This window comes from Quercus lobata, chromosome 8 (genome assembly GCF_001633185.2).
Source record: "Quercus lobata isolate SW786 chromosome 8, ValleyOak3.0 Primary Assembly, whole genome shotgun sequence".
NCBI classification, from domain to species: domain Eukaryota; kingdom Viridiplantae; phylum Streptophyta; class Magnoliopsida; order Fagales; family Fagaceae; genus Quercus; species Quercus lobata.
The window spans coordinates 13173594-13245682 of record NC_044911.1 but is presented as its reverse complement, the minus strand read 5'-3'; the positions used below and the strand labels follow the sequence as shown (position 1 = coordinate 13245682).

Here is a 72089-nt window from a genome sequence, read left to right as displayed (position 1 = left end):
GTTTGCGTTGGGGTTGGTCAGAAATATATAGTAATAGAATTGTATTGACTTTTCAGTCTATTGACTTTCAACGAAGTTCAGTGGTGATGAATGGGTAGTTGCTAGTGATTGTAGTATTGCTCTCTTTTTTCATTAGCATTTTCTAAGAAGTTACTTGGATAGGGGACTTTGGATATTGATAATTGGGTTTAGATCTCCTAAGTTAGGCTCATACGGTTTCAAACATTTAAAATACTGTTAAATAGCAACAGTAATTTGACTAATTTCCACTTTCAAACATTATAAAAAGACCTAAAAGTTCCTCTTTTGTAAAGAAATTTACTACAAATTGCTAGCTACCTATTTATAACAATAATTAGTGTTTTGTATACACATTTTGTCATAACCATCAGAGCATGAGCTATGAAAAAATAAATGGTGAATGTAATAGTAATAGAGAATTAATTACAGTTACAATCAATCACATGTAGCAAAATGTGTTTAAAAGTGTGCAGTGTTTGTATTATTAATTTTAAAATCACTCTTATTTTTAAGGTGTGATTAAATACTGTTTATTTTGTTGAAAATTGAAAACACAGTAACAAAATAATTTTTAAATATATAAATAATATCGTGAGATCTATTTTTAATAAAAATTTTATTAAAAAAAAAATTATGAGTCTTATAAAGGAACTATCAGAAAAGCCATCACAGTCACAAAATGCTAAAAGAAAAAAAAAGAAAAGAAAAAGGGAAACGCAGATGCAGGCGCGTCCCTTTTCATCGGTACCCAAACGGGCACTTAAATGGTACTCAATTTTAATGCGATTCTTATGAAAAAATAAAAATCTATCTACCCACTTTCTCACGTGTCAGTGTCATACGAAGGACAACTTGGTTTTCACGCGGGAACACGGTCTGGGAATTTGGGTGTAAGTTCCCGCTTATTATTTTAACACGAAAATTGTTTAGCAAAAATAAAATAAAATAAAATGTCATTTTTGGGTCAACATGGACGCGGTTCTTAAAAAGAATCCGATGCTATGGCAATTGGAACAATCTTTACAATTATAACCCATCAAAGACCATATCAAAAAACAAAAACAAAAACAAACAAAGAAACAATAACATCGACATTGAAGAAGTCAAGCATGAAACTATTTTAAATGAATCAACCAGTAATTATATACTGCCGTGGTGTTTAATGTTATTGATAAGTAAACTAAGATGAAAGGTATCTAGCAATAATGGTTCATCCAAAAAAAAAAAGGTATCTAGCAATAATTATGTTATAAAGTGTTTAATAACAATAAGATTGGTTACAAAATGTTCATAGAGTTCCTTTTGAATAGATTTGGCGTAGCCTTGAGCTAAGGGGCATATGCCACTTCAAATGGAAAGTTCTAGGCCTTATCCATATGCAATGCTTTCAATTCCTTGATTTTTTTGTTAGACTTTCCAGTTCAGGTGAGGCAATTAGTCTTGAACTTTTACTTATTTTTTAGGGCTTAACTTAGTCACACAATTTTTGAATTTTGTTCTCCTCCATTAAATTGATTGATTTGGCCTATTAGATTAACACTAAGTGTGTGCTTAGATATCGTTTATTTTGCTGAAAACTGAAAATAATAAAAAAATAATTTTTGAGTTATTGTTCATTGCTAGGTTACTATAGCTTTGCCTTAATACACTGTTCATATCCCATGAACAGTGCAAGAGGTGCTGGTCAAAAAAAAAAAAAAAAAAAAAGAAGCCAGACGTAGATGCGTGAATCCAAAATGCAAACCAAACGGACACTAAAACATAAATAATGAATTGTGTTGAGATAGGTAGTGCACTTGACTTTGCAAAATTTGAAGGCAAGTAATACAATTGACTATCCGGAATAATTTGAATTTGGCTTCTATTTATGGCTTGGTTATTATGATGATTACATGGTTTAAAATTTCCATCATGTGCTTTAAAATTCGATTTTGAATTGATGGCTGGTTTAGGGGTGACAATTTGGGTTAACGTGTCAGGTTTGTGTCGTGTCGAGATAGGGGTATTCGACTAAATGGCTCAACCCTAACCCAACCCATTTAATAATCGTATCATGATCCTTCAACCCTAACCCGACCTGTAAATAAGGCTAATTGATCTGATCCAACCCATTTGACATGCTTAATAAACGAGTCATGTTGGGTTGACATGAATGTAACACAACCCATTTCAACCTGCATAATATTAAATATACTATCCATCTAGAAATAATTTTTTTTATATCCCAAAAAGCAGTGCATACACTTCAAGTCTTCAATTCGCATTCAAAATAATATAGTTCAACAAAAATATAATATTCATCTAGAAATAAGTTTTTTACACTCCAAAAGAAGTGCATACATTTCAACCTAAATTCAAAATAACAAAATTTAACAAAAATAAAATAACATAGTTCAACAAAAATATAATATCCTTGGAACTCGCCAAATGGTAAGTATCAATATTGAAAGAATTTGAGCAAACAGTAGACTAATTCTGACTATGACCACGATTATCATCCATAGATCTTTGTTGATGTCCAAATTCATAACAGCTTCCACAATCTCATCCAATTTCATTTGTGCAAGTTCTATGCCAAAAAAAAAAGTATTAGTAGTTCTAGGGTCTGTAAAGTTTCAATTTCCAATTATATCCCTTGTAAATTTTTGTAATTACTCACTTTTCTTTTTAAATTTCTAATATATGTTGGATATAAAAGGTATTTGACAAATCTAAAATAAAATAAATATTTATTTGTTATATGAGTTAAACAGGTTATGTTAAGTGGGTCATTTCGGATTGACACACATATATTGGCATGTCAAATGTATCTATTGCGGGTTACGTGGGTTGTCCCGCTTATGACATGTTTCTTATCGTATCGCTTTCGGGTTGACTCGTTTATGACCCAAACCCATTAAGTCCCAACCCTAACCCGAAAAAACTCGTATTGGGTTCGTGTCGTGTTCACGGGTTGGGTTGAACATTGACAACCCTAGACTGGTTTTCACCACTTACGAAATTAATTTGGGTGAACAATTAGTTCGATATTAGGCCCTGATCAAATTTTTGTCACATGCTCAAAATAAAATTTAAAGAAAATGGCTTACAAAAATGAGGAAATAAATGAATGAATTTGAAATTAGGCTCTAACATGATCAATTTATATTTTGTCAAAAGCTTTGTTAATAAAATCATTAAATGATTGAATTTGAAATTAGGCTTTCCTTACATGTCTTGTTCTAGAATTTGAATTTGTCACATGACTAAACCTATCCATAAATATGCTAATTGGTTTGACGAGGGATTCTGGCTTTATTGGGTGCTTTTATTTAGTTGTTTTGAATTTTGTTACATGATTAGATAGTTGGGGAAAATGGGTATTTGCCCATAATTTACAAACTATGCAATAAAATGCCTTTATTTGAAACTATTTAGCAAAATACCCATGTATTTTAAACTTGATTTTAATAAAATTGAGTTCTGTGTAAAACTCAAAATTGAGTTCTATGTATATTTTTAAGTGGAATTCGACACTTGCAATGTTGAGTTCCACTTAGATTTTCAAAAAATATTTAAGTGGCAAAATATGCATAGAATTCGACGTTACTAATGTCGAGTTACACCTATAACTCGATTTTGTTAAAATCGAGTTTAAAAAACAAGGGTATTTTGCTAAATAGTTTCAAAATATGAGCATTTTGCTTTATAGTTTGTAAATTAGGGGCAAATGGCTATTTTTCCCTAGATAGTTTAAATTTCTATGGTTAATGTGTCCCTTGATTTTAAGGTCTTTGCCTTTTGGATGTTGGGTTCTTTCTATAGATTCTTGATTGCCAATATATGATAAATAGGCAATTAGTAATTGAATTATGTGTTTAAGGTGGCCACTTTAGTTAGTTCTTTGTGGTCAAGAACCTTGTAATTGAATTGACACCTCTCGATACATATAGTTCTTGGAGGTCTAGGAGGAAAAAGATTCGAGTTATGGGGTTAGCATAATATTGTAATTATCTCTTAGAAAAAATAGTAAATTCTTCATGTCTACTTTCTTTTTTTTTTTCTTTTTTTTTTTTATTATTTATGGGAAAAGTTACTAAATGCTCTAAGGACATTGGTTTAGAAAATATTTATGCGAAAAGAAAAAAGCAACTGGTTTTTTTTTTTACAAATTTTTACATATCCCATAAAAGTGATATCAAAACTTCACTAAAATGGTTCATTAACAATGCCCTAAGGTCACCTTAATCCAGACCATTTTTTAATTAATGTGAAAATTTTAAGCAACATGATTACCACCATATTTGTTAAAACATGAATCGTATTGTGAATCGATTTTTTATTTTTCTATATCGTAATAATAAATAACTGCTTATCAAAAAAAAAAATCAAAATAATAATTTATTTTCATCGTATTCATCATCTTGCATGATCGACTCCATTTAAGTTAGTATTATCTTCATGTTCATCATTTTGCAAATTTATTTTTTCATTAAAATTTTCTTTATCATCATCAATATTTACTATCTCTTCTTCTTCTTTTTTAATATTTCTTCTTAGCATTCTAGATTCTTAAACTTATAACAATAATGACAAAAAAAATAATTATATTGTCAATTAATACCTTATTCATAGTATGTAAAAGACATTTGTAAATATGAAAGCGAAGTGTAAGTGTATAGTCCAAATTTTGTACAAGAAAGAAAGAAAGAAAAAAAGATTGGACTAAACTAAGTAACCTAATATTTTTGTGTTAAAATAAGTCTAAAAACTTGTTAGATTCAAATAAAAGCACAAATTTTACCCAAAAAAAAAAAAAAACCAATTTTAAAGAACATGTCTATATATTGTACAATACAATACAATTTGACAATTCATACAATACATACCATTGTATCATACGATTTATATGTACTTACAATACGCGCTTACGATACAAAAGTTTTTGTACACGATACCATACGTATCGTATATTATACGATATTGACAATTATGATTACCACATTACTATGTGACACTAAAAGTTTTTTCTTATAACACAATTGCTCACAAATTAATGTCAACTTGTATTTTTTTAATGTTTTTAACAAATACGTTCAATTTGAATATCTCCACCTTCTCTTAATAATGTCAGAGTCTATATATATATATATATATATATATATTTATTTATTTATTTATTTATTTTTAAAATTAAAAAAAAAAGCTAAATTAACCACACTTATATAGTTCATGATGGGATTCTCAAAAAAAAAAAATATATATATATATATATATATATAGTTCATGATGGGCTTAGCTCAAATGGTATATCAGTGTATGTATGTTTCTCTTTCTCAAAAAAAAAAGTGTATGTATGTTTCTATACATTCACAATGGGTTAACTTTCAATTGTTTTCCAATAAATTTGAAGTCCAAGGGGCTTCCTCCGGAACTCAGCCCTTGTACATAACCAACAGCATGTGAAAAGATGTGAGACTTGGGCCTAAACTATTAGCTAATCTTTTAGGCCCTTAACACGGTAATGGCTTGGGCTAATACAAAACTAAAATTTGGCTTGGCTGACACTTTTAAAAACAAAGGGCATGTTTGGTATATCAACTTAAACACATGTTTTCAGTTTTTAAATAATATTACACGTATTTTCCCGTACTTTTTCACCCATACGTATTTTCAAAAAAATAAAAACTGTTGTTTAAATACACGTACCAAACAGGCCCAAAATCTTTGTAAATGATGGCAAAATGCCAGTTCCTACGGGCTGACTTGTAGCTCTGCAAATGAGCTTGAGACACTTAGGATTAAATTGATCTGGATTACTCATTCTCGTCGTGTATTATATGTAGAGGAAATTATTGCTCATCTAAAGATTTAATTATCGAGGGGAACTTGAATTTTAGGATTAACATAAAGATGTCATTTCAAGGGGGTCCTTGCCTAAATGAGTAGCAAATTAGTATGCGTGCGTTTGACATCAGTTTATTTAGTTTTTTACTGAAAAAGTGCTATAATATTTTTGTATTTTAAAAAAGTGGGTATGTAATAACTTCGTTCTTGGCACAAGGCATAGCAAATAAGTGGGCCTATAATGACTTTTTTTTGGGTAATACAAACTAAAGTCTTATGTAGTGGATTTCTAAATGGTAATTCGGATTCTTTCTCAATTACTACGTATTGTCAAGTAACCTCCACGGTTGTCCAAGTTGTGAACTCATTAGTTTAGGCTATGATGTAAATTCTAAGGGTCCATGATCAAATCCACCATGCTATTTATTATGTAAATTCGAAGGTTGATGAGGTTTTTAGGATGTCTCATAGACAAGTGAAATAGTTCAGTAAAAGGCTAAGACACCACTTCCTTATAAATATAGTTACATAATATGTAGACCTAACAAATAAGTTGAGTTGAACGGGTTCAGAATTGACTAGACTAAATTTGTGTTAAAAAAGGATCAAACTAAAATACCTTATTCATAGTATATTGTCAATTAATACCTTATTCATAGTATAGAAAACAAATTTGCAAATATGAAAGTGAAATGTATTGTCCAAATTTTGTATAAGAAAAAAAAAAAAAAAAAACTTAAGATGTGTGTAGTGGGCCTTTTTTACAATGTTAAGCTAGGTTGCCTCCTGTGGTACTAGGCCCAAGTGTTCTGAGTAAGGGAGTTGAAACCGGTCTAACTACAACTCATTTTGGTCCGGCTTGTGCATAAACAATGCCCCTCTTGCCAAACTTTGATCACATACCCATGGCAGGCAAAGTTGCTACGGGTAAGTTATGGCAGACAGATACAATAAAGATAGAACAAGGAATACTAGACAGAATAAATAAAAGGGAGCGATAAGAAGTACCCTTATACACAAAAAAGTAACAGAAATAAATGGGGAAATAATAATAACGGGCTTCTTGGATCAAGGAAGGGAAAATCTGTCTGCCATGCCAAGTAACGCTACGGAGCTGAAACTGAGAAGAGAAACCACTTCCTCAATGCGATTAATCTCCTTAGGAAAAAAGAAATTAATTACTTTGAGGGAATGAGCCTAAATGGTTTATGTTCAATGAGGATCTTTTTTCTTTGATAGAGAGCAAGGCTTTAGAGGGAGAGAGGAGACCAACCTATTGGTGCATGCCTGCCATTCTAAATTTCCTGTTTTCCTTTGTTTTTCCCTCTTCTTTTCTTGGTGTTTACTCCTGTATTATGATTTTCTCCTAAAGATTACTATTACCCTGATCATGATCCCCCTTTTATGCACGGCAAGGGCCCTTTTTATAGTGCCTGTCGTGACTGGTTTTTACTATTTTAGCCCTTAACTACCTTTGTCTGGTATGGGTGTCCTTGCCGACTACTACTGGTTCGTCAGTCATTTAGCCATTACCATTTACCTGTGCTGGCTGTGCCACCTCCCATTATCAGACAAAGAAGGTTATTTTGTTTGTTTGTCTGCTGTGGCCCTCCTACCTGTTACGGTGTGGGTGCTTTCTCTCTCTATTCCTCATGGCATGCACCTAGTGGTTCCCACTCATCCTTACTTCTTTTGAGCGGTATGTCATCCCGGCAGGACATTTCCCCCAAAAGAGCCTAAGCAAGAACCCCAGAATAGGTTTTCTCCTCTTGCTACCGCCAGACCATGCCCTCTTACCTCTGACCCATGATCTCACTATGTACTGTATTGGCTGGGTACAGGCTGGTGATGTTTGGGCCTTGCCGTGATCTGGAGGCTTGTCTGCTCATTCTACCGATCATTTTTGGCTTCTTATGGCGTGACCTGTTTTCTGATCTCCTATTCTTTATGCCTTGCTTCCTTTGGGGGTTAGGCTTTGCCGGATTATGGGCATTCCTTCCTTTAGTCTACTCTTTTACTTTTTCTGTAGTCTTACTATCATTTCCTACCATACCACTCTGTCATTCCTGTTGTGATGTTATTGGACCCAATCCTGATGGGCCTCTTTGGGCCTGCCGTTTATTCTTCTCCCAATGACTCAGTATGGTCATTGGTCCTTTTATTACATTACTTATGAGCTCCTGTGTTCCATTTGTTTCTTCTTGGGCATCCTTGGTCCATTTGCTTTTCTTGGGCTTCCTTAGCCCTTTCCCTGACTCTGCATTCCCATGGGCTTTTATTTAACTTCTTTGAGTTTCTCCGATCCAATTACTTTATCCCTCATCCTTGGGGCTCATGGGCTTACCATCAACCTCTTACTTTCTTTGTTTGCATTACTTCGGGCTTGCTGTGGCCCATTCTCACTTTTCTACATCACATACTGCCCATGAGTTTGCTACTTCTTTCTTTTTGAACTCTTTTAGGCTCATTTGCTTCCTCAGGGCCCACTTGTTTATTTCATGGGCCTGTGATCCATTATTCCTGCCACTTGGGTTTAATGGTTTTTCTATCCACTTACTAACTCTTTTCTGCCTATGTTGCTGGGCTTCTTTTTTCTACTGGACTTCCCAAAAATGAGCATCAACAATGTCTAATTTTATTGGGCTAAATTAAGTAACCTATATTTTTGTGTTAAAAACAAGTCTAGTAACTTGTTGGATTCAAATAAAAGCAAAAATTTTACAAAAAAAAAATAATAATAATAATTTAAAGGATATATTACAATTCATAAGATATGCACCATTGTATCATACAATTTATATAAACTTATGATATGTGCTTACAATATAAAACTTTTTATACAAGATAACATACATATTGTATATTGTACAACACTGATAATTATGATTACCACACCACTATGTGACATGAAAAGTTTTTTCTTATAACACAATTGCCCGCAAATTAAGGTCAACTGGTATTTTTTAGTGTTTTTAAGGAATATGTTCAATTTAAATATCCCTCCTCTTAAAAATGTATATATATTATAATAAAAAAAGAGGAGAATTGCAGAAATCCCAAATAAAGCAATGAGCGTTACACAAGCAGCTAGAGTGTATCAGTGTAGAGCTCATATAAAGAAAATAGTTCATGATGGGCTTATAGCTGGAATGGTGTATCAGTGTATGTATGCTTCGATACATTCACAGTGGGTTTACTTTCAATTGTTTTCCTATAAATTGGAAGCCCAATAGGCTTCCTCCGGAACTCAGCCCTTGTACATAACCAACAGCATGTGAAAAGTTGAGAGACTTGGGCCCTTAACACAATAATGCCCTGGGCTTATACAAAACTAAAAACATGGCTTGGCTGACACTTTTGAAAACAAAATCTTTGTAAATGATGGCAAAATGCCAGTTCCTACGGGCTGACTTGTAGCTCTGCAAATGAGCTATAGACCCTCAGGATTAAATTGATCTGGATTACTCATTCTCTTCGTGTATTATATGTAGAGGAAATTATTGCTCATCTAAAGATTTAATTGTTGAGGGGAACCTGAATTTTAGGATTAATATAAAGATGCCATTGCAAGGGGATCCTTGCCTAATCGAGTAGCAAATTAGTATGTGTGTATTTGACATCAGCTTATTTAGCTTTTTATTGAACATATACTATAATATATCTGTATTTTAAAAAAGTGGGTATATCATAACTTCGTTCTTGGCAGAAGGCATGGTGAATAAGTGGGCCTATAATGACTTTTCTTTTGGGTAATACAACAACGCAAATAAGTGGTCCTATAATAAACTAAAGTCTTATGTGGTGGATTTTTAAATGGTAATTTAGATTCTTTCTCAATTACTATGTATCATGACTATCATCAAGTAACCTCCACGGTTGTCCAAGTTGTGAACTCATTAGTTTAGGTTGTGATGTAAATTCTAAGGTTCCATGATCAAATTCACCGTGCTATCTATTATATAAATTCGAAGGTTGATGAGGTTTTTGGGATGTCTCATGGACAAGAAGTGAAATAGTCTAGTAAAAGTTTAAGACACCACTTCCTTTTATTTATATATATATATATATATATATATATATTTACATAACATTTAGACCCAACAAATAAGTTGAGTTGAACGGGTTCAAATTTGACTAGACTAAATTTGTGCCAAAATAGGATCAGACTAAAATAAGTTGTAAAGTCTATGACCCCATATTCGGTCTTTGATGGATTGGGGAATGACCTATTTTTTTTAAAATACAAAGAAAATAAATAAGTAATGGAAACTTTTTGATATAGTTTTTTCTTAAATATTTTCCTTAATTATGTTAGCAAAGTTAGAAAAATAAATTTTGGAAAAGAGAACAATAAGACTAATTAGAAACACCTTCTTAAAAAGAAAAAAGAAAAAAAAGATTAATTAGAAACAGTCTCACACTAGAAGTTTCTTTGAATGAAAAAGAAAATTACTATTAAGGTCCATGGCTAAATGTAGTGATAGATCTGAGTGTTCGTGGGTGCTGATTTTGGTAAGGGGAGATTGGAGATCAATAAGACGATAACTATGAAGTGGGAGTGCGAGACCCAAGAAATGAATATAGCTGTGATGTTGGCAGACGAAGATTAATCTTTATAGGACTTAGAGAAAGAGAATGATTATTAAGGCCTTGTTTGGCTGAAAAAATTGATCACTCATCACCCATCACTCAAATATCATTACTCATCACTCATCATCCTATAATTCATTTTCTATCACTCAAAAATTCTCAAATATCACCTAAACCCATTTGGCACCTAAACCCAAACATGTTTTCAACTCCAAAAACTCCAAAAAGTAGGACCCACATTCTGACCTGGGTACCATTGCTCTTTGTGCTATCAGAACCCCACCCATCCCCTATCCCATTTAACCCAAAAGCCAAAACCCAACTTTACTAAAACCTAGTTCGTCACTCCCCAACTTCGAGTTCCGATTATGACCAGAACATTATGTCTATGTATAAGAAGATTTACAAGGGTGAGTTTTAGTGTCCGAGGTGGTTTTCGCTTGAGTTGATTTGGCTATTAACTCGGCTTCTTGATACAAACCTTGAAACCCGGTTTACGATATCGAAAATCATGGAGAATTGGTGGTTCAAGAAGGGGTTTAAGCACATCGAGTGAAGGTGCTGATCGGCTTTGTTTGCACCTAGGTATGTCTTTTTCTTGATTCATTTTTTTTTTGGTCTTTGATGTCGTAGATGTCGTCTCACTGGAAAACGAAATCGGTGAACGGAGCTGTGTGTATATCTCGGGCTGAAGGTGCTGATCGGCGGAACTGGAGCTCTGCTTCAGTTGTTGAAGTGTGCTGTGGGTTTGGGAGAAGGAAAAGGGAAAGTGAGATGAAGAAGTGAGCTTGGGTATCCGTTGGAGCTTCTGTGGGTTTACAGTGATGTAACTACACACTACTGTGGGACCCATTTGGAAAGAAAAATTACGAAAATTGCTACTGAGTTAACAAACCCATAACTTGAAAACAAGCTTGGGCTGTTTCCAAAATTGGTAACCCAAAACTCAAAAAGCTCGGTTTTGTTAACTGAGTGAACAAACAAAAAATCATCCAAACAATGTTTCCTTATGTAGGCCCCACGGATTTTGGGTTATGAGTTAACCAAACTCAGTTTTGTTAACTTAGTTTTGCAAAATCCAAACAAGGCCTAAGACTTTCATAAAAGAAATGATATTTCCATAACATTTTCATAACAAATTTTAAATGATAGGTTGTTATTGGTTATTATTATTGGGGCAAAAAAATAATCTCAGTGATAGGTTCAAATTTGAACTAATAACAATTAACTACCTATGATTTATTGTAAAAATGTTGTGGACGTACCACTTCTCTTCATTAAATCAAATAAGAAAAGTAGATTTTTTATTTCCATTAAAAGATAATTAATTAATTTTCTTGAGAAGTTGGTCATACCGACCCAACTCTTGGGTTCAAGCTGACCCATTTTTTACTAACCCAAAAAACTTGTATTCATGTTCATTTTTATATTTTGGGTTTAGATGGATTAATAGGTTTGGATTTAAATTTGTTAGGTGTAATAGTAGGTTCTAGGTTCAACTAGCCCGTTCTGGTGTGCGAGCGGAGAGAGAAAGAGAAGGCTAACCTTAGTTATGTTGCTTATTATTATTGTTGAAGAAAAAAAAAAAAAAAAACCCTAGTTTCCAATCCTTGGGCTGTTTTGTTTCATTCAATCAGTGCAAAAATGCCTATTGTTTGTATCATTAAAATTCAAATAGTACTAAGAGCCTTGTGGTTCAACTGACATCTCCTAATATTTCAACAAATACATCCAGGGTTCAATTCCTCCAACCCCAATTATATAATTATTATTAAAAAATATATTTTAAATCACAACTTATCAAATTGGAACATGATGTTATTTTTTAAATCCCAAAAATCTATGAATGATTTTGTACTAAAATTCAATGCAATTTCTTTTTTTATAATATAGAATCGAAGATTACATAAATAATTTTCCATTTTATTGCAAAATCTAATTTTGATAATATTTATGGTTGCTTGTTCCATATTTGTCATAGAAACTGTAACAATGAGTATACATGCAACCACTTTATAAATTAGTTGGTAGACTATTAATTTTTTTGATCCTTACTGGTTATTGCTACAATTCAGATTTTTTATTTTTCTTTTAAAGCTGAATTTAGAATGTCGAACTACATTTTGCTCATAATTATGGATAACACTTGGTTCCAACAAACAAATATCATCAATTCTAAAAGATTCATTTCTCTCTTAAGGATCCAAAACTGAGTTAAGAATATGGACAAAATTTAGGTACAATATTTTAGGTGCTATTCTTTAGGTTCCCTTCTTAAAATTCAGCCACGTGGATTTTTTCTCATGGGATGGAAGTATATTTTTTAGTTAAGTAGTCACATGACTGAATTTTAAGAGGGGAACTTTAGGAATAATACTTAAATACTGTACTTAAGTCTTACTCTAAGAAATTCATGCTTCTTGCAATTAAGAATTTATTGCATCATAAAATATATCAAATCGTTAATGATGGTCTATAATAAAGTCATCTTACTCGAAACCCAAAAAAAAAAAAAAAAAAAAATTGTTTTTATATTTTTGAGAATATTCAAATAATCATTTAGGTGAGCTATACAGCATGTCAGCACCCAAATCCCCAATAGCCAAACTTTTACCTTGGGTAAAAAAAAATAAAAATCTAACTATTATACCGATTACCCAAGTGATAACTCATTACTTTATTTTTTCCTAGATGAGATTTGTTATTTTTTTTCATTGATAACAGATTTATTTTTATTTTTTAGTAAAAGTAGAATTTTGTTTTTATTTTGGGAGAGAGCCACTGGTCATTAATACGAATTAGGTCATAGGTGGCCATATTATTTTTGAGTTTTATGGGTACTAGCTTTCAATTTGGGAGGTAGGTACATTTTTTTTGTCCAAATTTTCAAATATTACCTCATAATAGTTCGTCCACAGAGATTGGTACTTAAGTATTAAGATGTGACTTCTCAAATTATTATTATTATTTTAATTTTTATATAAAAAAAAAGTGGTATCTTAGTTGTTAGCTAGACTATTTTATTCATTGTCTATGAGACGTCTTGAAAACCTAATGTATTGATAGTGTAATGCATTGAACTTGGGACCATGAGTGGAGTGAGTGGAATTGAGCGAGGGCAATTGCCCCTGGCCCCACTGTGGACACAACAAAGGAGTCGCCACCTAGTTTTTGCAATGGCCTAGGAATCATGAATATAGAGTCCTTTCGAGAAAGGACCATTGATCTTACTACTAGAGATATGGGTTCGAAATTTAGGTACGTTCTTGAAAAAGGTGTTAATTACTCAAGACTGCCCAGCCCTAAGGTTGGCCTCCGATCATTGTGTCTTATGTACGTCTTAACCTCGATAAAATCATGTTCAACACTTAATACATCGAAACATATTCATCAATATATCAAATCATATCAACTTTCCAATCAAAACATGATGAGACAAAACAAAATAAAACATATTTCTAAGCATGAATGATATATAAATTAACTAAGAACAACAAAAACACAAATTATAAAAGAACCAAATCAAGGAAAAGCCATGAAAAGAGACTCACCTTGCTATGAAATACAAACTTGATTGATATTTAACCAGCCCCTTAGTGCCTACACGACAAGCTTCAATGAGATATCAAGGTAAAAGAAGATTTCAATAGTTTATTGGTAATTACAACTCAAAAACAAGATTAGTTTTGAAAAAAGGTTTTGAGAAATCAAATTGGGAAAATAGTTTCTACCGTAGAACTAATTAAAAAGAGGTTTTTAATTTGTAAAAAACGTGCAAATGTGCTGTGTGTGTGTTTTAGAGAAGAGAATTAGGGTTTTAGAGAAGATGGAAGCTAAAAAATGGCTCTCTCTAGTTAGGGTTTTGATTGGAGGCATAAGATGAGTATTTATAATTTAAAATTAGGGTTTTAGACTTTTTAATGATCTTTGGACGTTCTCAAGGGTCCATGGGCCGGACCACGTCAAAACATTATGTTTTATACCCTTAAAATGAAGTTTTAAAACCCAGAAAATCGAACTGCCTAATTGGCCCAATTTCAAACAGTCATAAATCACTCAATTTAAGCCCAAATTTGGCAAAATTTGTGTTCAAATTAAAGCCTAGGATGTCTACTTTCCAATGAGAGAAACCTTACTAAAAAATTATTTGTGTATCAAAAGTTATGGCTAAAACAGAGTAAAGGTCATTTTTAGCATCGTTTTCAAAGCGATTTGAGCACTTTTGAGTCGTGATTACTTCCAAACTATCAAAATAACTTCAATTACTTTTTGTAGACATGTCAAGCTTATATCTAATTTCTATGGAGACATGAATTTTTATTGAGGTATGTATTTAAAGGTGTTTGTTGTTGATAGAGAGCTTGGTGAGAGAGACAGAGATCATCAGCTACAAGCCCGGTCTTAATTTCTATTGACGTATGTATTTGATTTCTTTGCAATGTTTTGTAATGTTGAGCTATTTTGAGCTATTTTGATTGATTTTCGGTTTTACATTATTTCACTAAATCCAAAATAAAAAATAAAAAAGAGCTCAATTCCACGAGTCTAGTATATGTGTGTGTGTGTGTGTAGAGAGAGAGAGAGAGAGAGAGAGAGAGAGAGAGAGAGAGAGAGAGAGAGAGAGATCATATTTGGGACTTTCGGATTTACATTATGTTTTAGATGAATGACCCACGTACCTCATGGTAAGGCTTTTTGAATGTTATTTCCAATCAATGGGACCTAGGTCCAGCTTGTAACTGGAACAACGTTGCAATGAAGAGAGAAGACCAAAACTTTGACAAAGCAAAATAACAAGAAAAGGTGTCGAACCATTCAAGAATAAAAAGAAGAAGCCAAAATCAAGAGGAACATCAGCCATATATAAAAACTACAACTGACCCGGTTAAGTGTAAATATGAACAAAACAGAAGACAGAATATGTCTCCATGGTGGTAGGGAATGAGATAACGGTAGGATGAAAAGAAGAGACGAGGGTGGCCAAAAGTTGTTTCTTTTTCGTAATTTATATCACCTCATGGTACCTGTTTATGCCCTTTTGATCAATGTTGATAGGAGAAGTGTTGTCTTGACATGCAGTTTTAGTCGGCAACTTGAGGACAAAAAACATAAACAACAAAATGTAAAAGAAATGAGCAGCTGAGAGGTCATGAAGACTGTGGTAGGCATGTCATATCATGAAGAAAACACTGAAGCTGAGAAGTCACCACGCACTCACATGTACTGCATGTGATCTGATGACCCAAAGAAGGGGATGATCATCTGATTCACCAACTGTAGTCCTGTGCAATTAGTTGTCGTGTCCTTGTCTCTTATTTATAAATATATATATATATATATATATATATAGTTATATATATTTATCTGGGCATATCTGGCTGGTATAATAGAATGTATGATTGAAGGGAGGAAAATAATTAATGTGGCTAATCTAATTTAATTTGTTGAGGATCCAAGCAAACCCCAAATTTTACGTAAAAATAGCTAAATAATTTTAATTTTTAAATTATGAAGCCAAATCAAACTATGTAGCAAAATAACGCTGTTTTGGAACTCGATATATATATATATATATATATATATATATATATTTTGGTGAAGTGAACTCGATATTATAGATGTTGAGTTTTATGTGTATTTTGCCAGTTATATTTTTTTGAAAATTTTGCACAAAATTCGACATCAAGAATGTCGAATTCCACTTAAAAATATACATAGAACTCAATATTAGCAATGTCGAGTTTTGCTTAGAACTCTATATAATCAATTTCGAGTTCCAAAACAGTGGATAGTTTGAAAGGAGTGTTGTTTGGCTATGTAGTTTAAAAATTAAGGCTATTTAGCAATTTCCTCCCAAATTTTAAGACCAAGGGTTTGTTGTCTCGTATGGTATCTAGCTAGTAATGATAATTACTTAAGACTGTGAATAAGTATTATTAAAAAAAAAAAAAATACAAGAATTTGTAATGAAATAATTATTCCTATACATTTGTTTGATGATAAAGTAAGATTGAAACCTTGAATTTGTATTTCGTAGAAGTTACATAATTTTATAATTAATATTATTAACATTGTTAGGGATAGTTACCACATTTTTAGCTATTGTGGTAATTGTGAAGTTAAGGGTAATTGCAATGCCAGACACGTGGGAGAACAATTCTCTCCCACAATTCTCAAAAAAAGAAAAAAGAAAAAAAAGAAGAGAGAATCATGGGAACACAATTATTTCTCCCCAAGTTGTGAACACTCTATTTTGCAACCTTTGTTTAACCTCACATTAAAGGCATAATCATCATTTCACAACATGATGGCTAAATTGTAATTTTGACTATTCAATCTTACAATGCATTATTGAAAATAAATCTAGAAGTTCTAACAAATTAATTGAGGTTTTTCAATTTTTGTTAAATCTCTCATACAGAAGATTGTCAATATTAGTCATCTAATCCTCTCTTTTTCTCTTTAAAAAAGGAAAATAGAAAATTCTTATCTCTCTCTTTGAATACAAATAAGATTAGATTTTAACCATTAAACTCCTTAACAAAAAACATTTTTTTTTTTTTAATATTTGGTTAAATTTTATGACTGAACTATGATATTTTATTCTTTATATAAAATTAACTTTAATTTGATTAATATTAATTCAGCATGTTATGTGTTGAATCCATCTTCATTTGGGCAGGTTAAGGCTATTAGGTGATCATATTATTAAGTGAGATTGTAATAGTGATTTGGATAAATTATATTCAATTGTTTTACACTATAAATTAAATTTTATTTTATTATTGTCATATTTTAATTTTATATCATAGATAGTGTTTCTTTACTTTTATAATTATTTTTAAATTACTTTACTATATGAAAAGATTAAGGAGAGAGAGAGAGAGAACACATTTAATTAGTTTTGTCCTTGAAATTTTAAAAAATGGAGCATTTTAATTCCCCATTACTATTTTAAATGGAAAACATAACAAAGGGACCAGAATGCTAATCATTTTGAAATTTGAAGAACTAAAATCAAACTTGTATAGTTGTACTAAATTTTAGGGCCAAATGTTTATTTTACCCAATAAATAAACTAAAAAATGAAAGCTAAAAGCAAATCCAAACTCATTAATAATAATAATATTTCTCTGAAGTATCCTAGTCATTTCCTTTTTGATGAAATAACACCCGTTCTAAAAGAGCATTTTCTATCAACATACAGCTTAGGGAATTTTTTATCAATACACAATATGGGGGCAAAATGAGAATTCCATGGTTGGCATTAGGCCTATCCATGGGGTTGGGCTTGTTCGGTTTTGGACCCAACTTGGACTTGACCCACCGGTGTCAGGTGGAGGGACTTGAAACTAACCATCGACATGAATTGGTTGATCCTATTTCAGGTTCGGGTGGTACTTAGGTCGGTTCGGTCAATGGTGAAGTTCGTCGAAAACTGCAAAAATTCGCCAAAATCTGCAAATTTTCATCGAAATTTGCTGTGATTTGGATGGATTTGACTAAATCCCACTATATCTGGTCGAGATCTCGTCGGATTTAGTTAAGATCTCGTCAAATTTGACTAGACTTCTTATATAGCTTCGGTTGGGTCAGGTGGCTCGGGTTTTAGTGAAGGAAACCTGCCACTTGACCCGCTAGTGTTAGTTCTTGAAAATGGAGACTTGCCACCGATTGACTAGAGCTTTGGTTCCGGTTGGAATCAACTCGACATCGGGCAGTTTCGTCTCATTTTCGGGCTCCGGTCAAGTCTGGACAGCCCTAGTGGGCGTGTGCCAATTCAAGTGTAACATTTATCAACTCCATGAAGAAGATCGGTAGTTAAGAATCCTATGTCGATCTTGTTGGTGGGGTTGATATAAAGATACACCTTAAAATGTAGGTCAAGAGGCTAGAGTAGTCAAAATTACATTGATTACACTTAACCACCCACTTAGCATTTAATGCGATGTGACATGCCCTATCGATAGGAGTCCCACCAGTATTATCTAAAACTAGCCCTAGATAGACAAAACGGGTAGAGGTCTATCATGTCCTCTTAGAGCGGAATGGGTGGGTACGATGAAATTCTTAAGTCACATGACAATACAAAGTAATAATACCCCCTCTACAACCCCTTTCAAGATAGGCAACTCTCAACTCCCCATAGGGATTGCCAATTTGCCTCACTCCATGTGCAGGTGAAAGACAGACTAGATCTTCCTTTGTGAAAGCTTCCATCAAATTTTCCTTCATAATAATTCTAAATCCCGTTCCCACAATTTGCTTAACAACTTTTTTTAAAAGCTTATTTGTTTTCGTAAAATTTTAAAAACCTCTTAGTTTTTTTAGATGCAACTATATATACCTTAATTAACTTTTAGTAAAAAAACAATTTCAATATATATATAATTTTATAATTACAAAAAAATAAAGATTTAAACATGAAATATTTTCGTTTAAAACATTAAAAAAAAAAAAAAAAACTATAATTGAACTACTGGGCAACCATTCAACACATAAAAGCTACGTTCAAACTACTTTAGTAAAAGGCGAAAGAATAGTTCGCTCTGTGCTCACCGCGTGGCTGCGTGCTACGTTCAAACTGCTAATCTAAATAGATATTAGCACAGGCGCTATGTATTTAGGCAGAATATATGGTGTTTGTACTTGATGGAAAATTAGCACTTGGACTGAGTGCCAGCATTGTCCTTGAGAGTATGGTACTCATGTTCTCTGTCCGTATTATAATGGCAGAAGAAGGCCCAGAACATGTGGATAAATCAGCGTATTTAAACTTTCGCACAAATCCACAACCTCACGTGGATTTGTTTGCAATAAGTGAATAAGACAAACAAGAACAATAAATACCCTTTGTCTGATCACAAAGCTTTTGGTCGGGTGAGTGTTTTCAATCATCTCGGGTCTATTAGGCCCGGTGGCTCTAGTGTATTGGATGGATAAGAGGATAATATGTGTCTAAAAATAGACACGTGTTACAATTTCAATAGGTTTAGTGTTATGGGACATTAGACCCAAGCCTCCTCCCTCAATCTCATACATATAGCCTCCACACGTCATCTCAATATACAGTGCTTAGATTCAGTTCGAAGAAAACTACAAGTGAAGCACATGGTAATGACAATAAGTCAAGCTCAGATCAGATGGGAAAACTGGGATTAATATGTCTATTATTTTCAGTATCCTAACTTTTATTTTATAATACAACACATTAAAATAATATTTCTATATAATAAAATAATATATCCCAAAATCCAAATAAATAAAAACCCAAAACCCAGTGAGAGAGAGAGAAATTGATAAAGTTACACAAAAAAATATTAGTAGGTGGTTTTTTTTTTTCTTTTTTTAATTTTAAGAATTGAGCTACATTGCAATTCTACTTTTATAATTGCACTATAGCATTATTGCAAATTTTTTTGCAATAGTTGGTGAATACAAGTCTGGCTGTGGGTTGCTTTTGAGTTGAATTGTATATTAGAGCTTACATTTGGCATATCCATTTGCCAGTGTGAATGCTCTTAGAGTGGCTAGATGATATGAAACTGATTTTCCATTGGGGAAAAAAAAGTAATAGATGATATGAAATTGATTTTCCATCACTCACAATTAATCAGTTCGATAAATTATAGTAGTAAATATCGTGGCAAAAACTGTGTTAATAGGAAATCTGGGATTAATATGCCCTTATATTCAACCATGTAAAAGAACTTGTACATATATTTAGTTTTAACCCGACTGGATCTAGGAGTTTTTAAATAAGTAGGGTAAAATCTAAATAATTTTTCTTTTTATAATCTAATGTCTTACGTGTTAATAAATGTAATAATTAGTGTCATTTCAATAATATAGTAATTAAAATTTTTAATTATGTTTTCATTTTGTGTTTAAATTTTTTAAAGACTGTGTAGTAAAATTTATAATAGTTGTGATATCATTCTAAAAAGAAAAACTTTGAATATAAAAAGATACAAAATAATTTTTTTTGAATGATTTGCATATTTATTTTTGTAAAAATAAAATATGTTAGCTAGGTTTCCCACGATTTACCAATCAAATAAAGTCATATTTATCATCTAATTATATGCAAATATTTAATAAACTAAAAATATAATTAGTGCTACCAAGAAAAGAAAAGAAACTTTAAGCCCCAAAAGGCAAACAACCAATGCCAAATAAGTGAAAAATATAAGTTTATGATGATTGAATAAGAAATTTGGAATTCAATCTCTATCTACACAAAAAACAATTAATGTTTTCACCTAATAATAAAAATGACCTTCATAAAAAATGTACTTCATAAGTTGAATTTTATAAATAAATAAATAAAAAGTAAAAAATATAAGCCTTTTGAATAAATTAAAAAAAAATCCAAACAACTACCAAACACGTTTTCGCGTTTTACAAAAAGTCAAAAACAGTACACACAATCATGAGAATAGATTGCCCAACTCCCACTTTTTTAGGGGCCAAGTATATATAATTTAAAAAAAATTAAGAATTCAGGATTGGTCATGGACCCCTGGTCTAGCTTTGGTTTCGTCATTGGTATTAATCCTACTTCATGATCACAAAATATACAAAATAATGACAAGTAAAATAAATTATATATCCGTCATACTTTCAATGATGTACAAGTTCAAATTTAAGATGAAACTATTTGTTACAACCTAGATACAAACTAGTCATATCAAATCCTTTATAATTTTTAAAAAAAAAAATCCTAATCAACATTATTTATTACAACCCAGATACAACTCAAACTCAAACTCAAACTCCAACTCCAACTCCAACTCCAAGGTGGGACTAAGGAACTCATTCCCAAACCACACACCCTAGCAATTAGACACAATCTTTGGTGAAATATTATTCAGAGAGGAGAAACCTTGAGAGACCTATTTTGTCACCAGTATCTTGAACATCCTTTTGGATTTGCTGTCTATACTCTCTGAGAGTAAATGGTCTGTACATGGCGGGCTTGGCATAGCTCTGGATTACTGCATCATTAGAGGGGCAGTAGAAATATGCCGCAGAGAACCTTTCAACTTCTTGAGGCGAAACCACTCGGTGTTTGATGCTCTTGAAAACATCATTGCTCAGTGCCTGCATCATACAAAATCAGCAACATATTATCAAAGGTATGCTAATTGCTAGTTGGCTTCAAATATGTTTGCAATTACTATTCAAAGTATTTAATATCTTGTTCAAAATGTCCTAATTGCAAGCATGGGTTCTCCATTAATTTTAGCGTGTCTTTCTAGCTTTTCTAACAGGCAAGTAAAGCTAGCATTTAATGTTTTCCTAGCATACTTTTTCTAAACTGTACAATATATGTTTGGATGGAAATATCAGAGAGGAGAACAGGGTCGCTGGATTATAAACCAAATGTGAGGCTATAAAGATATATGTATAGAAAATAGAGGTTAGGCTTAATGAATCCACATAATCTTAAGTTTTCATGGAAAATAGAGGCAAAGCTTAATGAATAAAATAGTTTCAAGTGGATACATACAAGCTTACCTGAAATAAGTCACCGATGTTGATAATTAGAGCTTTTGGATTAGGTTTAACTTTAAACCATCTTCCATCTTTCATCAATTGCAATCCACCAACCTGATCTTGATACAATATTGTGAGCAAATTGCTATCCGAGTGAGGCACCAGGCCAAAGACTTTGGATGCCAATGGACATTTAGGATATCTGTTCATTCGAATATAACTAGTTTTTGGCGGGAAATTCTCTCGGAAGAAATTAGATTCAATGCCTAAACTCTGGGCCAGAATTTCAGCTAAGCTTTGAGCCAGAGTGGAAGCTGTTGTCCCAAATGCGTCAATGGTTGACCTGAACAAAAAAGATAAAGAAAAAGAAAAAGAAAAAGAAAATAATAGACGTACAGAAAATTAAAAGGAGGAGGACCTACAAAATTGTACACAAAAACTTTATGAATTGTGATTAACCAAATTAACAACAAAAAAAAAAAGAAAAAAAAAAGAAAAGAAAGAAAGAATAGAGAAACGACCTAATTTCTGATAATTTACCAAGCTTGAGAAATGCATACATACACTAGAAATGGCAGTGTTATTATTGTGGGATATAGGAGTAATATTTTCTGCAGAAAAACTTATTTTTACATAATTGTTTTCATAAAATAGCATGTTATGATTTTTTTTTCCAGTAGTTTTGTAATTAAGGATAATCTTTTCTTTGAAATATAAATATTTAAACAATTTATAAATTGATGGCGTGCGTAAATGAATGATAATGATAAAGAAATTTATGAAAATTCATGCGAGGTATCATCTTTATTTACTGTAACGTTATATACAGCCCTAATTAGGGTACACTGTGTTCTCAGCAAAAACAATTAGGGTACACTGTTAGTTACGTTACTCTTGGTAAGTCTGGTTTTAGGATTTTCCAAACAGTCCTTTGAAGGAATTGTCTGTAAATATACCTATTATTTTCTTCATCAATTTCCTTCTTCCGATCTAAACCGTTTTCCTTTTCCTAAATCACCTTTGTAAAACTTTCTAATCGGCACCATTATTAACCATATATACCAGTTAACTTTGGAAAAGACCTATATAACACTTTCCCTTAATCTCATAAAAATGTAATGAATTAGGACCTATTTGGATTAATAATATGAGCAGATGTAATTGTTCTCCTTAAAAAGCCACCTCTTTTTTTTTTTTTTTTAATTTGATAGTTATGGTGCGGTTATTTGAATTTTGAATCTCCCTTAGAAACACCAAAAGGTGTTAACTGAGCTACCATACTCAATTTGGCTTAGAAAACCACTTAAAAATTTTCAAAAATGTTTCACAAAATTGGCAAGAAGCAATTATAGTGTCAAACCCCCCCGGCAATTATAAGCGTCAAATCAACCCCCCCGAATCAAATGGAAACTTTATCATTTAAGAGAGTGTATATGGCCATACCAACTGGGTCAAGAATGTCAAAATCATTCCTGACAAAGGGATAAAGGAAGTCCATTGGAAAAATGAGTAACCACTACTACTATGCAATAGCCCCAGGCCCTTTAGAGCAAACTTAGATTTCAGGGAAGAAATGATTGAGGAGACACTGTGGGGGCATTTTTATGGTGACAATGATGCCATCAACATATGCTAGAATGAAGATGCCAACACCATTCCATTTAAATGTGAAAAAAGAGGCCATGCCAAATGAGGCATTTCGAAAGATGCATGGTTAAACCAAGATCATAGGGCTTGTTTAAGACCGTAGAGAGTTTTTTTTTTTTTTTTTGGAGAAAGACCGTAGAGAGATTTTTTGAACTTTACACACATATGTTGGATGTGTGTGGGATTAGTAAAGACGGGAGGTTGTGCCATGTAAACCATTTGAGTGAGATACCCATTAATTGAGAAATGTGTTTTCAACATCAAGTTGTTGATGACCCAACCATTGGAGATAGTAATAGAGAAAACACAGTGCCAACAATGGTAGGCTTTGTCATAGGACTTAAAGCCTCAAAGTAGTAAATGCACGTACGGTAGCTAATGAAAGCTCTTGGCAACTAGCCTTGCTTTGTACCTATTAATATTGCCATCAGGCTTGTGCTTGATGTGAAACATCCATTTGCATCCAATAACATTAAAGGTAGTGGGTGATAAAGGAACCGATATTGCCCATGTCTCATTGGAGAGAAGAGCTTCTATTTGACAACATCACTGTATGACGTGGGATTTCACAGGAGGTGTGGAGTCAAGGGAAGCAAAGTGGGCTTGAAGGGTAGGAGACTTCATGGAGCGAAGGACCATTGCGCGTAGGTACAAGCAGGCTGTGGGTTTGGCAAGGAAGTAGAGAGAAGGTTGTTGTTGAGATCAACAACTAGATTGATACCTGGGATAGGACCAAATGGAAGAGGTGGAAGGCGATTTGAAGGTGGAAACCAATCTTGAATAGAATATATAAACACTATCGGAGGCTATTGTATGATTAAGTCCATTGCAAATTTAACAGTGAGAGCGAGATTCATGATTTGGGGTACAAGTATCCCCATGATAAAATTAGCCAGCACTTCGTTTCAACCATGGCCACAACTGCATAAGTGGCAATCCTTACCCCTAGTGAAAAATAGGATGACCATGTTGGGCAATATTTGCATGAGGTGTGATCTTGGTGTTCATTGTGACAAGAACTTATGAGGAGTAGTGAGAGAAGGAACTTGTGGTTGAGAAAAAGGCTTTATAGCTCTGGGAAAGAAATAGGGCTAGAATGTGAACAAATCACGAAGGTTAGATTAAAAACCATTGAAAACACAAATGTCAAAATCTTGAGTGAAAAAAGACCTACTAGTTGTAGAAGTAAATGGGAGACTAGCCACAAGGAGTGGGATCTCATCAAAGAGAGCATATACTAGAGGACTCATGAGGAATCAAAGAGAGAATATACTAGAGGACTCAAGAGGAGTTCGTCTTGATTAGTCCAAGAGAGGAAGGCAAGATTTGGAGTCATGGTGTTGTACATACAAATTATAGAAGGGGAACATGGGTTGGAGCCGTCAACAGATCCGTGAAGATCTTGATCTCTAAGGTTTGGAAAGAGTTGGGGTTTTCCATAGTGCTAATTTTTGTTGATAAGTTTAATGAATAAAAAGTTATGAGCATTGGAAAAATAAAATAAAAGGAGGAGAGGCAACAACTAGGAAAGGTTGGAAAATGAAAAAAGAAGAAGACATTAGGGTTAAGTGGCTTTGATACCAAATTGAAACACACGGTGCTCTAGAGTACTCTAGATGAGTTGTCACACAATTTGTTAAGTGTATTATGTATTACATGTATATATAGGATACAAGATAGGATTTGAAACAAATTAACATTGCCGTAATTCAAAGATGCCAAGAAACTAAATACAACAGACAAAATCAGTTCAATAGCTCAATATGGGTATACATTGACTCGGTTGGTGAGATTAGTAAAGCCCAATATTTAGATTGCTTTAGCATGTGAAATTCAGCTTATGACCCATTAAATCCCAATGGATTCTCTCAAAAAAAAAAAAAAAAAAAATACCCAACGAATTTGTAGAAGCTTTTTCCATTTATCTTTAAATCTAAATATACTTTTAATTAAAAAAAAAATCCATAATAAGTTTGGTATTTTGATATTTCTATAAACTGTTAATGGAAGAAGGTTATTATAGTTATCAAATACATACGTGTATGTCTTGATTTATGTAAAAATATTATAAAGAAACTTATTATTTAAAAAAAAAAAAAAAAAAAACTGAAATTGTTTAAACTATCTCATTTAAAAAAATTTGAAAATTTTCTTATAATTTATTTTATTTATCTCTATTTACATTCACAATGAATTTCTAGATATATGTCTAATATTTATTTACATAATTATATCTTTTGATTATTTTTTAATAAGTTAAACTCAGTATTCTTTATATATTTGTTTGGATATTGGTTTTAAGTGGTTTCTATATTATAATTTAATGATTTGATGATTGAATACATTTGTATAGAAACAACAAATATTGTCAAGATCTTTGTATGTTTAATAATTTGATGATCAAATACAGTTGTATAAAAACAAAAATATGATCAATAGGTATTAGGAAATATGCTACATCAATTTTTATTTTTTTAAATTAATTTTTCATTTTTTATCAATTTATTTATATATTATTTTTAATTTGTAAATATCGAAGAGTTCAATTAATAACTAGTGAATGAGGCTTGAATCTCACATTTCCTTCTTCGACTATCTTCCTATTTTTTTGGATGGAAATATCAGAGAGGAGAACAGGGTCGCTGGATTATAAACCAAATGTGAGGCTATAAAGATATATGTATAGAAAATAGAGGTTAGGCTTAATGAATCCACATAATCTTAAGTTTTCATGGAAAATAGAGGCAAAGCTTAATGAATAAAATAGTTTCAAGTGGATACATACAAGCTTACCTGAAATAAGTCACCGATGTTGATAATTAGAGCTTTTGGATTAGGTTTAACTTTAAACCATCTTCCATCTTTCATCAATTGCAATCCACCAACCTGATCTTGATACAATATTGTGAGCAAATTGCTATCCGAGTGAGGCACCAGGCCAAAGACTTTGGATGCCAATGGACATTTAGGATATCTGTTCATTCGAATATAACTAGTTTTTGGCGGGAAATTCTCTCGGAAGAAATTAGATTCAATGCCTAAACTCTGGGCCAGAATTTCAGCTAAGCTTTGAGCCAGAGTGGAAGCTGTTGTCCCAAATGCGTCAATGGTTGACCTGAACAAAAAAGATAAAGAAAAAGAAAAAGAAAAAGAAAATAATAGACGTACAGAAAATTAAAAGGAGGAGGACCTACAAAATTGTACACAAAAACTTTATGAATTGTGATTAACCAAATTAACAACAAAAAAAAAAAGAAAAAAAAAAGAAAAGAAAGAAAGAATAGAGAAACGACCTAATTTCTGATAATTTACCAAGCTTGAGAAATGCATACATACACTAGAAATGGCAGTGTTATTATTGTGGGATATAGGAGTAATATTTTCTGCAGAAAAACTTATTTTTACATAATTGTTTTCATAAAATAGCATGTTATGATTTTTTTTTCCAGTAGTTTTGTAATTAAGGATAATCTTTTCTTTGAAATATAAATATTTAAACAATTTATAAATTGATGGCGTGCGTAAATGAATGATAATGATAAAGGAATTTATGAAAATTCATGCGAGGTATCATCTTTATGTACTGTAACGTTATATACAGCCCTAATTAGGGTACACTGTGTTCTCAGCAAAAACAATTAGGGTACATTGTGTTAGTTACGTTACTCTTGGTAAGTCTGGTTTTAGGATTTTCCAAACAGTCCTTTGAAGGAATTGTCTGTAAATATACCTATTATTTTCTTCATCAATTTCCTTCTTCCGATCTAAACCGTTTTCCTTTTCCTAAATCACCTTTGTAAAACTTTCTAATCGGCACCATTATTAACCATATATACCAGTTAACTTTGGAAAAGACCTATATAACACTTTCCCTTAATCTCATAAAAATGTAATGAATTAGTACCTATTTGGATTAATAATATGAGCAGATGTAATTGTTCTCCTTAAAAAGCCACCTCTTTTTTTTTTTTTTTTAATTTGATAGTTATGGTGCGGTTATTTGAATTTTGAATCTCCCTTAGAAACACCAAAAGGTGTTAACTGAGCTACCATACTCAATTTGGCTTAGAAAACCACTTAAAAATTTTCAAAAATGTTTCACAAAATTGGCAAGAAGCAATTATAGTGTCAAACCCCCCCGGCAATTATAAGCGTCAAATCAACCCCCCCGAATCAAATGGAAACTTTATCATTTAAGAGAGTGTATATGGCCATACCAACTGGGTCAAGAATGTCAAAATCATTCCTGACAAAGGGATAAAGGAAGTCCATTGGAAAAATGAGTAACCACTACTACTATGCAATAGCCCCAGGCCCTTTAGAGCAAACTTAGATTTCAGGGAAGAAATGATTGAGGAGACACTGTGGGGGCATTTTTATGGTGACAATGATGCCATCAACATATGCTAGAATGAAGATGCCAACACCATTCCATTTAAATGTGAAAAAAGAGGCCATGCCAAATGAGGCATTTCGAAAGATGCATGGTTAAACCAAGATCATAGGGCTTGTTTAAGACCGTAGAGAGTTTTTTTTTTTTTTTTTGGAGAAAGACCGTAGAGAGATTTTTTGAACTTTACACACATATGTTGGATGTGTGTGGGATTAGTAAAGACGGGAGGTTGTGCCATGTAAACCATTTGAGTGAGATACCCATTAATTGAGAAATGTGTTTTCAACATCAAGTTGTTGATGACCCAACCATTGGAGATAGTAATAGAGAAAACACAGTGCCAACAATGGTAGGCTTTGTCATAGGACTTAAAGCCTCAAAGTAGTAAATGCACGTACGGTAGCTAATGAAAGCTCTTGGCAACTAGCCTTGCTTTGTACCTATTAATATTGCCATCAGGCTTGTGCTTGATGTGAAACATCCATTTGCATCCAATAACATTAAAGGTAGTGGGTGATAAAGGAACCGATATTGCCCATGTCTCATTGGAGAGAAGAGCTTCTATTTGACAACATCACTGTATGACGTGGGATTTCACAGGAGGTGTGGAGTCAAGGGAAGCAAAGTGGGCTTGAAGGGTAGGAGACTTCATGGAGCGAAGGACCATTGCGCGTAGGTACAAGCAGGCTGTGGGTTTGGCAAGGAAGTAGAGAGAAGGTTGTTGTTGAGATCAACAACTAGATTGATACCTGGGATAGGACCAAATGGAAGAGGTGGAAGGCGATTTGAAGGTGGAAACCAATCTTGAATAGAATATATAAACACTATCGGAGGCTATTGTATGATTAAGTCCATTGCAAATTTAACAGTGAGAGCGAGATTCATGATTTGGGGTACAAGTATCCCCATGATAAAATTAGCCAGCACTTCGTTTCAACCATGGCCACAACTGCATAAGTGGCAATCCTTACCCCTAGTGAAAAATAGGATGACCATGTTGGGCAATATTTGCATGAGGTGTGATCTTGGTGTTCATTGTGACAAGAACTTATGAGGAGTAGTGAGAGAAGGAACTTGTGGTTGAGAAAAAGGCTTTATAGCTCTGGGAAAGAAATAGGGCTAGAATGTGAACAAATCACGAAGGTTAGATTAAAAACCATTGAAAACACAAATGTCAAAATCTTGAGTGAAAAAAGACCTACTAGTTGTAGAAGTAAATGGGAGACTAGCCACAAGGAGTGGGATCTCATCAAAGAGAGCATATACTAGAGGACTCATGAGGAATCAAAGAGAGAATATACTAGAGGACTCAAGAGGAGTTCGTCTTGATTAGTCCAAGAGAGGAAGGCAAGATTTGGAGTCATGGTGTTGTACATACAAATTATAGAAGGGGAACATGGGTTGGAGCCGTCAACAGATCCGTGAAGATCTTGATCTCTAAGGTTTGGAAAGAGTTGGGGTTTTCCATAGTGCTAATTTTTGTTGATAAGTTTAATGAATAAAAAGTTATGAGCATTGGAAAAATAAAATAAAAGGAGGAGAGGCAACAACTAGGGAAGGTTGGAAAATGAAAAAAGAAGAAGACATTAGGGTTAAGTGGCTTTGATACCAAATTGAAACACACGATGCTCTAGAGTACTCTAGATGAGTTGTCACACAATTTGTTAAGTGTATTATGTATTACATGTATATATAGGATACAAGATAGGATTTGAAACAAATTAACATTGCCGTAATTCAAAGATGCCAAGAAACTAAACACAACAGACAAAATCAGTTCAATAGCTCAATATGGGTATACATTGACTCGGTTGGTGAGATTAGTAAAGCCCAATATTTAGATTGCTTTAGCATGTGAAATTCAGCTTATGACCCATTAAATCCCAATGGATTCTCTCAAAAAATAAAAAAATAAAAAATAAATAATACCCAACGAATTTGGAGAAGCTTTTTCCATTTATCTTTAAATCTAAATATACTTTTAATTTTTCTCAAAAAAAAAAAAATACTTTTAATTAAAAAAAATCCATAATAAGTTTGGTATTTTGATATTTCTATAAACTGTACAGTTTATAGAAATATCATGTTAATGGAAGAAGGTTATTATAGTTATCAAATACATACGTGTATGTCTTGATTTATGTAAAAATATTATAAAGAAACTTATTATTTAAAAAAAAAAAAAAACTGAAATTGTTTAAACTATCTCATTTAAAAAAATTTGAAAATTTTCTTATAATTTATTTTATTTATCTCTATTTACATTCACAATGAATTTCTAGATATATGTCTAATATTTATTTACATAATTATATCTTTTGATTATTTTTTAATAAGTTAAACTCAGTATTCTTTATATATTTGTTTGGATATTGGTTTTAAGTGGTTTCTATATTATGATTTAATGATTTGATGATTAAATACATTTGTATAGAAACAACAAATATTGTCAAGATCTTTGTATGTTTAATAATTTGATGATCAGATACAGTTGTATAAAAACAAAAATATGATCAATAGGTATTAGGAAATATGCTACATCAATTTTTATTTTTTTTAAATTAATTTTTCATTTTTTATCAATTTATTTATATATTATTTTTAATTTGTAAATATCGAAGAGTTCAATTAATAACTAGTGAATGAGGCTTGAATCTCACATTTCCTTCTTCGACCATCTTCCTATTTTGAAAAAAACAAAAATAAAACCTATTAAAAGTTGATAAATATATATTATGTAGGGTCTAAGTAATAACCTGTGGTTGTTTGTATCTTCCTATTTTTCTAAAAAAATAACTGGGAGGCCTATTTGGCAGTTAGTTAAGTGGTAATGTAACGTCAACCTTGGGCGAAAACACCTAAAGTAGGTGATTTGATTTGGATGTGAATGTGACTTTTTTTTTTCTTTTTTCTTTTTTTTGATGATGATGTGAATGTGAGTTTTAGATGTGAAATGTTTTGTCTTTATTATTCTATTTTACGGCTTATAAGCTTTTATCAGAAACCATGTTCATCGGGGTCCATGTGTTAACAAATATCCCCTTGTGTGGAGAGGGGAAGGGGACAAAGTCTACAAGTCTTATAAATCCAAGAATCAAAAGATCTTAAAGTCCTCTTGCAATGAAATGTATTTGAATGGATGTGAGGTTGCATCTTATAGTTTTTTATTTTTATATTTTTTATAAATACAATAGAATTTTAATTTATTGTGTTTGCTCTATGATGATTATTTTTTATTATTAAATAAAATAATAATTAATTTTTGGTGTAGATAAAGTTTAAATCTCGTGTGTCTTTTTTGACAAAAGACTTTATTAATTAAACTAACTAAAACCCACCATCTTATAGTTGAACCATGTGTTTAAGTTAAAGCGGCAAATAATTGATCTTGGATTCTTATTATTTCATGTTAATATTTCTACAATAAGTAATTATTTAACATTTTAAGAGCATAATAACAGCGTGTTTTTTCCTCTCACATAATAATGAGTCTAATCATTACATTCATGATCAAACCTAATGTAATCAAACCTAATGTGAGAGTTATATATGTCGCTGTTTTCTTTTCTTCTTTTGCAATGACATTAGTCTTTTCAGCCTCTCGTGCATTGAACTTAGACCTCACAAGGATTTCCATATAATTCCATTACCAGTACAACTATGATTACGAAGAAAATGAAAATAGTAAACATTGTTTCTTTTATGCCTTTAGCAGGGGCGGAGATATAGCAATGTTTGGGGGGGCCATGGCGCCCCCCCCCCCCACCCAAAATTTTTTTAAAAAAAATACTTTTATATTATGTGTATATACTAAAAACTTTAAATATTTAGCTACAAAAATAGAATTTGGCCTCCCAAATGTTTGAGTTAGTCCAATGATGCTCATAAAAACCAATAAAATTTGTCAATTGATCTAGTAATTATAGAAACAAGATAGTTTTTGTTTTTACAAATTCCTTTTTTTACATTTTTAATATCAAACTAGATAGCTTTTGTATTCTCATCGGAACATAAAAGATGATAAGTTCCCTTAAAAATTATCTTGTGAAGATATATATGAGAAAATTGTTAATTTTATATACACAATATATTTTATAAACTATGACCAACTCTAGTATCAAAATATAATTGTTTATATATGTGTATGTGCGCATGTATGTGATGATTTATCTTGACTCGTGACTACTATAGTACCAAAATTTGGCCTCCCAAACAAAAAATCCTAGCTCCTCTCCTAGCCTTTAGATTGGTAGCTCAGCTCTAATGATTCATTGGAAGTAACTAATGGAATGGAGGTAGTAACATTTTCTTTCTTTTTTAGTGAGAAGGTAAAATTTCAATATAATTTTTTTTTTTTTTTTTGTAAAGTAATTTGAAAAATAAGCAGAATGAATAAGGCTCATTAATCATAATTTCAAGCGTGCTTTAAAAGGAATAATCTATATTTCTACTAAATAATAATTGATTTAGGATGATAAAATGTATGCATTAAGCATTATAAACATGCTGGTTAGAAAGAAACATATTTACTACAGCCGGATAATTAAGAAAAAAACTATAGTGAGAAAAATCTACACTTTGGCCCTATTCAGTACGTAGTTAGCTGTCATAAGAATTTTAATGTTTGAGGAGTACTACTGAAATTTTAGATGGTAAAATGTTTAAATAAGATTAATGCATGGGAAAAATGAAACCTGTCGGATAATTAGTGGCCACCTTGGATAATCTACAGTTTTACCTAATAACAATAATAATAATATTCTTAAAATAAAAGGAATAAAAATAAAAGAGATAGAAAGGAGGAAAGAGAAGAAGCAAGAAGAATAATGTAATTTGACCTATTAATAGCCTACATCCACATGAAAAAGCCCTTAACAACTACTTTTTTTTTTTAATTATTTATAATTGTTACTTTACACAACTCTAAGTATGGTACATATAAAAAGTAAGAATCCTTTGATTGGAAAAAAATTAATGACAATAAATGTTCCTTAATTTTAGTCAACAAAGAATAACATATGCGAGACGTGATATGCGTGATACATTAACATCTCTCTCAAACTCAAGGTAGAAGTCTGATAATGTCTTTAGTTTGGAATACAAGTTCATGAAGATGTCTTGAAGATGATCATAAGTGACCAGGTTAGATGTAGAATGCATCAGGCACAATATGAAGGAATTGTGCAAAATACTAGCAATGGCAGTAGACAACAACAACAAATGAATGCTAGAACCTAGAAGACAGCTACGAGGTCCTTAAAATGAATGCATTAATGAACAAAGCGTGATTGTTATGGCAGAAGGACGTCTACGCTAGTGGCTTGAGAAATATTATCAAACGATGACATTGTGATAAAGCATATGAACAAGTTAGCGAATTTTGCATAAACTAGACCCAAAAAGAATGAGTGATAGGCCAGGTTGTGTGATTCGGGAGCCTCCAATAGGAAAACAAACCCTAAAATAGGAATTTACACAAAAAAATAGTGGGAAAAAGCCATGTTCGAAGATGAACAATGGTCAAGAGCAATGGTTGATGGTGATCTATTTGAAATCTAGTGAGAGTTTTGTCTAGGATACCATGTTAAATTTAAAAGAAGATTTAAAAAAAAAAAAATTAAGAGTGCAAGAGAGAGCAGAAGCAAAAACAATGAACGTGATTGGACCTTACGGCCTACGTCCAAAGGAAAAAACCCTTGATGGTTACGCCATTTTGAAATTGTTGTTTTGCAATAAATCCTAAGGCATATATGGATCACGATAGTCTAGAGTTCATATTTAGGTATAAAGTTCTTTAAATCCTCATCATTCACTTACAATAGAAGAGTAAGATTATGCCACAACATGAATCCAAAACCATTAAAATAATTTTTTTTAAAATCCATTAAAAGTTCAAATCCTCGATAAAATCCATAAACTGCCTCTCTTCCCTCACCCATTACCAATTGCTGGTGATAGAGAATCTATAGAAAACTGAGGCCGGCCACCGGAACAAATCCATTGCTCGCGAGCGCGGCCAAACTCCAATCAAACACTATCACCAAACGCATCAACTCCAACCAAGCTAACTCTAAATTCACCATAAGAACACGGACAGCTTGATCATCAAAGCCAAAAATTTTCGATTCACAATATATGAATATCCAACTTACAATTGGAAATTAAGAAAAAAAATTCGAATAAACTCGTTTGATTCGGCATTTCAATCAAATACTAATAGGATGGTCCTCCACGTGCTATTCTAGATTAATGGCAAAGGTACAGTGTGTTAGAAATATATATCTATATATATTTTTGTTGAGAAGAACAGTGTGTAGAAATTTGAGTTAAGTATTTGGAATTCACTTCTTATTGGTAACAAAGGAAAAAAAAAATGTAAAAAGAAACAAATTAGCGTCACTGTAGATTTTCTTTTTATATTTTTATAAGAATGAAAATGGCGAAGATGAAGACATTTGAATTGATCACCAGTGTTTAGAGTTGGCTGTTTGGGATGGATATGTTCCGGTGGCCTGAGTTTTTCATGCATTATATGTTACAAACCTATGGCTAGAACTCATTTGAAAACCGGCTTATAAGGGGAGAGTGTCCAAGAGTTTATAAACACATGATTAAACTTATACTTAATTCATGTAAAACACTAGGATCATAACAATATATCACCGGAGATTGGTAGAGTGGGAGAGGGAAGAGTGGCAATTTTTGGTTTTACCGTGATTGATTTTTGAACTCTTTATAGAAAAAATTGTGCTTTTATGTTTTTTTTTTTAATTGATTCATGATGTGGTATAATCTTAGTCTTTTCCTTTCAAGTGGACTGTGAAAATTTTAATAACTCTATAAGATAGATTATCTTAAAAACTCCTCTTCCTTTTTTAGGAAAATCTTAAAAACTCTAGAGAATTTTTATTTGAGTTTATATAGGAAATAAAGATGACTTACTTGATTTTAGTCAATTAAGGATATTAATATATGCTAAATGTGATTTACATGTAACACTAACACTAACACTAATAATAATAATGGCTTTTGTTAATAGGTGTCTTTGCTAACGTGTGACTACACCTAAGAAGTTGATTGATTATAATAAAAAAAAAATTCAACCTTAATCAATACTTTCAAGCACTCTTTAACCGGAGCTAATATTACATGCCATGAATTACAAAACAAAACCAAAAAAATAAAATTCGTGTGAGCTAACTTCTATGTATTTTAGGGGGTGATTTTTTTAAAAAGTATTTTATGTTGTGACAATATATAAATTTGGTTGAAACTTGTTCCGTACATACAAAGTAATTACCTAATAATAAATACCTTGAATTACCTAAAAGAATTTGTGTGAGCCACCTATGTAATTTATGCTATAATTTTTTTTTTAAGTATTTTATGCTGTAATAGTTCATAGATTCTGTTAAAATTGTTGAGTGATTGTTTGTGATAATTGAATGATGAGTACAAAGAAATTACCTAATAATGAATATCGTGAATCACCTAAAAGAATTTTTATAAGCCACCTATGTATTTTATGCTATTTAAAAAAAAGCATTTTATGCTGTAACATTTCATAGATTTTGTTAAAGATATAATGTGATTATATGTGATGATCGAATGATGAGTAAAAACATGAAAGAGAGAGAATACATAAGGTTTACATGTTCTGCCTAATGGCCTATGTTCATGGAATTAAAGCCCTTAATGACTACTTATTCTTTTAAGCACTTATGTTACATTAAATTCAATGTAGAGTTTATATGCTAGGGAATGTTTGACTAACTCTAGATTAACTATAAATTAACACAATGTTAAGTTATTTTTCCTATATGTGCATCAGCTTCCAATTGGTTTGGGCCACTTAGACTATAATATATCTAACAAATTTGGTTGAAATTAACTTGATCCACACTGCAAAGAAATCACCTAATAATAATAATAATAACAATAACAATAAAAATGGTGAATCACCTCTAAGAATTAGTGTGAGGCAATTTTTAAGTAATTTAGGTTGTCTTTTATTAAAGAAAAAGTATTTTTGGCTCTAATCTTACAAAGGGAATATTATTTTAAACGATCTATAATCTTTGTTTCCAAGGATTGGTACTTTATGCTCCTTACTAATTAAGATGTGATTAAAAGTTACAGAAACAAACTAAGAAACAAGAGCTCCCAGTCCCAGAACAAACTCAAAAATCTAATAAAATGATTGCAGTATAGATTCTGGTAAGTCACCCCCACTTAGTTCACCTTCAAATTTATTGTTGGACTGCAGTATATGTTTTTATTTTTATTTTTGAAAATTTTAAATATGAGTATATTTTGTAAAAATAAGAGGTTCTAAGGTTGATATATACCAAACTCATGTTGTTGGAAATGAACATAAAACCCTCACTCCATATATATTACCAATAAGTTATGTTATTTTTACTAAATGACCCTAAAATCTTTACGCATTGCCATAGATATAAACTAAAATTTTTAAAATAAATAAATAAACAAAAAATCCGTACCTGAGACTATTGCGTTTATCCATTCTTGAAATATCAGCTAGAGATATATGAAGGGTTTCCGACCATGGGACCTGCTTTAGAGAAGTAGCCTCTGGATTCCCCCAACGATAACTATTAGTTGATAAGTTCAGAAACTTCTCTTCAGCCTTCTTTTCAAAAGACAAATGGAACACCATCTTCTGCTCGTATTGCAAATTGTTAAGAATCTCTTGAGGAACACCATGATTCACAACTTGAAAGAAACCCCATTGTCTAGCCGCTTCAGCTATCTCTTTGATGCACTTGTCTCTCTCCAATTGCTCTAAGTTTAATTGACTGAGATTAATCAAGGGTAGCTCGCATTCCTCAACCATGAAAAGATTTTTGTCTTCTGACTCATCAAAAGAGTTCTGTAGAAAGTTCTTGTAGGTTTCTTGAAATGGAGGTTCATAATCCATGGAGAGAAAAGGGGGTTGGGTTGATAATTGTGAATGCCTGGGATTCTTTTCACACCTGATATGGATAATGAATAGAATTACAAATAAAGTAATTTTTTGAATCCTATATACACACACATATACTTTGAAAATTAATTATGAAATTGATAATTTTCAAATAGACACAATCCTTTTTCATGTTGGAACAAGATCATCATTTTCCTAGAATATCAAGCATTTCATATTGACGGAAAGGTATTTTGATATCAAATTATACTACATTAACCTTATCAAAATCTGAAATATGAGAGATATGTGCTCTAAATAACCACCCCACTAACACTCCTGAGTGTAGTGGTCGTTATTTTACACATATGCCTGTCAATAATTAGATTTTGATACAACTAACATGGTATTATTTGATACTAAATATTTTTTTCATCTAAAATTAATGTTGGATGTGCATGAAATTAAAATCACTTGCTTTGCCATGGTGGCTAAGAGCACTAGCATTGGGGGTGTAAACACCCCCAGTTGCTATTTTACAACTCTAAGCCACCCAAACCCACTCCATCCGGGTTTGTTAAAAAAAATATTAGTCTAATCTTGTTACTGTGTATGAAGAGAAAAAGTGAGTAGGAGGAAAAATAGAGAGAATAGTACTTTATATTATCTTATTTGGTAGTTTATATTATTTTATTGGGTTGTATGTAAAAATAAAAACTGAGATGTAGAGTGATTTGTAAAATGAGTTGGTAAAATAGATAAAATAGTGTTTGAAGATGCAAAATAAGTTTTTTTTGCATCCCTGGATGCTAATGCTCTAACTAGCTAGTTGTGCTTTCAGAATTTTACAAAACTGCCTGTGAGCCTGCCTTATTTATTCAAGTTGTCCCGTTACATCAGTAGCTATAAGAAGTACACTTGCTTTAAATTCTTTAATATTAATCAAGTATATGATCATTTGCACCTACTTTAAAACTAGTTAACTGCTCAACCTTAAGAATGCAGAAAAGTGTTTGGTTTACTCTGATAATTCTTTCCATTTGCACTCTACGCTTATTTCACCTAATGAGCCCTTATGATGTGCTAATAACATTTGAAAATACCAAAAGCAAAAGTTTCTTGACTTGTGCATGTTACCTCTTGCACAAATCCTTTTTGCCATATATGATCAGATAATGAAACATGGAATATATAATATAAAAAAAAAAAAAAAAAAATAGTCCACAGTATATATATATTTTGCCAAATTTTGACAGTTTTTGGATTTCCTCACCTGTGAATCTGTGATAGAGTTTCACAAGCATTCCCTTTGAAGTAAGGTCGCAACTCAAGTCATGGAATTCACATGTACTATTCAGTCATGAAACTGCAAAAACTGAGAAAATTTGACAAAAATAAGGGGTATATAGGGAAGAGAAAAGAAAACAATGGTACTATATATTCTCACATTCTTTTGATTGCTAAATTAAAAGGCCATGTAATGCAATTTATTCTATATCTTTGCCTCAACACCACAGAAAAATAAATAAATAAATAAATAAAAATAAAAATAGTTACCCGTGGCACTGGTCCTTCAACAAGTGGGATAGAACATTTCAAGGAGACAAGTTAGGTGACAGGAAAATTAGTACACAAAAACTAGGGTTATAATTAATAGGAAGTAAGAAGAGAAGGTACTGCAAATCATTAAGCTTGGAGTTGTATTTATAAGGACAATTAGATTGTCTGGAACAGATTGATAATAACTTTTCTGATAGAGAATCTATGGCTGAAGCAAAGAACACGCGGCCAAAGATGTCATCAGAGAAAAGGGAGAGAGATTCATTGGAAGTTATATTCAAGTATAAGCGTTGACTATAACTCTATAAAAAGAAATTACTTTGTGATATTTTTGACCACGCGACAAATTACTTTGTGATATTGATTATGCGTTTAAATTTTTTATTGATTATCATCTGCATTTCATTTGGTACTCATTCCTCTAAGTCAATGGTGGAGTTAGGATTTGACATTCGGAGGCAAAATTATAACTAATATACATATATGTTCATACACTCGTAGACATACGTAGATACACATATTGTGTATGCAACACAAAAAACACTTTACATATGAAATAAAAAATAAGGGTAAATTGCAAATTACACTCCTAAAGTTTGAGAGTGTTTGGATTTTACATCCTGAAGTTTCAAAATTTAGATTTTACCTTCTAAAGTTTAGGGATGTTTGAATTTTACACTTTGACATTTTAAAATTTGGACGTTACCCTCTAAAGTTTGGGACTGGGGTGTAAAATTCAAATACTCCCAAACTTTGGCAAATAAAATCTAAACACCACTAAAATTTAGGAGATAAAATCCAAATTTTGAAACAGTATGGTGTAAAATCCAAATACCCTCAAACTTAAAGTAGTAAAATCCAAATTCTAAAATTTCAGGGTATAAAATTCAAGTATCCACAAACTTTAGGAGTATAAATTACAATTTACCCAAAAAATAAAATAAAATCCTTAACCAATCTTGACAATTAAATGTCACTCATAGGAATAGTAAGCAATATTTAAATATTAAAGATCCCCATTTTAAAATGGTAGCATATCATTATATTGTGTGTGTGTATATATATAAAACCTAAGATGTGTGTAATTTTTTCATTGCCAAAAATTCATTTACAATTCCTATATAATGATTTTTGATAAAAAGGTAAACCTAAAATACAGTTCATGTTAGCTTTTGTCAAATCATAATACATATGTTTAGATTACAATAATTTAAAACCATATAATTACTATTTCTGCAACTAAATTTTTAGAGTTGAAAAAAACTTGGAAAAATATCAAATTATGGAATGTATTATATGTAATAAATTATCACATAAATTATTTGAGCTTTATTACTTTTGAAATGAATTTTTCTTCTCTCTTCAATTAAGTCTTTTTCTTTTATAACTTTGAATTTTAAAATTATTAATAAGGCAGGAGATATTTTCTTTCTATGCCTTCTTGTTTAAGTTTGACTATAGAGATATATCAACGAAAACATAGAAAATTGTAAAAAATGATAAATTTCACTAACATATCCTGAGATTTGGGGCTAATATCAATCAGGTTTAAGACATTTCAAAATTAGCAAATTTGGTCTCTAAACCCAACTTGGTCTCTAACACAGAGAAGAGAAAAATGACTAACTGGTCTAACAATGTTTAGGGTCTAAATTGGTTTTAGGGATCAAATTGGTCAATTTTAAAATATTTTGAACTTAGTTAACATTAACTTAAACCTTATGGTAACTTAATAAAATTTACCCAAAATTTTTTTTTTTTGAAGAAAGAAGGGGGATTTTGGGAACGGCCAGGCCCCCTGGCTTCTAAAAGTCCAACTTCTGCATCGCTCTTACATTTTGAAATAGGTATTTGGTAGTTGACTTACAGAAAAATTTTAATTATCTAATTTACTTATATGACCTTTTTTTTTTTTTTTTTTTTTTTTTTTTTTTTTTTTTTTTTTTTTTTTTCAGGAAGGCCATATTATTTTACTCAGCTGAAACACTTTTTTAAGTATTCAATAGGAACAATTTTTTACCCAATAAAAAATTGACACCAAAATATCTACTATATTAAGGACAAAGTTTAGCTACAAAAATAGTTATAATCTTAGACTATAAACTTACTTAATATCTTTTTATGAGAGGTGACTTTTGACAAATCTACCATTAGATTACATCTTCTTTTTATACTCTCTATGCTTGCAAATTTTCAAAAAATTTAAAGATCAATAACTATGTTATCAATAAATTTTTAAATTGTAAGTTTTTGTAATTTAAAATTATGTACAAAATATAAGCTTATAGATCATATAGTAAATAATATCCGATTGATAGAAAATTTAACATATGTACTAAGAGCGTAAAGAACATGCAATTCAATGATTAGATGTTCAAAATATGTTGTAATATTTATTTTATTAAGTGAGTTTATAGCCTTAAGTTACAACCAATTTTATAGTTAAACTTTACCCTTATATTAATATATGTAAAATGTTAAAGTTACTACAAATTTTACAGCATGATATTTTACAAATAGATATGGCAACAAATGCTATCGGTTGATTTCAAAACCTAATTAACAAATATTTGAATTATATATTTAAGATTGGTGACACATCAATTTTTAAGTAATGTGCTGTAAAATTTATAGTATTTCTTATATTACTCATTATATGTGCATGTGTGTGTGTGGGTAAAGGGTAAAACTTAGATAAAGTATTTATGGTGCATTTGGATAACAAGATTTGAGCATATGGATTTGGATTTAAATGATTAAAATTCAAATATCTTATTTGGATAATTTTTAAAAATCAAATATATATTTAGATTTACCAAATCCACCAAAGATTTTAAACCTTTAAAATCATTGGATTTGAAATGATATCTAAAAATCAATGGATTTGAAATCAATATATTTTAAATTTATTGATTTAAAATCCAAAAGCAAGTTCTTAAACACAACCATAAACTATTGTACCTAAAATTTTACCATATATAAATAATATGATGAATCCAATATGTTGCATTCTCACAACATGATTCACATGGCATGGGACAACATACGTTCAAAAATGCATTATATTGGAAGGATATATGAGTTGCCTCTCAACTCTTGAGTGCAAAAAGTACGGACTCTCTTCTAGCTTCCATGATCTAAAAGCAATGTGTACACAACCAAATATCAAAAAGCAATGCTGAAAATGGCAATGTCGGCCAGCACCCTCAATAAATAATACCCAACCCATGCACGTGAATTAGGTTGTCATTGTTAATAACTTGTCTAGAAATCAGATGGCAAGATGATAACCCTTCATAAGTTTCATCTACTATATACTTGTATGTATGTATCTACTACAAAAGTATAAAGTTGATTGATAGGAATTATAATACAAATAGAAAAAGTAATTAAATTTTTTTTTTTATTATATTATCGGTTTGTTTATTAATCACATAGATTGCCATGTTAGTTTATAAACCCTTTTTTATAATAAAATTGGAAACATCTCTATCATTCCATATGCAAATAGGATGTGCTAGTATTGTATATAAAAATAATAATAAAAAAAGGAAAGGGATGGATATGTTATTAATTAAACCCTGATAATCCTATATTTAATCAATTCTAATAATTATTAAAATTTCAGAAAACCAAATAATTCCGAGACTTGCCTTTGGAAAATATATTTACCAAGTATAATTAATGTTTTGTGAAAGTCGCTAGGATATGCTATTTTCCATTTTTATAATAAAAATTTTATTTAAAGAAAAATAGTTTCCAAAGCTTTTTTTTTTTTTGAGAAGAATATAGTTTCCAAAGCTTTATTGAAGATTTTATATATGTTAGCTCAAAAAATAATTTCTAATGTATGCCTGAATTATGTATAAAATAAAAATGTTAACAAGTTCTGTAATTACTTGTAAATAATAACCTTTTTTTGAATTACGAATGTCATAGAAACACCAAGAAATATTAACCAATTAAGTTACAAAACTCTTTGTACAATAATCTTTAATATACAATAGATTTTTTTTTTTAATTACTATAATAGTCTATTGATTTGATAGACCAAAATTTTCCTATGGGTTTTTTTTCTTTGTTATTTATCTATATATTTATTGGAAAAATCTAGTTATTTACTCATAGAAGACAAATAATCTGGAAAAAAAATTAAAAAATAGATAATAGAACAGATCTAAATTTTGAATAATCAAAGTCGGCAATGACCATTTTCTGGTTACATGTATGACCCACACTCGATTGGCCAGAGATATGCACTGCATTAATTAATCAATTCAAAAAGTAAACAAACAAATCAGAAATAGATTTTGCGTGGCACCTGCGTGTTCAACCGTCAATTGCTATGGTTGCAAATCATGAAACAATAAATTTAAGGGCACAAAAAATTTCAAAACCTTTTTTCTCAACTTTGCGGTGGCATGTTAGTGATTGGCAAATTACTTTTTTTTGATAATGATTGGTATTCAATTAAGACATATCAAGGATGGGTTTATGTAAAAGTAATGTTACATCAACTATAACTTGTTATCTTAAACAGTTATAGGAAAAATTGTTTAAATCTTTTATTTTTTATTTTTTTAGTTAGCATAAGTCATCAAGAAAATCACATTTCCCTTTTCATTTTTAAGGGTAAATGCTTGCAAGTAACTTTTTTTTTTTTTCTTAATTCAATGTTTGGGGAGAAAGGATTTGAACCACGGATGTCTATGTTGTAGACATAAAGATTCTATTGAAAATACAAAGAGGCGTCAACCAGTTGAATTGCAATCTTATTGGCAGTATGTACACTTTTCATATGTGGATTGATAAATTACCAATTGTTCAAAATATTTAAATTGTTAGGAAATTGTTAATTAAATTATTTAATCATAATTTTAACTCTCTCTCTCTCATGTGTGTATTTAAAATCTCCTTTAATAAATGGATGACAATACATAAAGTTTTAACATTTTAAATGGAAAGTAGAGTGAAAAAAAAAAATCTAATTCGGGATTTCCTGCTTTATATTATGTCGACAGAAAACTAACATATTTACAATACACAGTTATTCTATAGTTGTTCACTTGTTCTGTTCTTACTTTCTCTTTATTTGTTTTCCATCAAAATGTATGATTGAAGCCTTTTGTTTTATATGCTTGACTTTGGACACTAGAGACAGCCAAAGACCAATTATGAAAAAGGCTAGGGTACGCGCTGTTTAATTATTATTTATAATCATTGTATATATATACAAGCGCACTCATAATATATGTGCTCAGAAGTTTTTTATTTTTTTATTTTTTGGATAAATGTTAATAATTTGTATTTATTATAATTTAGAATTTTTTTAAAAAAATAAAAATGATAAACTTTAGAAATAAGCAATAACTGTAATTTTTTTTGAACGTGAAGGGAAAAAAATCCCAAATTTTAGTAGTTCTTTTTTTAATTCAAAATTAAATTTGTTATTTAACATTTATGACCCTTTTTCTAAATGAAATTATCATTCTGAGAGTATTTTAAAACCACATAAAAGTCCAATTGAAAGAAGAGAATTCTCTTATATATAGTATAGATAATGATGATTCATCTCTTTGAACTGGATTTTTATGTAGTTTAGAAATACTCTTAAACCTTACATTTAATAAGGAAAAAAATTTGAGGACAACCCAGTAAAAATATATTATCAACTCTATTTAAAATCCTACCAAATAGGATACTTTCTTACTAATCCATAACTTCAAAACAATCTTACTCAAAATAAAAATAATTATAATAATAATGACACTAGACCAACAAAACAAAAAGTTTCATCGCATATGCAAAGCGCGTGTAATGAGATTAATATATATATATATATATATAATATGTTTTATTTTATAAATGATAAAATTTAGTTAATAATAAAACCCTAAATATTAGCTAGATAAAAATTATTTTTTTATCAAAGAAAAAAACTAAAAGAAAATATGCTCAAATTATTACAAATTTTAATACATAAAACATAGAAACTAATATAATAATAAATAAGATGGGTGTATTTCAACCAACATAACACACACATTTATAGTTTAGCCTCTATAATAATTTTTTAATAGGACTGCACGTCTGTACCTATTAGCATAGCTCCATTTTGATTTTGATTTTGATTTTTTTTTTGAGGGAATTACATGGGTTGATGTGATATCACATTGACTCACTTTTTTCTTTGTAATATATACATTTTTTTTTTTTATAATTAGTTTGACATTTTTTTATTATTTTTTATATCACTTTTCCTTTTTTTTTTTCTTTACAATAACCTAGGATTGTTTTTATATTAATATAAATCCGGCTCTTTCATTTTAAGTAGTTTATATTTGTATTTTTATATGTGTTTCATAAGTTGTTCTATTTTTTTAATAATAAATATTTAAATCAAATATAAAAATCTGTATAAAATTTAATATAATGAAAATATGAATTTAGAATATACTTTGTATCAATATTAAATTATTGAGTTATGAGATAAATAAACTTTTTAGATGGGTTCATTTTGTAAAGTTGCAATCTTGCTTTTGATTTTTATACTTTAAATTTTATTTTAATTAAATTAAAATTTTATATTATAAGTCGTGTTTCATTTAGTCATGTAAACTTTTTAATTATAAATGCTTACTAGAAAATATTCATCTAAATATTTAGAAAAGGCTATAAAAAGAGAGAAAAATTAAATCTCAAAAAGGATTTATAGATAAATTTATTAGTAGTAATAAATAAAACATTGTTAGGAACCTAGGGGTTTCTAACAGCGATGAATAAGAATTATAGGGGAATTGCAAGGAAATTGACTAAATTCAAGGCAGTCACCCTCCATATATATATATATATATATATATATATAGAGAGAGAGAGAGAGAGAGAGAGAGAGAGAGAGAGAGAGAGAGAGAGAGAGAGAGAGAGAGATGCACTAAAAAATTGATTTATTCTTCCATTCATATCTAATGTTGAATTACAATTATGTATTTATAGGAGATTAGCTCTAAAGGCATTGGCCCACATGGCTCGATAATTGGCTAGTTAATTCAACATGTGCTCTATAAATTAAGTCATGTGTTAAATGAGTTACATGTGCTCAAATCCTAACTAACTCATTCTAATCCTAATCTTAACCAACTAGCTAACTTCCTAATTAAAGCGATTACAACAATTATTTCATATTCCTAACATTTCCCTCCCCTTGAAAACACCTTGCCCAAAAGGTGTTGTTGTGAAATAACACATTCATTAAAGGAGATCTTCCAATGGAACCTTAGTGACATTTTGATTACCATAATCATGCATTTCTCTTTGACAAGCGGTCCCGTGCACATGAAGGTTTCTTCTTTATAGATCTTCAAACTAACTCATGTGCTCAAATCCTAACTAACTCATCCTAATCCTAATCTCAACCAACTAGTTAATTTCCTAACTAAAAGGATTACAACAATTATTTCATATTCCTAATATTTCCCTCCACTTGAAAACACCTTGTCCACAAGGTGTTATTGTGAAATGACACCTTCATTAAAGGAGATTTTCCAATGGACCAATACCTTAGTGACATTTTGATCACCATATTCATGCATTTCTCTTTGACAAGTAGTCTTGTGCACATGAAGGTTTCTTCTTTGTAGATCTTCAAACTTTACTCAAATTCTTGAGCCTTCAATGGTTCTTCAAACTTCATGGTCTCATTGGTTCTTTGAACCTTGGAATGTTCTTGTATCCTCAAGACCTCATTTGATTCTAGAATCATTAAAATTTTTGGCACTTGCATCTTGGATTCTTGGATCACCAACACTGGGATTGCCAATTCTTGAATCATAGACTCTTGAATGGAAGCCTCCATTGGTGCATCAAGAATTGGTTCTTGGAAGATCATCATCACCTTCTTTGTTGGTTCTTTAGACTGAACTTCAGGGGCTGCGTCTTCATGTATATCATCATCCACTTTGACAAAAAAATCAACATCTCAACTTGCAACAACAGTAGTAGATTCTTTGAACTTGATTTGTTCTTCGAGTTCCATTGAATCAAGAGATTGTAACTCCTCTTGCAATCTTGAGAGTTCTTCTTTCATGGCCTTTTTAGATTCAGCCAAGGCCTTGACCTTTGTTGAGATACAAATTTTTGGGCCTTATTTTCATTAGCCCACTCACAAAAATACCCACACAAGCCCAAAAATTATTTGATCCCACATAAATATTCCCCATATATTTTACTCAAATATTCTCCATGTTATTGGGCTCTCACAAATATTCCATATATAAGCCCCATAAATTGCCTTCGGCCCTCTCACAAATATTACCCATTATATCTCACATATTATCCAACTTGGGTTTTCACAAAAATACTCACCATATTGCTACCATACTGAGCCACAAAATTATACCATCTCTATAAAAAGCCCAAAAACATTTACCTTGTGGGAAAATCCAAAAAGCCCAACAAAACCCCCTCTAAAGCCCGTTACAATATGGCACTCTCAAACCCGTTATGATACAGCATCTCTAAAGCCCGTTACGATACGGTACCTCTAAAATAAATTATGATATGACACTCTAAAGCCTGTTATGATACAGCACTCTAAAGCTCGTTACGATGCAGCACCTCTAAAGCCTGTTACGACGCGGCACTTCTTAAAAGCCCGTTGTGACACGGCAATATTTTTCCAAAACCATACTAATTTGGCACTTATTTTACAATACCCAAATACTAATTTGACACTTATTTTACAAAACCTAAATACTAATTTGTTACTTATTTTACGAAGCACAAATATTATTTTGGCAACTATTTATAAAAGCCCAAAATGCTATTTTGGCAAAAACAATTACATTATGCTCAAAGTCCAAAACTATTTCTTGACAAAATATATACTAAAGTCCCTAACTCATGGTAAATATAAATTACCCACCTCTCAAGAATATTTCTCTCAACAAAATTTATGAGAACTATGCTTATTTTTCCATAATCAACTAACTACAAAAGCCCATGTATATCACCCATGGCAAAACTCTTCATTTTGTAGGGATAACCGAGCCCAAAGGAGCTCAACTACAAAACCCAGCTAAGTCAGCCCAGCCCATCCCACACACAAATCCCAGTAGCTGGAGATCACGAGTTGACTAGCCAAATTTCAGCACAACTAAACAGTTGGAGCCCATTCCCATCAAGTCCCAACTTGTCCAATCATATCAGAATAGGACACGTGTCCATCAGGGGTTAAACCCTTTCTTCACAAGCTAAAATTCCATCATTTCTCATGTGACATAAAGCTGAAAGTGACGTGACAGAAAACTAGTAAGCTTCAGCCAGCTGTCCCTTCTTTCTTCTCCAACCCATCTGGTCAAAAACCAAAAGCAGCCATGATCAGGCCATTAAAACTCCTGAAATAACTTGAAGTCAATTCATTTTTATATTAAAAACGTGTATTCTCTGGTTCATGAACCAAGCACATGAACCTCAAATGGAGAAACTTAAGGAAATGTGGTTTGGAGGGCACTAAGGGGATTCCAGCAGAGTTCCTAGTAAGGGCTCCAAGATTGACACCTAGCTTGGGGTGATATAATATGCCTTAGGGAGCTTTGATTCTAATAGCAGCATAACCAAGATCATTAGCCTAAAGCATGCTTTAATCCCATCAGCCAAGGCCAATCAACATTCAATGCAAAATCAGAATCCCAGCTGTTATTACCTAAAACGGCAAGAACCTTCTAAAAGTTGAGCTTACCACTCTTAGCTAAAATCTTAGGAACGATTCTCTAAATATTTTCTGAAGATTGAGAAAGATTTAGCAGAGGTTATTTGCTAATTACCCCCTAAAACTCAAAATATAAATGGAACTCTCCATTAATGCTTCAAGGGAACACACTAAGATACACACCAAGAAAGAACTCTTAACCTCTCTGTTGGAGCCTTCTCTAAGCTTTGAAAAAAGTCACTGAGTTCTTAGTTTTAAGCTTAGAAACCAAGTTCCCCAACTCCTAGCTCACAAACACTCCTTATAGCTCTACTCATAAACACTTATCTACCACCAGTAGAAACCCCCATCAGTTTTACGATACACACTCTCTCTTACTACTCATACCACCTGAAATGTTCCTCATTACTCACTATATTCACGAGTATGTCTTGGCACCATAATGATCTTGCTGTGCTACCTGGGATCTCTCTCTCTCCCTTCATCTCACACTAAGTTTTCCTCATTATTTGTTATAATGAAACCCATGATATTTACTTATTCATTTACTATTGATGGTTATGACGTAATTGTTACTATAGAATTTTTCCCTCATATTGTTGTATTAGAAAATTCTTCTCCAGAACTAACAGATTATGAGTCTGAAAATGTAGATATGTTTCTTAATCTGGGAAATAGCTAACAGTTGGAGGTTTATCCTATTTTATCTTACTTTACCGCTGGGCTAGTTTACTGTAGAAACACTTTACCACTGGGCTATTTTCTACAGAAACATTTTACTGCTAGGCTACTTCTTATAGTATGCTTTTTAATCATGCTAACATGTCTGTTGTAGGAATTGTTTATGGGTCATTCTTGTCAGTCTCAACCTAAGCCTAAGGCATAGGATATAGTGAATTTTTTGGATCTTCATCGATAGCCTTTGAGCTGTGCATTAAGCCTATCGTCGAGTTTCGGTTTAGGCCCTCAACCCAACATAAATCTCATCTGTCGAAAGCAAAACTTTTTTGTCCCTGACAACCTTTTCTGAAATATCCTTGACATCCTCTGAAATTTTTTTCACATTTGCTTGTTTTTCTATGCAAAATGGGCTTCTTTTGTATAAGGACAAGATTTTCCTTAGTGCTTCTTCTTCGTTGAAGCCATTAGTCTTACAATATGTTCATGGCAACCTTATTGGAGGTCATTCTAGGTATTTGAAAACTCTCCGTAGGGTGAAGCAGGATTTCTTTTGGAAGGGTATGAAGTTTGATGTTAAAAACCATATCAAGTGCTGTGAAGTTTGCCAAAGGATTAAGGTGGATACAAAGAAAACTACTAGGTTGTTGCAGCTTTTGCCTATTCCTGAGAACCCTTGGTTGGACATTAGTATGGATTTTATTGAGGGTTTGCCTAAGTCTCAAGGGTTTGAGGTCATTTTGGTGGTTGTTGATAGGCTTACCAAATATGTTCATTTCCTGCCTTTATCTCATCCTTTTATTATTGCTAAAGTGGCTGCTGCCTTCATGCAAGGTGTGTTTAAACTACACGGAATGTCTAAATCCATTGTTAGTGACAGGGGTGCTATATTCACTGCCTATTTTTGGCAAGAGCTGTTTAAACTTCAAGGTACTAACCTAGCCATGTCCTCAGCCTATCATGCTCAAACTGATGGTCAGACTGAGATGGTCAATCGAAGTTTGAAACAATATTTAAGAGCCTTTGTTCATGATAGGCCTCATACCTAGGCTTCTTGGTTGCATTTATCTGAATTTTGGTTTAACACTAATTATCATAACTCAGCTAAGATGACTCCTTTTATGGCTTTGTATGGATATCATCCTCCCAAACTTTTGGACTACATTCTAGGCACCACTTAGGTGGCTACAGTGGACCAATTATTGCATGCTAGACAAGATCTTATTGCATTGTTAAAGTAGAATTTGGTCTTAGCTCAAGCCAGAATGAAAGTGCAGGCTAATCAACATAGATCTGATAAGTCTTTTGGAGTTGGTGATTGAGTTTATCTCAAACTCCAACCTTATAGGTAGCACTCTTTACGAGTCAAAGGCTTTACTAAGCTCTCTCCTCGGTTCTATGGTCCATTTTAGATTCTACAGAAAATTGGAACTGTGGCATATAAGTTGGACCTTCTTGTTGATTGTTAACTCCATCTAGTGTTTCATATTTCTTCTTTGAGGCAGAAGCTAGGCGAGAATGTTGTGCCTTTACCTACACTTCCCTCTATTGATTCTGCTGGTCTCCTTCATCTAGAACCAGTTGCAATTCTGTAGCACTAATCCAAGCAGCTTAGAAGGAGGTGCATTACTGAAGTACTGGTGCAATGCCAAGGCCAATCTGTGGAAAATGCCACCTGGGAGTCCCTTTACAAGCTACAGCATTCCCTCACCTTGTGGGCAAGGTGCTTTAAGAGTTGGGGGGGAGGGGGGGTATAGTAACCTTGAGGACAATGTTTTTTAAGAGGGGAGGAATTGATAGGAGTTGTGACTAATAAGTCAATTGTGTAAATGCATAGTTGTGGCAGTTAGTTTGGTTGTGGCAATTAGTTTGGTAGTTAGTTGCTTTTAACAGAAGGGGTGAAAGGGTAGTTAGTTAGTACTTGTAACAAAATTTGTACTCACTATAAAGAAGGCAATACTCTATTGTAAGATGATAAGAAAAATGATGAATGCTAATACACTCTATTTCTTAATTTAGTCTATCTCTCTCTTCCTCTCTCCCTTTCTCTAAGAAGGCCTAATTCCCTCGAAAAAATACCTTTCCCTACAAGAATTTGGAATTCTATCAAACACAACATAAAAAGTAAGAAAAAATAGATTTTAAAATAAATATTAATATATAAATACAAGATGAGAAATGACGGCACTTAAGTTTTTGCCTTAAGCTCAAAATTTTGTTAAGTCGGTTCTGTTAACACTCTTGAGGTTTAGGCTAATACCAATTAGATTTAAAACTTTTCAATACTAATCAATTTGGTTCTTAATCATGATAGTAAGAGAGGAGAAAAATAAATAATAATATAGGGTCCAATTAGTGGTTAAATTAGTTAATTTAAAAAAATCTTAGACCTAATTAGCACTAGCCTAAACATCAAGAGTATTAACTATATTTTAACCTTGTATTATGATTGGCTATCCATTCCATTGTGTAAAGATAGTCTATCAGTTCAAGTTGGTCCATGGCCACAATGATCATTAGGAGTTAGATTAGACATGCCAATCTGTTCCATTGAATTCTCCCCAAACACGTTTATGACATGCGAATCTTTTACATTGAATCTCTCCAAACCTATTGATTATTCTATGATTCTTGCTGTGTGACACTTTCGACGCAAATGGTAATTAATAATGATAAGATATTTTTTTATAAATGATATGATATGACTCATAATCATTGATTATGAAGTTTAATGTACGAACTAATTATTTGACAGTGTTCAAGTTCTTAAATCACTAACTCATATCATCCATTTCGTAAGCAAGATTTGACCCTTAATTTATTTTTTTTCCCTGACAGAAAAAGAATTTATTAACTAAACCTGACTTTCAAGTACTTTTATTATCATTTAATCATGCATTTTATTTGATCCACAAAAAAAAAAAAAAAACCATGCATTTTAGAACATTTTTCATATTAAGATTGGCCACACACCCAAACCAGGGGCGGAGGCACGTTATGGCCCCACCAAAATTTTTTAAAACCTCTATAATAGTAGGAAGAAATAGGTCTCACACTTTCTCATTTAAGGACTGACCCCCCTATGAGAAAAACTTGGCCCCTCCTCCAATACGTAGCCATAAAAATGCCCCACCCCAAATTCCTACTTTTCATCTTTTTGACTTTTCCTTTCATTCTCTAAGACATGTTAGCCATATCCACATTTTTCTTCTTGAGTGAGGCTATGTCCCATAGCTATTCAAAGTCCTATGTTGTACTGGTATGGGAATTATCATTAGAGAGTAGAGAGAGGATATAGTATTAGAATATTAGTAGGAATGAAATTGATTTTGAATTTAGTTGAGATGAATGAAATTGATTTTGAATTTATTTTTTATCACAGTAGTCTAATTTGGTTGAGTTTAACTGCTATTTATTTTATAGTTGCTTATAGTGGCTTTATTATATTTAATTTCTATAAATATTATTTCTGGTAAATATGGTCTAATTTTGGTTAGATTTTATGTTTTTTTTTTCTAAAACTAATGCATGAAGATATGTATATATGTATATATGTCATACTTTGTATTTTTCTTAAATTGCAAATCAATATGATAATATTACCTCGCCCCCCCCACCCCAACCAAAAATTTCTGGCTACGTTCCTGACCCAAACATTCAGTTATTTCTCATATGGCCTCTGCGATCTCAAGGAATATTTCATGTTGACACATATTTGGTCCCTCCAATATGAAATTATTGGGTGTGCAATGGGCTCCTTCAAGATTTATCTCCCTTGTACAGCTCACTCCTGCGTTATAGTCAAAAACTCCATTTATATATATATGATGTAGAACCTCATCAAAGTAGGGTCCTTTGAACTCATCCCTTGAAAGTAAACCACGATCCACGAATACACAGCCTCACTTACCAGAACCATGTATGAAGCAATCCAAAAAAATTCCTAATGAGGATTGAATTCAGAATGTCTGGATTTACAACTCATCTCAAGGCTTCAAACATTAGACTAAATTCTAATGAGTATTATAGTCGAAAACTCATAAAAAAATGAAATAGATAAATATTAACAAATGGAAATAAATAAGATTTTTGTTTAATAATGAGTTTGAGAAGTTATATAAAAAAGTTTAAAGTAAATTGTAAAATATGCCCCGAAATTTGGAGTCACTTTAATTTTGTCCCCTAATATTTTAAAATTCTTTATTTGCTCCCTTTGCGTTTTGATTTTCAGTTTCCATCTCTCTAGCTTGCACCATAGTAATACATTAAGGTAAGTTTAATTTTCTTTCTTTTTTCTTTTTTTTTTCATTAAATGAATAAAGCTCCATTAAGAGAAGAAAAGGTACATCCCAAATTCCTCAAGGTTTGACATGAAGCCAAACATGAACTAGTGTTGGTTGTATACTTGTATAATTAAATTCTTCATGACCAGTTTCTAACACTACATTTTTCATGGGAAAATGGAAAGCTCCTCTATTTTTCTCTCTTAGTTTGTCCCTTTTTTTTTTTTTTAATTTAAATTTTCCTGCACTCTTATACTTTTCTTGTTTTCTCGTTCCGATTGTCAAATCCTACCAACAAGGAAACAACCTTATAACCTGGTGGTGGTTTACCCTAGGGTGGTTTCCCCGTCGAAGGTGCCAAGTTCATCAAGTTTCGGTCTAAATGGGCAGGTTAATTTTCAGGCTCTATTAAGTAGCCGATTTCAATACATGAACAGAAACTAACATTTGTGAAATTTATTGTAACTCTAGACTTTTTTTTTTTTTAATGATTGTGACTTATTCATGCAATTTAAAATTTCTAATAGAAATTACTATATGGGAAGGTAATTGTTGCAAATCTATTATAATAATAATAATAATTTAAATTAAAAAAAAAAACTTTTTGCACTGTCAACATATTTCTTTTTGTTAGGGTCATTTTTTCTATGTATTGGCTAATCTTTTGACAAAACACACTTTACTTGTAATTGGATAGATCTAAGTTGGGTTTAATATATCAAAGAGTATGTTGTTTAAATATAACAAATGGTATCATTAAAGTCATGAAGATTGATCCAAGAAATAAGTGAAGAAAAGCTATTTTATTAAATCTCGACACTAGCTGCTATCGAGGTTTAATAAGAGAGTTCGACACAAGCTCGATCTATTGAGACTTATGAATTCAGAATTCTCAACTCTGAATTTCAGCCCATGATAACTTGAATGATTAGGGTTTCTATCTCTACAATCCTAGTCATATATAAAGCTTATTTTAAAAAAGTTATCAAGTACGAAAACAGATACTTAGAACTCATATACTCTGTGAAAAGTTACTGCGTTTGTGTGCCTTAGAGTTTTGTAACCAAGTGCTTCCTGACCTTTAATATCTATAAAGTGAAGAACTTTGCAGCCAACAATAATCAATCAAGTTGCTGGAGTTAGTCACGTACTAGAATCTGTGCAAAAGAGTTAGTCAAAGATTAAAGATTTGTGCAAAGCGAAAAAGTCTACTACAAGATTAAGTCCAATTGGATATTAGAGCGAAAGTTCAACTGTAGTTTGGTGTTTTGGGATAGATCGAGGTAGTGGTAAAATTCCTCATAATTATAACCGCTTGATTATTGGTTAGTAGATTTTTGAGAGTGGTGACTTGAAATTTATCCAATGAGATTTTTTGCCTTGCAAAAGGTTTTCCCCATTTGTCAATAAATCACCATGTTAAATTAATTTTCACTGCACTTAGCTTATTTGGTGATTTGTTGGTACCTCCGCAATTTGCATGTAATTTGACCTAATTAACCAATTTGAGTAGTTGAATTAATTAACCAAGGTCAATTTGTAACTCAACACTTTCCAAGTAAATTGAGGGAGAGGAGGAATGAATAAAATCTATCAAATATATCTCAAAATGTTTATTCCAACTCCTAAAATAGTTTAGGTAATTAGGGTTAATTATATATTTTTGCAAATAGATATTTCCTCTTTTATCCTCTTCCATATCTAAACGTGGGTTTATTATCCTTATTATCTTCTCATCAATGTGAAAGTTTGTGCACGCGATTGGAAGGTTTGTTTTTCAAGATAATTAAGAGAGAGAGAGAGAGAGAGAGAGAGAGACCTCTTTTATCCTCTTCCATATCTAAACGTGGGTTTTATTATCCTTATTATCTTCTTATCAATGCAAAAGTTTGTGCACGCGATTGGAAGATTTGTTTTTCGAGATAATTAAGAGAGAGAGAGAGAGAGAGAGAGAGAGAGACCTCTTTTATCCTCTTTCATATCTAAACGTGGGTTTATTATCCTTATTATCTTCTTATCAATGCGAAAGTTTGTGCACGCGATTGGAAGGTTTGTTTTTCGAGATAATTAAGAGAGAGAGAGAGAGAGAGAGAGAGAGAGATTGATTGATTAAGTACAATCTCAAAAACACTTATTAAGAAAGGAGGACTCCTCAACTTCCAAAAGTACGTAGGCCATGAAAAGATAATAATTAAACCTAACCTAACCTTACATAAATCATAGTCACAATCATTTGGACTCCTGTGGTGTTTAATCCCTGTGATCCCTCATTGGGCCTTTGGGGACCAAGTTACATAAGTCAGAATCACAAGAATATGACAACTTCAATTTCAATGACATGTTTCAAATCGGAAACGAAATGATAAGTTAAACACCAATTAAGCAAAGGAAAAGGTATCATTATTCATTAATAAGAAAATCAAGAACCACTCACCAAATTCTTCACCCAACACCTTAAACCTCCAATCAAATATATCCACAGCAGACCAAGTCTCTAAAATTTCCAAAGATTCCTCAGTACATCGATGTCCTCAGTAGCTTGTCCTATCTAATACTCGTACTGTTAGACAATGTACTCCAATAAATTTTGGACACTCAGCGTAGATGAAAAGAACCTCCGAACTTAAAATTGCATTCATTTAAAAAAAAAAAAAAAAACATATTGATATGATAAATCTATCACACATTACTAATTGATTTTTATTTCAGACAGTGTTAAAGATATATTAGCCCATTAGTATAAGTCCAAACCTAATTTGACTTGCACACAAAGTAGAATTAGGCTTGGATTTATGCTAATGGACTAATATATCTCTAACAGACATGATTCAAATTTAGATCCCTTATTTAACCAAAAAAATCCCTTTACTAACTGTTAAATTGATTCCACTAAACATCATTAATTTAGAATGGGGTTCTATGGTTTTTTTTTTTTTTTTAATTTATAATTTGACAGCCATGAGGGAGGGGGGGTTGAAACTTAGATGTTCCTATTGAAAACACCAAAAATACTAACCAACTAAGTTACAACGCTCTTGGTGAAGTTCTATGTTATTAAACTTGCATAATATATGAGTTCACAATTCACCCATAATTGATGCGCCTGAAATCCCATTAAGATGATCAGTTAGTACAATAATGATGTCAAACAAAAAATATGAAAGAGCATAAATCTTGTTCTAACTAGACGCAAACCCTAAAATCCATAAATGATCCCTTGAATCCACGAAGAAATCTAGAATCTACCAAAGTAAAAAAGTTAGAAAACTTCTATTTTATTGAAAGCAAATTTTTCATTTTCTTTTTGCATATTGCTAGCCTATTTAAAGGCTCCAAATACATATTTTTCAAGAAAAATATTCCTAAACATATCCTAATAAATATGGTACCACATTATGACTCTAATTTGACAAGAAAAACCTAAAAAACTCTAATTTGTCAAGAAAAACCTTAAAAGCTCATGAAATCAAGGAAATAAAATCTTAAATCCTAACGAAAATTATCAAAATATCAAAAACTAATAAATGATAAAATAACCAATGTGTACCCTTGGAGTAATGGTCATTCTACATGTACAAGTTTTTATGAGGTGAGGGGAGCAATTGTCAGGATTTAAGTCTCTAAGAGAGAGTTTCACATACATATACACTTATATTAAACTAGAATATAATATCTATTTTAGATAAAAAGTAAATAAATAAAGGCAAAAATCCAAAATTGTTCCTCTAACTTTCAGCTTTTGTCATTTTAGTCCTCTAACTTTCAGTTTTGTCATTTCAGTTCTTTAAGTTTCAATTTTTGTCAATGTAGTCTTCCGTTAGAATTCAATTACCTTTTTCCGTTAAGTGGCTCTTTCTTTTTTTTCTTTTTTTCTTTTTTATAATAATTTTCGTAATTAAAAGAAAATTTTAAAAAACTGTTAAATAAAAAAAAAAAAAAATAGAAATCAAAACCAAAATATACGAATGACGATGGAAATTAGAAATTGGTCTCTGCAAATCAGAAATCGGTCTAAATCACATCTTTGGCTTTGGACCCCATCTCAGACAGTAGAAAAATTGTAGCTTTCAACATCTAGGGATCAACTGAATTGAAAAGGATCTCCATAAACCCATTGATAACTGTATTTCCTGAAAGCATAGTTTTGATATCCACATCCATTTATGCTTCATGCCAGAACCGCTCAATTTGGATGACAACCATTTCAGACTCCTCCAGGACTTCTGACATACAAAGTTTGCTAATTACATGTCTTAACTCACTAATTGCCCCATCAATGGTGGCTTTGCTTATGACACTATTAGGAGAAGTGGAAGGCCTTATTGAATTCATGATTGGCTCCGCCTCCGGTGACGATTATCATATTGGTTTGGAACTGAAATGGGATTCTGTTCTTGCCCGCTTGCAATTAGCATTTTAACCGATTTCTGATTTCCATCGTCATTTGTTGGTTTGGTTTTGATTTCTTACTTTTTTACAGCTTTTTTTAATTATGAAAATTATTAAAAAAGAAAAAGAAAAAGCCACCTAACAGAAAAAAGGTAACTGAATTCTAACGGAAGAATACATTGACAAAAATTGAAACTTAAAGGACTGAAATGATAAAACTGAAAGTTAGAAGACTGAAATGACAAAAGCTGAAAATTAAAGGGACAGTTTTGGATTTTTGTCATAAATAAATGATAAAATAGACCTCTATATTATGTCCTACGTCAGATCCCACCACTTGAATGAAACTTGACCTTGAGTTTTCGTCTAATTATTGAAACCCTCTACTCCAAATAAAAAGATAATTCAAAGACTTTAATAACTTGATCTAATTTTGAAATCCGTATCCTTGAGACAATGTTAGGTAAAATTTCTTTCTCCTTGACCTTCAATTGATTTGCTACATCAATCAATAAGGGATTGAAGACAAAATAAAAAATTCTATTCCTAGAAAATCAATGGACTTTGATTCATTGTCAATAGGAATTTGATTCTATATCATTTTGATTATAAATGATAATTCAAAGACTTTAATAACTTGATCTAATTTTGAAATCCGTATCCTTGAGACAATGTTAGGTAAAATTTCTTTCTCCTTGACCTTCAATTGATTTGCTACATCAATCAATAAGGGATTGAAGACAAAATAAAAAATTCTATTCCTAGAAAATCAATGGACTTTGATTCATTGTCAATAGGAATTTGATTCTATATCATTTTGATTATAAATGATAATTCAAAGACTTTAATAACTTGATCTAATTTTGAAATCCGTATCCTTGAGACAATGTTAGGTAAAATTTCTTTCTCCTTGACCTTCAATTGATTTGCTACATCAATCAATAAGGGATTGAAGACAAAATAAAAAATTCTATTCCTAGAAAATCAATGGACTTTGATTCATTGTCAATAGGAATTTGATTCTATATAATTTTGATTATAAATCTTTCACAGATTTTCTAACAATCTCCAACTCATGATTTTTGTCATTCTCCTTAATCAACTCCATTATCTGCTTCAACAACTTCTAGCAAAACATTATCTTCGTCAATCTTGACTTGTAGCAGGATTTCATCACATTCAACGTCTTTAATATTATCTTTGCATTTGGATACCAAAATTCTTGTTATTATCCATACTATACATGAATTTATTTTCTTATGGAAACTTTACCATCATCTTCTTCATTTTTAACCATAAGGAAAATCAAGGCTTGTCCCTTTGCATTCTAAAATATTTTATATCATTCTACCAATCTATTGCATCGCTCACAAACTTGCTTCAATACAAGTTGCACCCATGGCCCCCTCTGGATTTTCCAAAAATGCCCCTTCCCCCTCTATTTAATGTTAAAAATTTAAAATATTGAGTAAATTTTAGGTGATAACCCCCTTTTATTTAAGAAAAAAGTATAAATGCACTTTAATTATTGTTGTCTTCTTTATTTTCCTTTTAATATTGATTTTTTTTGTCATATATAAGTCGTTAATTTTAGGAGCATTTAAAGTATAAATTAATAAAAATATATAAGTAAATCTTTTTAGCAAAATATTTTTGTTGTTTTTCAAAAATAAAATCATACGCATTCATATAGAGAATTAAAGATCCCAGAGTACAATGACACCTTTTTTTCTTTTTTTCTTTTTTTTTTTTTTCAAAATGAGTACAATGACACATTTGATTTGGCCCCCTTGAGAAAATTTTATGGCTCCGCGCACCTCAAGCTATTCTGGAATCTTTGTGTAAGCAAAATAATCTCCAGGATTCAATATCAAATCTATGAAGTCTTCTTTGTATGATGTGCCATCAAAGTATGGAATATTATTAAAATTAAGAACATGTCGATTGAAAGGTCTGTCACGAGAATAGTTTCTGACACGATTGCTTCCATTGTCTCCATGATCTAGTTTGGCATTCAAACCCACATTGATAAGCATGTCACAAATCTCATGAAATCCACAGGAAAATTAAATCTTAAATCCTAATAAGACAAAAGGAAAATCAAAATTAAAAAATAATAAATATAGACCCCTATATTATTTCTTACATCAAATAATAAAACACAAATTAATTAAAATTAATATACCACCACCAATTTACCAAACTGAGGCATAGTCTTAATAGGGTTGGCTCAATACAATTTGAAGCCTATGGCATTAACTTTGAATGGGATATTTTTTATATTTAATTAGTAATTTTGCATCTCAATACAATATTTAAATGCTCTTCACTTCTTGAGATATAAAATTATAAATTAAGTTTTTGTATTTAGATTTTTCTTTTGCTTTTTCAATTGATATTATAGATATTATAGCTAACTAAATTTGGATTTTACAAATTTTAGTTTTGAAAATAAAAAAGTTGACTTTTATATAATCAATAATTGTTATATTGCATATTTGAAAATCATTGCAATTATTTTCATTGATAACGTTTTATTGTATAATTTCATTATCTTCTAAATTATTTTTTATTCATTTTTGGGTTCTAAAAATAAAGGTGCTACATTTTATAGTAATTAGAAAAGGGCCTCGAGTCAACCCGAAATGCTATGGAGCACCTTTCCTTCTTTGCCTCCTTCTTTGCCAAGAGCAACTGCTAGACTAAGCATGACTTTTCTATTATATGCTTTTTAGATTGTTGGTAATAAATTTATTAAGGATCCTATTCGATGTTCAATTAATTTATATTTTTCTTTTTAGTTTTTCATACCCAAATTGATATTCTCTAAGACATTCATTACAAATTAAATAAACACTACCTAATATATAAAATTATAATATAACTAACAAAATAAATTTCAAAGCAAAGAACAATAGAATCTAGTTCATCAAATGCACTATTGTAACTTCACTTAACAATAAAATCCCTTTAATAGCCTCAACTTACCAGATCCAAGATTAACTTTATATAAAGAACTAATATCAAGGTTTAGGCACTAAATTTAACAAAAAGATATGAAATATTATTATTATTATTATTATTTTTTTTAAAAAGAAGAGTTTTGAGCAAGTTGGTGCATGGTGAATAGGACTATCCAAGGACCCATCAAACCAATTCACATGCTCAACCACGACTGACTTGCAGGCGGAAGTCAACGTTGAATTAATTCCTCCAAGAACTGATCCTTCCGATTTGAGTGTTAGTTTAACATATTGAAATTCAACACAACTGAGCCGACTGACGAAGATATCATGAGACAATTAGATCAGATGAAGATTTGACAAACTTCACCCAAATATGGCAAAGATCTAAAGATCTCCTCATCATCACTCGTTGTTGTCACCCATTTTCGTTGGCTTCAACTGAATTGTCCACCACATGTTGAAGGTCCAACATTTGAGACCGTGGTTTTTCATGATCGATGATGGGTCTTGTGAATTGTGATCCTCCACCCGACATGATTGGGTAGAGTGGTGGTTTGAGCCCTAAACCAAACTAAATCGAGCAATGGATAGGCCTATTGGTGAAGGAAGAATGAAATCTTTTAATTTTGGTTTTGAGAAAGAGAAAGGGATTCTTTGGTGTGTTATCATGTGGGTGATTGAGTAGATAATGATGAAATTAATCATGTGGGATACTAACTTACAAAAATTGAAACCTCTAGTTGTTAGAGGAATCAGTCAAAAATGATAATTAGCACACTCACAACATTTTTTATTTAAACTTAGGCTTTAAATTTTGCTTAGATTCTATTGGCTAACAATTTGGAGAGCTTTCTTGAGTATGGGGAAGGGAACACTTACTTACCTACAATTTGGACATTTTCTTATTGAGGGAACTTTGACCAAGGCTTAAGTAGCCTAGGCCCTTAGCCGCCCCGAAGTCCTAGGAAATGGGTTGTGCATATTTGGGTTTAACCCAGTCAGGTACAAATCGAATCGGATATGATTTGAGCTAATGCTTATATATATATAACCCTTTTACTAGTTTTTGATGGGTCAAGTCAACTCGATATGATTTTTTTTTTTTTTTCATGTACCAAAAAAACACTTGAAACATACCTCTTAACATCATTTTTTGTATTTCTTTAAATACAAAGAAAACACTTAAAATTTTGAACAGTATATAAATCCATAGATTCATAGTCCAAGAATTAATTCTAATATTTTAATAGTCCAGAAATTCCACACACAAAAATGCATACACTTATCATATATGTAACATGAAAGAAATTTATCCAACAAAAATAAAAAAGAAATAAAGTTAAATCACCTATAAAAATAACTAAATATATAGAATTTAGGAATAAAATATAACATGTTAAGTATTTAAAGAGGAAAAAAATACATAATTAAGAGAAAAAATCTATAATGAACTTACAAAATAGATCCACTCTGAAAATGTTTATATATGAGAATGGCATGTGAAGTCGACAAGTTCATTAGTATTTCCGTCAAAAACATAAAATTCTAATATAACTTTAGCATACAAATAAACATCGGAAATGGGTCAGTAAAAATTACATGTTAAATTTTACAATGGAGACTTGGGAAACTTCTCGAGTCCAATGCAAGTTTGACTCGAATAGGTCGGATGAGAATGGTTCTTAGTAAAACGGATTGCTATTTCTATTACTCACCATTTTTTGGGTCCAGTTTTTCCAGGTCTAGTGTGGTGATCTACTGAGGCATCAAACCCATGTAACCAAACAGATCTCAACTTAAAGGCAAACAAGCTGAAAAGTGACATCTTGCTACAAACACCATAAATACACCACCCAGACCTGTCACTCCCAAAGAAAACAACCAATGACAACCACCAACCAGAAAGAACAAACTACCCTAGAGCGACCACCTAGTGATGAGCAACCACCATCACATCTTTGCCCAAAGTTCTATACCATCTTGTAATCATGGTTGTCAAAATCTCAATCTGGATCCTACAAATTTATGATTTCACCTGCCTAAAACGATCCGGATCTTTTAAAGATCTTTGGTAGGATTGCTACGAGCAATAGGATCGTACGATTCTGACGATTCCAAATGATCCTAATTTTTTGTAATCTTCTTTAAATTAACAGAAAGCTTAGTTTGATCCAAATGAAAAAATAACATCCCAATAGACCTAGTTTTGCTATTCTAAGGTAGAGGGATAGTGACAGTTGAACGTAAATGAAAAATAATATCCTAATAGAGTGTCACGTTTTGAGGTTTTTAGCCTTTTTAAATAATGCTTACAAATAAATGTAGTGATGTATGGTAATTACATCAAATAGATGCAAATTTTTTATTTTTTTACGAAGGAATGTATAATTTATGTAATTATTTAACATATCAATTTTTTTTTTCCTCAAATAATGTAAAATCTTACAATCCACAATCTAATCCTACGATTCATAATCCTACCTACCCTTATGATCCTACGTAAGATTCTAATTTTGACAACCTTGCTTGTAACACACCTCTACAGAATTGCTGCCATCGAACCCAACCCAATCAAGTGCCCCCTAAACCCAACCTCTCTCCAACTCTTCTAGTCTACCATTTGGGCCTAGGCCTCTCAGAACCAAAAATAAACAAGTCAATATGCTTTAAACCCACACTCGACCCTAGAGCTTTATTATCAGTTTATCGCATCAGCTGACAGCTAGTCATACTATATGGATCATTGGATTGTAAGTTCAACATTTACCACTGGTATATGCTCCAGTTGAGAATTGATGAATTTCTCATGTTCTAAAACTTCTATATGCAAGAAAGTATAATTGATAGCATCCAAACAATCGGGCACACCAACTTCTTACTTTGGTGTCATCATCCACGCATTGTCTTATCCCCCATAATGAACACAGCAGGAGGGGTTAAATTGTTAAGTCATTTGGCACACTAGTACAGATCAGCCCTAATGACCCTTGTATAGCATGCAAAATCTGTGAGAATACACAGATTTCAATTCATGCACTTAAAACATCACATCTAGAATGTGGCACCCATCTCGAGAATACACAAAGTCCTTGATAATACTGAAGACGACTCCAATGATCATACGGTTTTCCTTTTCCCTATTTTTCTTTTCCTGGCGAACTTTTTAAATTAGATATCAATGGCAGTTGTTATTTTCAATCGTAGTCCTTATAACAGTGTCATATAAATTTAAGAAATAAAATTGACTTAATTAAGTTCACGAGATTTGTGCATTAGAAGAGAAGCTAAGCTACCAACATTCTACACATTGGGAAATAAAGAACAAACAAAAATCATAAATTGTATACATATAACATAAGAGCTTGACATGTTACTCGTCATCTTTGTACGGGTATTCCTCTGGAACTTGCTTCAGAAGTTTCACTTGCAACTCAAATGCATCATCACCTCGAAGCATGTCACGAACCCATGTAACTTCTGTCTTCATTGAAACCTGAACGTGGGAAAATATTGCAAAGATACACATTTGAGATACTATAGCAAAAAAAAAAAAAAAAATAGCAGCAAGCAAAACATTCCTCTCAAAAAAGTAATATTGCAACTATCAACATTAAATTCATAGATTAATCAGGTGTAAGATAGTCTGAAATGTTAAAATTCAGGAAAACTTCAGCGTTAGGGGTAAGCAACAAAATGAAAACCATAGAACAAAAGACTATTTTCTTTTTCTACTTCGATCTTCTGACAAACTATTAACCATAGAATCATCAAATTTATCAACATGAAGCAAATGGCTTAGAACAGAACCTTCTTAGAACAAATGGCCATGCCTTTCCATTCTTGAGAAAGACAATGCTGATATGGTGATACCCATTGCCTTAACATAGAAAGAATGAATTTCCCAGAAATGGGGAAAAGGTAAAGAAAAAGATATCACAGTGTGAGTCATTAGTTACTCCACACAACTTTGAATCAATGCAGCCACCAATAAGCTAGCTTTCTCAGCCATGCTTGATGTAAGCTATATTTTAGATGAACGAGAATGAGAAATTTTAGAAGAATACATGTCAACTGCAAAATTCACAAAAAGAGAGACCAGTTTTTGAAGGCATTTACACGACTAAGAATATCTGTTATATAGTATTATAATGAGCTGGGAAAAAGAAAACAATAAGAGGACAAAGTTAAAGCTGTTCAGTAGGAGGAGATATTACTCACCATCTCTAAGGCCCCTCTGATGACTCCACTTAAGACATTGCAATAGTATAGACCTTGACATGTGTCAGGAAGCTCAACAAAGTCTACCAGAGGATTGTCTTCTAAAACAATACTGCAACATGTTCCATCAGCATCCCAATTGCTTACAGATGCTGTGACCCCTAAGAACATTTTAAAACCAACCTGATAAAGAAGTATCATTAGGACATATATGAACAAAAACATATTTCGTAATTTACAATAGAAAATTTATGCACGGTGGTGTGGTACGTAGTGGGTTTTAGTACGCCCCACCAAAACAACTCCAAATCATGTATGCTTTCGATATCAAATTGATCTGTTAGTGCTCTCATGTTTTCTATATGCGTTCCCCTATTATTCGAGTTTTAAGAATTCAAATGACCTTTCCTTCCGTGCCCAGGGCAGCTGCTCGACCAAGCAACCAATTACCACTCTATGACATAGCCACTCACCTGGGAAAATTCCTGTACAGATCTCAATCCTAGACTTTTTCTCTTCTACGCCTATAATGACTGCAATCCACATACATGACACAGCAAATATTTGAAATATAGCAAAATATAAGAAAACTACACTTTTAAACCTTGTGTGAATTACTTCACCAGCCAAAGCATGTTATGGAGAGCCAACTAGATCCATGCTAATATGAAACAAGCAAAGTACAAAATGCATTCTATCAGAACACACCCAAAAGACCTTATATTAACTCTGTCAAGCAAGCCAGAATTTTTCTAAAGCTGTAATCCTGGTGAATTGGATTGGGTCAAAGGTGACCAAATCAAAAAATGAAATGGTGTGATCAATGGGTTCAAAACTCACCAGGTGCATGCTTAACTTACCAATCAAATGATGGGGAAAAACAAAGTTGAACAGGTTACCAGAACCCAAACCTATATAGGATTTGGGTTGCCCAACTTAAGTTGGCATATTTTATCAAGTTAAGGCAGTGGAGTAATTCCTATCGCTTGAGAAAAAAACTTTCACCGCCTGTAAAAGTGTGATGAAATTTAACAATGGAAAAGATGATCAATCTTCTTGGTTTAGTGACACATCTTAATGTGATTAATGAGAATTCTCACAATAAGCATCTTTCTAGACTACCTGTCCAAGTATAAAAGCTACTTTATGAAAGCACTTCAGCTCTTTTTAAGGAAATAAAATGTGTTTCTCCTTAGGGCTAATAATTATAATTAATCTTACTTATCGAAAAAAATAATGATAATTAATCTCGAAGTTCTATTTCTATTTTTGATAGATTAAACTTCTAGTTCTATTAACTCCACCTATCCTATCTTCTCCAACACTTAAAACCTTAATTGCAATGTAAGTTAGGGTGAGAGCCCAGTGACTCCAACTTCTAAACCTGTATTGCACTCACAAACCCAATATCAATGTAAGTTATCATCAAGCCTATCCTATGCAAAAAAACTACGAAGTCCTAAACATAAGTGATAAGTCTAGAGACAAGATTTTTATGGAGCCAACCAGCAACCAAAATCATGCTAAAATGCTTTCCAAGCATTTCAAATGCCTTTCAATAGAACAAACCCAAGATAGCTCCTCAATTCAACAAAATCCATTGTCTCCATCCTTCCCAGATTTCAGCCATATGACAAGCCACTGAGGTTGAAGCTCCGACTCACAAACTCCTTTCGTACAAAAGAAGAACATAGCACCTTCACCAGATGAAGTCTAAAATTGATTTCCCACACTGAAATATGGAACAGTTTTCCAAGGGCTTTTTTTTTCCCCTGAATAAAATATGAACCATTAGAGCCAACGTACTCTAGCTTAAATGGTGCCAATGTGCTCTTAAATGGAAACTCCTCCCCTTATCAAGGTGAAGGGAAATATTTCGGCAATCTGATTACCATCTGTTCTGAATTCATAGATATGTAATCCATTAAGTGATAAGTCTTTTTGGCAAAAGTATATTCCAGTCTTTTTGTCTTCATCCACCAAGTCTACTAACCACCAACAATACATCCTGTTCTTTTTGTTGCACCCACCTCCTCCTTCTCTCTTATCTCACACACCCCCCCCCCCCCAAACCCCCCGGGGCTGCCCAAAAAAAATAAATAGATAAATAATGAATTGGAATAGAATAAGTAATAGAGGCCTGGACAAGTAGGAGGAAAGTTGAGCCAACATATAATTCTCATGTGTAAAGAGGCAAGCAATGATAACAGACCTTTTTTATATATATAAATAATGATGATAACAGACCTTTGCAATTACTTCAGCTGTCTCCTTGAAGTCAACACATCTGGCAACATTAGATTTTGCTAGAAACTCATCAATTAGTCTAATTCCAATATTATAACCCCTGCAAGATAATTAACTAGTCAAATTAGTTCTGATATTACAATGATCTAATCAACAATTTTGCATTTGATGCTCAAATATGATAACTTAAGGTTTGTTGGCAGTAGGAGATTACCCATTGGAGATGAAATAATGTTAATGTTCACAATGTAATATCAGGTATATTTTTCTTATAAAGTAAAAGAAATTTCATTGGCATTAAAGTAGAAAGAAAATAGGGAGTGCAATATCAGATAAAGGTATGTCAATGCATTTGTCAAGTATCCCCCTCCATGCACACCTCCAACAAAAGGAAGGGGAGGGGGGGTATGAACAAGAAATGAAATGCTACTATTTGATTATAGAGTTGTAAATTCTTGATGAATAAGTAAGCAAATGAGCATAGATTTGTTAGGCAGGTTCTTGGAGTAGGGAATAAGTCCTCAGTGCAAAGCAATAAAATAACATCTAATGATAAAGAGTCTTCAAATATGTACCTAACTGTGGATTTGTATCTTGTAAGCTTTTAATACCTAAAAATTTTCCTGAAATCCATACATAGCCTGTTTAGTTAAATTTTAACTATCACTCCAAAAGAAATGCTCACGCATAAATCAACATTCTTCCAAAGTTTTTGGTCAAGACCCATCAAACTTAAATAGTAGGATTGAGTATGTGTTTGAATCCTAGCCTAGTATGCCAGGCTAAGAAAAGGAAATTGGGGGAAAAAAAATACTCAGATAATGTTCTTTAATCTTCCCTGTTTATTTGTTTCTTTCGCACTAAAGAATAAGTGGATGTCAAGATCATAATAAGTGCCCATTTAAGTGTTTAAATACATTTCTCACAAGAAAATAAAAATGTAAACTTTCCAAACCAAAACCATCTTCAAGCCAATCAAACATCTATGAAATATAACTAACCCATAATTCGAAAAATTACATAAAACTATGAAATATAACTGAGCCAGGCAAAGAAGTATTAATTAAAAAAAAAAAATAACTCAGATTATGCTCTTTAATCTCTTATAGACAGAGGATAATTGAATATCAAGATAATAATAATTGCCAATTAAGTCTAAATAAAATTCTTAAAACTAAAACAAAATTTAATTATCCAAATTCACACTCTTTGGATCAAACCAACATTTTTAGCAAATCGCACACAAAAATCTACGAAATATAAAAGGAAAAAACTGTAAGAAACTGATAAAAAATAAAAATTTACATTTGATCAAGCTGCTTGTTGACTTCCTCAACCTCCTCCAGATCGGTAAGCAACTGGCGCACGATTGCACCGTACGTCAAGGTAAACAGCTCCGCATTCTACACCAATTTTTCAAAGTTCCGTTTGGTTCTCGAGAAAATGAATCGGAAATTTTGGAATTGAAAACAGGTAATTTTTTGAAATGAGAAAAAGGGGGGGCTTTAGGGCTTACCACACGTTCGACGCTGGCGAAGATTGCGTCGCCGGATCGAGGAGCAACAGGAGCCATGTGATGAGAGAGTGAGAGTGAGATCTGATCCGATCTGAGTCTCGCTCTTAATAATTTCTTTGAGAGTTTGCGTTTATGGTTCCAGACTTGGAGTGCCAGTGACGCATCATCGAGTTTCAGTAGAGGACTTGGAAGTTTTTTTTTTTTTTGGGGTGTAATGTCAGGCCCAAGTTTGGCCCAGACTAAATTCTCTAGGCCCATGGGCCTTTAAAATATATCAACAAAAAGAGAGACAGAGAGACAGATAGAGAGAGAGAGAGAGAAAAAATTTTTTTTTTCTTAGAAAGATATGAGAAAAGGAGAATTTTAGAATATTAGCATCATGCTCAATACAATTTTTAGTTGAATTGACTCCCAAATCTTCACTTTTGTTACTTTAGTTAATGTACCATTTATAGACAACTACATCAATCTTAATATTTTATTTTTATTTCATTTAAACATTATGGGTTCGTTTGGATTGAACTTATTGTTGCTAAAACCGAAAACTGAAAACTGAAAATACTGTAGCAAAATAATTTTTAAATGTGTAAATAGTACCGTGGAACTCATTTTTAATATTTTTTTTATGAATAAAGTGGCTGTGAGTCCCATAAACAGTACTGCTACAGTGTTAATGGTCCCCTCCCTCTTGCAAAACGCGTGAAAAAAAAAAAAAAAAAAAAAAAGGAACGTGGACGCCAAACGCAAGTTTTAGCCGAATCCAAACGGCACCTATATTTCTTTTTTCTAGAACTCCACAAAACTAATTATGTCACCTCTCTCTCTCTACTTGTTTATCTTTGTCATATGATTCTGTAACTTGGATAAAGAAAATTCTTATATGATCGAGTTGGTTGTACCTCAAGATATTTTGAATTTATCTTATTCTCAATTAAGTTGCAATCTGGATTATCAAAAAATAATAATAATAATAATAAAGTTGCAATCTTCTTATTCAAAAAAAAAAAACTTCTTATGATTTTTTATTCTAAAAAACCTTGTTATTATTATTATTATTATTATTAATATATATACTTTTTTATTTAAAAAATATATATTTGAACCTAAAAATGCTTGTGTTTTGTGGTTTTTTGGTTCAAATCTAACTTAAATTTATTAGATCTGTTATGCTATGACAATCAACAAAAGTCAAGGGAGAAACTATAAACAATGTTGGCTTCTACTTGCCAAGTCCGGTGTTCATCCACAGCCAACTATACATAGCATAATTGGTTTTGTGAAGTGAAATGAAAAAGAAGCAAAATTTAATGTGAGTGCAAAAGTGAGATCTAAAAATAAAAACACTTAGGTAGAGTTAATCTATATATATATATATATATATATATATATATATAAAAACTGAAGCCTTTGAAGTTCTCACAATTTTCCACGTCAGCACAATATTAAAAAAAAAAAAAAAACTTTTTAAGACTAAACAAAAACCGGCATTATCAAAAGGAAAAAAAAAAAAAACACCCAAAAATTTCAAACCGACATTATCAAAAAGGAAAAAAAAAAAAAAAACACCCAAAAATTTCAAATCGGCATTATCAAAAAGGAAAAAAAAAACACCCAAAAATTTCAAACCGGCATTATCAAAAAGGAAAAAAAAAAAAAAACAAACAAAAATTTATGAAAGATATTTGATTGAATGAGTATGGAATTAACTATATTCGTGTTGTAAGAACTAAGTATAAGACTTCTGGGCCTTAGATCACTTGGGCTCACAATTTATTTGTAGTGGGCTTGAGGATTTCCTACTATGGGTCGTTCTCGGCAGAGAGACTCAAAGCAACGCCCAGTTGATATTCACTCACTTGACTATTTTCTCTCCAATTTTCTGAACCCTTTCTTCTCCCAACTTTCTTCTATTTATAGCCAAGGTTAGTGGGAAGATTATGATTACAGCCACCGTTTGTGCTATTGAAGGTCCAATATTATTTGATTTAAGTGGATGTTTAGGTGAGAGGGCGGTGCTACATTTATGATCTTGGAACTTGATTTCATCTGGACCGATTATGCTCGGCAACTCAGTCTCCCGTGCATACCACATTTTCCCGGGAACGATTCATATACTTGACCGGGAACGTTTGACCGATCACCTCTTGGAACTTAATGCCCTACACTTATCTGTGTATTTATGGAAGCTCCAGGAAGGGCGCAGGATGACTGGACCTTTCTACTGGGCCTGCGCCCAAAGCCAGTATGGGACTAGGCCCAGGGCCTGTATGGGCCTGAGATCCCCGCGCTGTACAATTGGGACTGGGCCCGGGGCCTGTATGGGCCTGAGATCTCGGTGCCGTACACGTGTAATTAATTGTATTGGAGTGTACTTATATCAGTTATATATTTTCTAAATATGATCTCATGATTTCTCATTGTATGTGATAGATTTTATTACTTTGTAAGTGATAGATTTTATTGGTTTGATATATAATTTATACCATGATATATATATAAATATATATATATATATATTTTTTTTTTTTTTTTCATATTAAGTTATTAATAGTTTTTCCGTGTATCGCACAGGTTAGCGACTAGTATAGATAATAGTAATGATAGAGCTAGAGTTAGACACTATGACTTTGTATTTCTATTTATTCTTTGTAATAAAGATTTGTTTTTATGTGTCTATACAATACTTATCATCTCGACCTGACTCCACCAATGAAAGAAGAGTTTATACATTATCAATCAATGTGACAAATTCCTATGCAAATGGAAAATGGATTTATTATTATTTTAATTTGGTTCCAAAATTGGGCATGTTCCATTTTCTTTGTTTACTATTGTTGTTGTTGGTAGAAAGGGTGAAGTGTAGTAATAATTCCTATGAACAAAACAATTTATTTTGAAGTGAAAAAATTGAAAAAGAATGCATTTTTAGGAGATAAAACACATCATTTGAGACTTATGTGACCCATCATGCAAGTAAAGAATGAATAAGTGATAACCTCAAGCGTGGCATGAAGTTGCTTGAGATGATTAAATATGAGACCTTCACATGCCTTAGTAAAAAAAAATCCACCTGCATTCCACAACAATTGCTATAAAATATTAAAGGTGTGTTTTACAAAACAAAGTTTTGGGTTTTAAAAAAGCTCGTTTAAACTCACAAATACCTAACCAAACAGACCCTAAACATTATTAATACCAATACATCATTTAGAGTCCTAATAATTAAATTGTTTTTTTTTTTGTGCTAATCTAACAAAATTTTAATGTTCATATAGAAGTTATGAGTTATCTACATAATTATTCACCTAAATTCTATCTTCATCTCTCTAAAATCCTATCAACATCTATAATTCTAAGAAACGATTGTCATGCCAAATGGGCATTGGCAACATTTTTTACTCCATGAAAATGGGAGAAAAAAACATGTGATATCATGTTTGGTTTTGTATAATTCTTTCATAAATATTTTACAAAATTAATTATTTACAAATCTCAATAATAAAAAAAATGATGATCTAAGTAAATGAAAAAAAAAAAAATTAGAAAACTTGTGGCATAAATATGAGATCCACATATAAAAATATAGACGTAGCATCCAGACCTGAAGTAATTGATACTTCAATG

General features: G+C 31.8%; 2 protein-coding genes across 2 annotated transcripts; both read right to left on the bottom strand.

Moving 5' to 3' along the window:
• Positions 1-21155: 21155 nt before the first annotated feature.
• On the bottom strand, positions 21156-38230 carry LOC115954661 (gibberellin 2-beta-dioxygenase 8-like). The gene is made up of 4 exons (XM_031072581.1): positions 38176-38230; positions 36481-36972; positions 26377-26698; positions 21156-21540 (listed from the first exon to the last, which is right to left on the bottom strand). Exons 2-4 carry the CDS (start codon positions 36915-36917, stop codon positions 21304-21306), a joined length of 996 nt encoding a protein of 331 aa, XP_030928441.1. The 5' UTR covers positions 36918-36972; positions 38176-38230; the 3' UTR covers positions 21156-21303.
• Positions 38231-63652: 25422 nt separating this feature from the next.
• LOC115957778 (trafficking protein particle complex subunit 3) lies at positions 63653-68665 on the bottom strand. Its single transcript, XM_031076100.1, has 5 exons — positions 68466-68665; positions 68255-68352; positions 66950-67049; positions 64703-64885; positions 63653-63977 (listed from the first exon to the last, which is right to left on the bottom strand). Exons 1-5 carry the CDS (start codon positions 68520-68522, stop codon positions 63855-63857), a joined length of 561 nt encoding a protein of 186 aa, XP_030931960.1. The 5' UTR covers positions 68523-68665; the 3' UTR covers positions 63653-63854.
• Positions 68666-72089: the final 3424 nt, after the last annotated feature.

Excerpts from the sequence above, each read along its gene's own strand:
- LOC115954661 (XM_031072581.1), bottom strand. The coding sequence starts at position 36,917 with ATGGATTATGAACCTCCATTTCAAGAAACCTACAAGAACTTTCTACAG. Across the intron at positions 26,699-36,480 it reads GATAAACGCAATAGTCTCAG|GTCAACCATTGACGCATTTG; the intron begins GTACGGATTTTT and ends TTTTTTGTTCAG. Across the intron at positions 21,541-26,376 it reads ACATCGGTGACTTATTTCAG|GCACTGAGCAATGATGTTTT; the intron begins GTAAGCTTGTAT and ends TGTATGATGCAG.
- LOC115957778 (XM_031076100.1), bottom strand. The coding sequence starts at position 68,522 with ATGGCTCCTGTTGCTCCTCGATCCGGCGACGCAATCTTCGCCAGCGTC. Across the intron at positions 67,050-68,254 it reads AACAAGCAGCTTGATCAAAT|GGGTTATAATATTGGAATTA; the intron begins GTAAATTTTTAT and ends ATTATCTTGCAG. Across the intron at positions 64,886-66,949 it reads CAGCTGAAGTAATTGCAAAG|GTTGGTTTTAAAATGTTCTT; the intron begins GTCTGTTATCAT and ends CTTCTTTATCAG.